Below are 72,089 nucleotides of genomic sequence, written 5' to 3' on the forward strand. Positions count from 1 at the left end.
ATGTGGACCAAGGTCTTGACCATTAGGCCTCTATGAGGAAGTCTAGACTTGATGGAACCACATGAAGAGTTTATTTGTAATTGTAAGTGATAACCTTAATAATTGATTAGTAGGTTTGGGTATTAGGAACTCACTAAAAAAGATAATAATTGGTTTTGTGCCCCACCTCATAACCCTAGAAGCATGCGCACTCCAGATGAGCTTGGGAAGACCGTTGGAGCGGTAACCATGTAGTGCCCCTACCCTAGTGAGCCTTACAAAACTGGTTTGACATTGGTTTATTTCCTATGTGGCCCTATTGAATGGTTGATTTATCGTGATGTAATGTTGTAGATTAGAAAGTACGAATATTGTGCATACCTGTTATTGTGCTTTCGCATCGATTCTTGTGTAAGTTTAATTGTTTCCCTAATTGTTGTTATAAATCTTGAGCTAATGCCTTCATTGAATCTATATATATCTGTATGCTTCCGTGACTCATGGTTGCAGGAGAGTGCAGGTATAGTACTGCCTAGGTGCGAGGTTCATCTCCATCAGGATTCGCAGGGTGGGGTATACCTCCTTTATCTTTAGAATTTGGATTAGGTGGTCGTAAAACCCTCATCTCACCTTAGCCATGATCAGGTGAGCGTCATGTGTGGTCCGTTGAGTTCCTTTTTTATTTGGGTTTGTGTGTCGTGTGATTGGTGGACTTTCTTGGTTTGTGTGCCTTGCATGTGGTAAAATGGAGTGTTTTATCCTAAGTAGTTAAATTGATTTAATGTGTTCATTTACACATTAGTAATTGAGAAATTTAAAATAAATAAGTTTCTTTTATGTGATTAATCATTAATTTAAAAGATCACTTTATTTATGTTTGTAGCAAGTTTAATTTAATAGTTAATTTTAAATAACGAATTTAATTAGTTTATGCATTTTAAAAAGGAAATATTTAAAGTTATTTGAAATAGAGATAATTCAACCTCTTTTGTATTTTGGAAAAGAAAGGTTAATTTTACTCATTTAAGAAAATCATTTTTTATTAGAAAAGCAAGTTTAATTTATAAGTATATTTGATATAGTGAGAAAGATTGATTTTGGGAATTAATTTAATTAAAATATTTTATCCTCATCAATATTGTGAAATATAAATGTTAGCTTAGTTAATATTGAGAAAATTAAAATTAAATGAGAGAGAAGCATTTTAATTTTTAATTAGAAAAGAAAGTTAGATTATTTGAATAGTTGAAAAGAATGATTATTTTCATTTTTTATTTAAAAAAGTGCTTAAATTGGAAATTTGAAAATTAGGTCAAAATTTCATTCTTTTAACCTAGGTTGGAAAAATATTTTGGGGGTTGTTGATTTTCTTTTGAAAGAAAAGAAAGAAAGATTTTTTTTTGGATGGAGATTAGGGGTTTTGGAAAAAAGAGATGGATTTCTATAGCTGCAGGTTGGGGGCTCTTCTTCAAAACCTTGCCAGGAATGCTAAAGGAGGTAGGATTCATGTTTACCTTTTTATTTTGTTGTTAAATCAAAAATGGTGTTTAGTTGTTCTTCATGAAATGCTGGTTTTTTTTTTGGTTTTTTTTTAAAAAAAACCATGAATGTTCTCAGATTTGAGTTTCAGCTTTAAAAAAAAGGGGTATGCACGGTTTTGTATTGTGGAAGGATGGATAAATTACTTTTGTATTGTGGAAAAGATTGTAAATTTTAGTTGCCTGGAAATGGAAATGTTTGTTTAAGAATGGCTGAATCCATTCTCTATTTGTCTCAGAAAATTTCTGAGTCTTTTTTTTTTATTTTGGGGGTTTTAGTTTGCTTGTATTTCATTTGGGGCTTTCTGGTGTTTTCTTCTTCTTTTTTACGAAAAAAGGGTATGCTTATGTTGGCCCTTTGCTATTCTAGAAAATATCCCCATTTTGTTCTGAGGAATTTTCTGAGTATTGTCAAAAAAAATAATTAGATGTTGTTGTTGTGTACCCAACAACTAAGGTTTGAGTTTGTTTGGTTTTTTTAAAATAATATTAAAACACAAGAAAAAAAAATAATAATAAAATACTACAAATTATTTATGTGCATTGTTTTTTTTTTGCTGACTTGGGAGTAGCATGGGGAGAGCCAGGGTCTAGACCCATGGCTGGGGAGAGTTGTGGCTTCCCCAAGCCATGGGGGGATCCATGGCATGGAGACCATGTCATGGCCCCCACAACCTCTTCCCAAAGGGAGAGGGGACCACATGGTTCCCACTTGGTGGGGCCCATGGGTTTCCCATGGGAGTGGGGGGAAAAATAAAGTTTTTAAATTTTGGTTTTTAATAAAAGTTTTTCTTAAATATAGTTTTTAATTAATTATTAATTATTAATAATATATTTATTAATGAAGATTAATATATATATTAATTAATAATTAATTTGAAAATTGAACATTATTAAATGTTATTATTAATATATGTATTATTAATGAAGATTAATATATACATATATTAATTAATTTTTAGTTGCATTATTGGGTATTATTTAATTATTAATTGTTTATATTTTATTAATCATGGGATTATAAATATATATTAGTTAATATTTAATTTTGGTAGCAGTATTAATGGGGAAGTATCATTTTTGGGAGGAGGATAGAATATTATTTTAATTGAGAGATTGTAAAAAAAAAAAAATTATTAATGGATGAGTTTTAAATAATACCTTATTCAAGAACATAATATGTTTTTTCGATCTAATTGATATAGGTCATCTGAGAACTTTAGAAATAGAATACTAAAATATATAGGTATTTGAAAAATGAAATATTTAATATTGAATATTCTAAAAACGTAAATGATATGCTATTTGAATTATCAGAAATTTAATAATGCATCAATTGGAAAATTGATGAGTTAAGATATCCTCATTTAGTAAAATAAATGGTTTAGTTATATTCTTCCTCAATATTGTGAAATAGACAAATGGTAATATGGCAAGTTTAATTTATGTATTCGCGTTTGTTTAAGTAATGGCAAGACCTTGATAGGTTTGTTTGGAAGACCCTGTTATGTTTGTTTATCTGGCTAAATTGTGGTTAGCCCTAGGATGGTCAGGCTCCTAGCTAGAGTACCATCACGAAATGGACCTCTGTATTAGCTTTTAATATTCTTAGTTGGATCCATTTCTATGTAGGGATCATTTAGGATTTATTGACCGAAGTGGTCATTTGTATATTGGATGTGTTTGCCTAAAAGGCAGGAATGTAAATGACATGAACCTTATGTAACTATAACTTAATTAATTACCAGAGGGGTCTTGCAGTTTAGAAGACCCGGAGATGTAGCCCTCTAGGGGTGAACTCTGAGATCATTTCTGTGTTATGTGACGTTTTTGTCTCTCATGTTCCATGGATAGTGCTAGCATGTATGGATGATAATTGGATAGAATATATAAGTGGGTTAGATGAGAATTTTCATAATGCATGTATGTAGTTGTCTTTTAAATGAAATAAATGGATCATGAAGGAATATAATCAATTTCAGTTAATGATGATACAATTAAGTATGCATGAAAGAACTCATTAGTTATGATGAAAATTGAGTACATTTTGGAACAAGATGCATGGCATGTGTTAATGTAAACTTGAACGCAATGAATGGTTTAAAAGTTATGGGATGAACTCGTCATATCACCTAAATTGTAATTCTAATGGATGAACTTCATGTTGTTATCTACATTTTAATCTTAATAAATGAACTTCACCATAATATATATAATTGAACTAAAATGGGTGAACTCATTAGTTATTTATACTTTAATCTTAATAAACGAACTTCATCATATTAACCTATTTTTAACTATAATGGGTGAACTCATTAAGCTATCTATATTTTAACCCTAATGGATGAACTTCATTATGTTATTTACATTTTAATCTTAATAAATGATCTTCATCTTATTAGCTATATTTTAACTATAATGGATGGATTCATTTGGTTATTTACATTTTAACCTTAATAAATGAACTTCATCTTATTAGTTATATTTTAACTAAATTGGATGAACTCATCAAGATAGCTATATTTTAACCTTAATGGATGAATTCATATGTTATCTATGCTTTAACTTCAAGGGGTAGATATCTTCTTGTTAGCCTCATCTTCAACCATGATAGATGAACGCTTCCTAGTTTCTACAATGTTCATTTACTGAACAAATTATATCCATGCTTCAAGTAATAACATATAATTAAGATATCCTACTTAATTGGATCAAATGTCATGAGTTGAGTTAGGTGTTAAGTTACATAATCACGTTGGGAAACTCCTTAGGTTCGTTTAGTCTTCCACTGTGTTATCCAAGCATTAGTTAACTCCAATGTATCTTAATGTTGTGTCTTATTATTTAAAAAAAAAAATATTTACACCCCATTTGAGTGTTTTAGCTTTATCCCTTCGGGGTTTCTTGGCGGGGCATTACAAACCAATCTCCCTTGAATGGCTCCAAGGTTGAGATGGTTGCACATGTCTATCAAGGTGTGGAATGGCCCCTTCTGTTGTGAGGATAGCATGTGATGACACTATTTCCCTACATGTGTCCATTGTCCATATGCCTATGTTGTTGAATATGCCTCTAGAGCTTTATTGATTTTATTTATCCTCGTGATGTGCTTCGTATATTATGTTTGTCTTGGAGTCTTGTGGTACCATGTTGTGTCCTATGGTTGTTAGGTGTTAGCTTAGGTGTTGTGTGTGAGTTGAAACCTATTTCATCTCGTAGAATGGGGGCTGGTTCCTATTTAGTTTCACATGGTCAGGTGGTTTGATGCCTTCTTCCATTGGGATATTCCTCTTCTTGATTGGTATGCACGGATTGGATTCTTGGTTTCTACATGTGACTATTTTTTGGAGCTGATTTCTATCCTTATGGAATGAAGACCCTGTATTTGCTGGCAAATTGGAGGAATTGATTATTTGTTGCATTGATGTTTTGTCATTGATGGCAACATCCACTATTTTGGTTGTTTTCTAGTTTCTGGTAGGTTTCAATAGAGCAGTTGGATTATGATATTAATTCGATATGCTCCGGTATGCTTCAGTTTGTGGAATTGGTTTGGATCTGTCATTCATGCTATTTAGATGTGTATCACGATTAGTTGGTTTGTGATTTGATCACTCAGGAGCTATCATTTGTTTTAGTAAGCCTTTTGGTCACCGATAAGGGTTTTACCAGTAGAGATTTGTTGAATATCTTTTGATGCACTTGATAAATGGTGTTGGTGCGGATTCTAGATGGCTTTCAGGATGTTGGTTATCTTGTTCATGTTCATGTTGATCGGTGGTGTTGCATTTTGGACCGGACCCAATGCTATCTTATTCTGCTAGGTTATGGACCAGTTTATGTAACGTGTTGGTGGATGATCCTGATGTGTTTCTAGTTGGATCCATTAATTGGATTATATTGTTTCAATCTTAGGCCAAATGGTTGATCATTGGATTGCGGGTTTATATTATGAATTTATTGTACTATCTTTAACATGGCCGACCTAATTGTTTAGGTCTCAGGTTGGTATGAATATGATATAAGAGCTCTTTATAGATCATGGGTTTTTGGGATATAGGATTATCTGTGTACGAATAAGGTTGTAATCATATGCAGAGGTTTTGGTTGATCATAGGTGATTGAATTGGGTTGGTGAAAGAGGTTTAAGGCCTCTGGTTATAAGTTTAACCAAAACTATATTTAGGCATATGAGATGTTATTCTTGTAGTTTACTCTTCTTTCCAGATTGTAGTCTAGATTTATTTTGTATCAGTGAGGCTTCTTTTGTGATGAGCAATATGCTCTAGGCTATTGGCCTTCCTATATGTGCAGGCCCCTCTTTTTGTAATCACATACTTATTGCAAAAGTATTATTTGACTATGGGTAGGCTTCTCACCATGGTTTTTCCCTTTACCATGTTTTCCGTGTACAAATCTTGGTGTTATCTATTGTGGATGTTGGTAAATGTTCTGTGGTTTATATTTTTGCATCACTGTTATATCTTCTATTCCAATAATAAGGTTTTAATTCTTAAAGTTCTATAATATCTTAACAACTGATTCACCCCTCCCCCTCTCAGTTGTTCACTGGTTATCTGAGTTGCCTAGCAATTGGTATTAAAGCTTGGTTCTCTCTGCAGAAGCTTAACCACTTGAGGAAGATCCTATGGCATCTAATATTTCAATTTCATCAAGTTCATCTATAGTTTTTTTCTGGAGAGAAATTCTTAGGCTTGATTGAACAAATTATAGAGTATGGAAGCTTCAGATGGAGACTCATTTGAGATGTCTTGGTAAGGAGATTTGCGAGATCACTGAGAAAGGATATATACCTCATAATCCGACATCTTACAATCCTCCTTCAATAGGCTTGGATAAGGATATTGAAAATGATTGTAGAGATAGATAAACCATTTTTTATGCACTTTCTGATCAGCAAGTTATGGGACTAACCGACAAATCAATTGCAAAGGCTATATGGGATAAATTGGAGACTCTGAATGAAGGTGACCCTACTATTAAAATTTATAAACTTGATGGTTACCAGGTGAGCTATGAGAACTTGAACACAGAAGAAGATGAAAGGAATATTGCTTTTATGGAGAGAGTTAATGAAATTCTTCTAGTAATTCAGTGTTGTGGTGGATCTCTAAGCGAAGATGAAATAGTTTCTAAAGTATTGAGATCTTTTCCATTGGCTTATAAGATTAAGGCTACTACAATTAATGATTTGAGAACAATGGAAAACACCTTTGTTAATAGGGATACCTTGGTTGGGAAGTTATCTTCTTTTGAGCTTGATGAATTTGGTCCTTCTGGAGGTGCCAAATCTAAGCCTTCTTTTCATGCATCTACATCATCTACCGACAAGAGTGATTTGAAAGACTTATATGTTAATGAACTAGAGGAAATGAAGAAAGAAGATGAAGAGTTTGAGAAACTTGAAGCCCTATTTGCTAGAATAGTACGTAAAGGTCAGACATGAAGTAAGTATGAAGGAAAATCACCTTTTAAATGTTTCACATGTAATAAGATAGGTCATTTTGAATCTAGATGTCTTGAAAGGAATTCAAGATTTGAGGAAAGAGCTAGAAGATCTTTTAGGCCTAACCATGATTACCAGAACAAGCACAAGTACAAGAGGAACAAAGACAAATCATGCTACTATGCGGATGAGGAAGGTGTGATTGATTCTGATGATTAACTGGCACAAGATTCAACTAGTGGATCTGGTAATGGAAAGGAATGGGTATTGTTGCCTATCAAGGAAAATGATCTAGTACCTTAAGAAAACTTCCTTGTTGCTAAATTTTAAGACAAGGATGAGTGGGTGATAGACAGTGGATGTTCACATCATATGACTAGAGATAGAACCTAAAGTTTCTATCTTCGCAAGAATTTGATGCCAGTCTAGTTAGATTTGGAGATGACAGAGCATGCATGATCAAGGGAAGATGAACTATATCATTAGATGGTAAGACTGATACTGATAATGATTATTTTGTTGAAGGTTTAAGACATAATATTTTGATTGTAGGACAATTGGTGGATAAAGGATTTTAGTTACAGTTCAAGGATGGAAAATGCAAGATTATCAATACATCTGGATTGGAGATTGCAAGAGTGTCAGAAAATTCAATAGTAATTGAAGATCGGAGCAGATAAACAGAAAAGAAGAAGACTCCTAAGTATGTTAGGTTCAATCATTCAGAAGATCAGATCATTGGAAACAAGAATAAAGGAGTGATGACAAGAAGAAGGTTGGAAGTTGATGAGGTATGTTTAAATTCTCAAATTGAATCGGCATTAGTAATTGAAGCATGTAAAGATGAATGTTGAATAAAACATATGGAAGAGGAATTATATCAAATAGAAAAGAACAATGCATGGACTTTAGTTCCTTGGCCTAAAAATAAAAATGTTATTGAAACTAAATTGGTTTTTAGGAATAAATTGAATGAAGATGGACAAGTTGTGAGGAATAAGGCTAGATTGGTTTGTAAAGGATATTCTCAGAAGGAAGGAATTGATTATGATGAGACTTTTTCTCTGGTATCTTGAATTGAAGCTATGATATTATTTATTGCTTATGTTGCCCATAAGAACTACAAGGTTTATCAGATGGATTTTAAGTGTGCATTTTTTAATGGAGATCTTGAAGAGGAAGTTTACATTGAGAAGCCTGATGGATTTTCACTTTCAGATGAGAAAAACATGGTTTGCAGGTTAAGGAAAGCTTTATATAGATTGAAACAAGCCCCTAGAGCTTGGTATGAAAGATTGGATAAATATATTTTGAAGCTTGGTTTCACTAAAGGTAATGCTAATAGTAATTTATATTATAAGATCATTGATGATGACATATTGATTGTTGAAGTCTTTCTTGATGATATCATTTTTGGCGGTGAGGATAAGTTATTTATGAAATTCTTTGATAATATGAAGAATGAATTTGAGATGTCTATGATTGGGGAGATGAAATTTTTCCTAGGTTTGCTGATTACTCAGACTGATAAAGGTATTTTCATCTATCAAACTAAGTATGCTAGGGAGTTGTTGAAGAAATTTGGTATGTAAAATTCTAAACCGGTTGGTACTCCTATGGTTATAAGTCAAAAATTGACTAAGATAGATGCATCAGCACTGGTAAATCCTACAAGGTACAAGTCTATGATTGGATGTTTGTTATATCTGACTCAGACTAGACCAGATATAATAAATGGAGTTTGTATTGTATCAAGATATTAGAGTGATCCTAGAGAGAATCATGATAGTGCGATGAAAAGAATTTTTAGGTATTTGGAAGGAACAACTGAATATGGTTTCCGGTATCCTAAAATGATGATTTTACACTATGTGAATATACAAATGTAGATTGGGTTGGAGATGTTGATGACCAGAAGAGCACATCTGGTGGAGCTTTCTTTCTTGGAAAGAAACTTGTTTCATGGATCAGCAAGAAGCAATCATGCACCTCTTTATCTACTATTGAAGTTGAGTATTTTTCTGCCCCTACTAACTATACACAAGTTCTATGGATGAAGAAAATGTTGAAGGATATAAGGGTGGATTGTAATGAAATGATAGTTATTCACTGCGATAACTCTGTTGTTATTGACATATCAAAGAATCTGCTATTTCATTCTAAGACAAGGCACATATCTATCAAGTACAACTTTTTAAAGGAGATGGTGGAAGTAAATGAATTCAAATAGATTTATGTGAACACTAAAGAGAAGATTGCAGATATCTTCACTAAACCTTTGCTTAAGGAATCATTTGAGTACTTCAAAGACAGATTGGGGGTTTCTGCCCCTCCAGTAGAGACCTGAGTGATACTAGTTGGCATCAGTTTGGTATGAATTTACAGAGCTACAATTCATTCCGGATTGATGTGTTGGTGCTACTACTCAGAGGGAGTAGTCAGCTATGTGGTTCAATGGATTTATGATTTTTCTTTGATGTTTATGTCATATTTTTGGCATTGATGTCAAAGGGAGAGAGATATATGTGAAAAATAGAGCTTAACAAAATATCAGTGAAAGTGAGATCAAATCTTAATAGAGATATCATTCATAGGGGGTGTTTATTAACTTAATTGTAATATCATCTTATGGGAGATTGTTGGTTGTCTTCCATTGGGGGAGACTTTTTTGGCATTTTTTGGCACTTGGATATTTTTCACATCTAGTGTTGCCATCAATACCAAAGGAGGAGATTGTTGGCAAATTCAAGGAATCGATTATGTGTTGCATTGATGTTTTGTCATTAATGGCAACACCGACTGTTTTAGTAACTATTTACCAGTTTCTGGTAGGTTCCGGTACAGCGGTTGGATTATGATATTGATTCGGTATGCTCCGATATGCTTCGATTTATGGAACTTTTTTGGATATGTCATTCATTTTATTTATATGTGTATCACGACTAGTTGGTTTGGGATTTTATGACTCAGGAGCTATCAACTGTTCTAGTAAGCCTTTTGGTCATCGGTAAGGGTTTTATCAGCAAAGCTTTGTTGAATATTTTTGATGCACTTGATAATTGTTGTTGGTGCAGCTTCTAGATGGCTTCCGATATGTTGTTGGTTATCTTGTTTGTGTTCATTTTGATCGGTGGTGTTGTATTTTGGACCAGACCTAATGCTATCTTATTCTACTAGGTTATGGACTGGTTTATGTAACATGTTGGTGGATGATCCCGATGCATTTCTAGTTGGATCCATTTATTGGATTATGTTGTTTTAGTCTAAGGCCGACTTGGTTGATCATTGGATTATAGGTTTATATTATGAATTTATTGTATTATCTTTTAGGTGGCCAACCTAATCATTTATGTCCCGGTTTGGTATAAATATGATGTAAGATCTCTTTATAGAACGTGGGTTTTTAGGATATAGGTTAATCTGTGTGCGAATAAGGTTGAAATCATATGCAAAGGGTTTGGTTGATCATAAGTGATCAAATTGGGTTGATGAAAGAGATTTAAGACCTCCAGTATTGAGCTTAACCAGAACTATATTCAGGCATAGGAGATGCTATTCTTGCAATTCACTCTTCTTTTCGGATTATAGTCTAGATTTATTTTGTAGTCAGTGAGGCTCCTTTTGTGATGAGCGATGTGCTCTAGGTTATTGGCCTTCTTGCATGTGCAGGCCCCTCTTTTTGTAATCACATACTTACTGTAGAAGTATTATCTGACTATGGGTGGGCCTCCCACCATGGTTATTCCCTTTACTGGGTTTTTCGCGTACAAATGTTGGTGTTATCTTTTCTGGATGGTTGGTAAATGTTCTTTGGTTTATATTTCTGCTTAATTATTATATCTTCTATTCTGGTAATAAGGTTTTAATGCTTAAAGTTTTATAATCTGTTAACAACTAATTCACCCCCCGCTCCCCCCCCCCCCCCACTCTCAGTTGTTCACCAGTTATCTGAGTTGTCTAACAACATCATCATGATATGTAAGTGTAAAAGAGATTATGTATTTCCATGAAATGTAATTTCATATAATTTACAATGTAATAGTCAAGGAACAGATTCTCTTGTATACTCATTGCTGATTTGGCTATACATTATATAATTAAAGACCATAGACCTATACAAATGAAAGAGTAATGTTATATAATCATATTGTGTTGAAATGCATGATGAATATGTACTTGTGGTGGCTTGTAGGAATTAAATTGATAGGGTAGAAGTTGCTGTTCTAAATCTGATTTTGGTGATAAATATCATACAATCGTGATGGGTTATGTTTTATAAAGATTATGCTTCTTGTCTTAAGGAAATTGTAGAGATGTTTAGAGGATTCTTGAGTCTTAATAAAGTGAATGGTTAAGTTGTCAATGATTCTTTCATAGTGAATAAATGATGATTAATAGGAATGCTAGTATTAATGGGTCTAATAGAAACAAAGACATGTTATGGGAGTTTAGATTATGATTATAAGATAATGAATTGTTATAGCTAAATGGTTAGAAAATGTAAGGATTGTATACCATGTTATGAGCTCTATGTGGTTATGTGATGTGTCAAGTAGTGACATTAAGATACCCTAGGGAATGGTTATGCATCGTATGGTTTTATTTGATGTTAAGTAATGAATAAATGAATTTTCCACTTGCGTAATATGTTTCATACTTATGTTTATATCCATGTAATCACATATATAGTAATGATGCAATAGTGGTTAATGATAGAATGTTTGTATCTTAGTTGTTGATCTTATGATTTAATGAAATAAAAAAAAATATTATCCCTTTTGCTAGTAGATAATGGTTTATTTCTCTAGGGTATTTTGGTGGGAATTATAGTATTAGATTGCATTAGGTTAAGGTAGTACTCATGAGGTTGTTGTTAAGATGAAGTTATAAGTAATGGTGTTGAGATAGCCTAGTGAAGATAAATGTTGAATTATATCTATTTTTGCTTGTTTTATGAGTTCATATGATTATGCTTTTATGTTATGTTCATGATGGATATGTGCATATCATGTATATGGATGTTAGTGAATGTGAGTACATGATTATATGTGAAACATTAGATGATGTTTGTTTTTAAAATATATCTATTAACATGTTAGTTAGCTTTATTTCTCTAGGGTACTTTGGTAGGCATTACACATATGCATACATACTATATGTATACGTATACGTATACATATACATACATATATATACATATACATACACACACACACACACACACACACACATATATATATATACATACATACATGATAACTCAATGATGAAAAGTGAGTAACAAACTGGTACTGAGAGAGGGGGTGAACCAGTACAGGCACAATCATAAAAAAACTTCACTTCAACCGGTTTGATTGCACACTGTAAACTACTAGAAATCCTTAACATCGGTCCAAATCAGACTACTACCAGTTAAACATAGTGCAACTGTGAAATACATGAACCGGTCAATCTTCTTAGCTTTCCACACAACCTACTTCCTCATTTCCACTTTGTCATTATGCATAAACAGATAATCTATTATCAGAGACACAATAATTTACTAGCATAACATGATTCACTGCTTAACCGAAAATAACAAAGCATCACATGAAAGAGGCATCACACATGACACACATATTTTTCACATGGAAACCCAACTGGGAAAAACCACATTGGGGATGAATACCCACAAGCTATTTTTGAACTCTTTAGAAGTCTGCTCTATTAGGAGCCTAGTCTGGTTAAAGACTGTTACAACAGGTTCTGTTAGGAACCGATCCTATTAGGGATCACCCGGTTAAGGGATGGCTAGAATACCCAATTAAGGGTTAAACCCTGTCAGAGGTTACCTTGTCAGAGGATTTTATGAACTCAATGGCTTTGAGTCACCCTATTAAAGGATTTATAGCAAGCTAGTTAAAGCTACCCGGTTAAGGGATTTTCCAATTGTTGAAGTAGTTAAAGATCAATAGGTATTAGAATGATCTGGTAATAGCACTCAATGCCAATGTAGATCCGCTTTAGTTCCTTCCATTTGCACACACACTAGGTAGGTATCAATCCTCTTATCTGGTCTTGCAAGAATCACATATCTCTGCACTTAGATACACACACAACATTTGCCAACAACCTCAACATGAAACACAACATCAACCTTATAGAACACAGATAGGTCGGCAACAGAAACCCTAAACCATGAACACTTAGGTTGAGCAATTGATCAGTCCAATCTTGACCATTGAGCACTTTGTATTTGAATACAATGGTCTTGAACAGATCTCAATAAATTCTCCATCGTTCGTTCTTCACCACTTCATGGAAGCGATAACCCATCACACGTTCTCCACTGTTTGCAAAGACTTCGCACATTCTCGAGGTAGATAGGATCAATCTCCTTCATGCAAGATCCTTCATGTGCATGAGACTGATGTGGCAACATGATCTGATCTCCATTAGAATGCTAACTCATCACACAATGTCATCAGGCTTAGAATACTTCAACTGGAAACCCTAAAGCTAAGACTACCAACCGGTAGTCCTACCACATTCCATGTACCAGTTCTCGTTCTGACATACCAGTTTCGGTTCACAACATCATATCGGTTCACTTGGACAAGCATACCGCTTCACTTATTGCACATATACCAGTTTACTTCTCAGCATATTGACATCAGTGACAACATACAATATCATCATGTCATCATACTCTTGCACATATGCCAACAATCTCCCTCTTTGGCATTGATGGCAATATACAAAGATATCACTCAGCATCACATCTTCTCCCTATTGTTAAAGATATCTTCCCCCCTTCACATCTTCTCCCCCTTTGACAACAATGCCAAAGTGGAGGCACAAGCTTCCCTGTTCCACTATGTTGCTCCACCTAAGGAGTAGCATCCTTCAACACATCAATCCTTAAAAAGACCGAACACTGCAATACCTGACTGATGTGGAGCATAGGCTTTTAGTTCACCTCTTGAAGGGGTAGGACCCCTAACTCACCTCTTAGATAGGTAAAAGTAGGCTTCGGTAGAGGCTTGGTGAATATGTCTGCTAACTGCTCCTTACTAGAAACATGTTCCAATGCCACCTCTTTGTTTTGAACCTTTTCCCTCAAGAAATGATACTTGAGTTCAAAGTGCTTGGTTCTAGCATGTAAAACCAGATTCTTGGAAATATTAATTGCACTTGTATTGTCACAGAATATACTTACCGGTTCAGATATAGGAACTTTGAAGCCATTCAATACATGCTTCATCCAAATAGTCTGGGTACAGTTCATAAAAGCTACAACATACTTCGCTTCTGTTGTAGACTAAGAGATACAGCTCTGCTTTTTACTCATCCATGAGACCAGTCTACCACCGAGAAAGAATGCACCACCAGTTGTGCTCTTCTGATCATATACATTACCAACCCAATCAACATCTTTGAACACTTTAAGGTTGAACTCATTATTGTATGGATACCATAACCCATAGTCAATAGTTCCCTTCATATATCTAAGAATCTGCTTGACTACTACCAAGTGGGATTCTCTTGGGCTTTCCTAAAACTGAGTTGTAATACCCACTGCATGTGCAATGTCCAGTCTCCTATGTACTGCATAATGCAACCTACCAATTATTGATTGGTATTCCTTCTCTTTTACTAGTGTTGAGTCTTCTTCTTTTGATAGTTTGCAACTGGTCACCATTGGTGTACCAACCGGTTTACTGTCTTCCATGCCAAAGGTCTTCAACACCTCTTTAACATACTTGGACTGAGTAATAAAGATTCAATCTTTCATTTGTTGAATCTGTAGTCCAATTAAGAACTTAATATCCCCTATGAGTGACATCTCAAATTCCTTCTTCATCTCATCGGAAAAATCATGACTCATCTTGTCATCTCCTCCAAAGATGATGTCATCAACAAATACTTCATAGATCAAAATCTGATCTCCTTCTGATTTCATGTAGATATTGCTATCTTCACTTGTTCTTTCAAATCCAATCTTCTCAAGTTGGGAGTGAAAGTGTTCATGCCATGCTCTAAGTTCCTGCTTTAGTCCATACAAGGCTTTATGTAGCCTACACACTATGTCACTGTCTTCTGATAGAGAAAACCCATCTGGTTGCTCTATATACACCTCCTCTTCAAGTATTCCATTTAGGAATACATATTTTACATCCATTTGGTATACCTTGAATCCTTTAAAATATCCATATGCAAGAAGCATATGAACTCCTTCCAATCTGGCTACTAGAGAAAAGGTTTCTCCATAGTCTTCTCCTTCTTCTTGAGCATACCCCTTACACACCAGTCTGTCTTTGTTTCTTATCACTATCCGATCTTAATTTAGCTTATTTTTGAAAACCCATTTGGTACCAATGACATTTTTATGCTTTGACCTAGGTACCAACGACCATGTACCATTCTTTTCTATCTGATCAGGTTCCTCTTCCATTGCCTTGACCCAATCTTCATCTTTATGTGCCTCTTTGAATGATTTAGGCTCAAATTCAGAGGTCATACATGAGTTTTATTTGACCTTTCTTCTTGTAAGAATTCCTGCATCTTTGTCTCCTATGATCTGCTTTGGATCATGATTGAGTTTGACATACCTAGGTATATTTTTAACAGCTTCCTCTTGCTTTACTTCATCATCCTCATCTTCATCAGCATCTAGCGGTGCAGGAGCACAGTTGCTGGTACTGGGCAAATTTGCAACCGGTTCCCAAAAGGTTACTACCGGTTCATCTCCTACATGCTCTTTGTCGATTTCCTCAAATTTCTTAGAGTTTTCATCAACCCTAACACTGATGCTTTCAACAATTCTCTAAGTCCTATTGTTGAAACATTTGAGAGCTTTGCTCTTAGTGGAATACCCTAGGAATATTTCCTCATCACATTTGGCATCAAACTTGCCTTGATGTTCACTCCTCTTGATATAATATTTACTACCAAACACTCTGAAGTAGCTTACCACTGGTGTCTTACCAGTCTAGTACTCATAAGGAGTCTTATCCTTTCCTTTCTTCATGAGTACCTGGTTCATTGTGTAGATTGTAGTCCTCACCGCTTCTCTCCAAAAGGTGTGAGTGTCCTTTCCTTGGATCAACATAGTTCTAGCCACTTCAACCATAGTCTGATTGTTCCTCTTCACTAAGCCATTCTGTTGTGGAGTCCGGGGGGCAGACAGTTGCCTCTTGATGCCATTCTCTTCACAATATTTGTTGAATTCTCTGGAAGTGAATTCCCCTCCTTGATCAGTTCTAAGGCATTTGATTCTTCTACCACTTTCCTTTTCTACCAGTGCTTTGAAGGCTTTGAACTTTCCAAAAGCTTCAAATTTGTCATTCAAGAATGTGACCCACATCATTCTCAAGCAATCATCTGTAAGAATCATAAAATACCTATCTCCCTACACACTCCTAGTCTTCAAAGGACCACACAAATCAGTATGCACAAGATCAAGTAAATTGTCACTAGTGAAAGATTTACCTTTGAAGGTTCAGGAAGACATTTTCCCTAGTTGACGCTCTCTGCACAAAGGATTTTCTAGTTTGCTCAACACAGGTAATCCTCTAACTGTCTTGGTCTTACTGGCCTTCACAATGTTATCAAAGTTTACATGGTAGAGTCTCTTATGACATATCCAGCTATCATCAAACCTAGCCATAAGACATGTACTTATATTTGCATTCAGCTGAAATAAGTTACCTTTGGTCTGCATACTGGTGGCCATCAATTAACCATTCTTTCCTTTGATTTTGCACACTCCATTTTTTAATTCCAGAGTGAGTCCACCGTCATTCAGTTGGGCAACACTCAATAGATTGTGTCTGAGACCTTCCACCCAATACACATTGTCAGCACTTCTCTTTCCATTTAGAGAGATGGACCCTCTGCCTTTGACCATACATGGTGCATCATTAACAAAATGAACCACACCACCATCATACTCTTCCAGGGATATAAACATTCTCCGGTCACCAGTCATATGGTGAGAGCAACCACTATCAATAATCCACTCATTTTAATTATCAAAGTGGGAGACAAGAGACTCTTTGTCTAACACATCTTCCTTGACTACAACAAACACAATATCTCCATTTTCATCATCTTCTGATTCTTCATCTGTGACACCTTTATCAACTGCTACAAAATAGTTTCTTCGGTTTCCGCCTTTGAATTTCTTGAACCTTTCCGGTTTGTCCTTGCTATCACCATTAGGATAGTTTATAGCAATGTGTCCTATCTGGTTACAATAAAAGCATTTCAAAGGAAGCTTACCTCTATATTTGTTGGTTCCCTTAGGAAGTCTCTTGGCAAGAAGAGCTTCAAATTCCATTAGAATCTCTTCATCATCCATTTCTTTGCTCTGTCTTGGTTCACCGTTGGTGCTTGCTTCTTTTCCTTTTCTAAATGGTGCAGCAGATGCTCTAAAAGCTAATTCAGTCTTTTGAACACTGCCATCAAAACTATTTAGCTCATAGGTTGTTAATTTTGCAATGATGGAGTCTAGGGATACCTTAGTCCTGTCTATTGATCTCAACTCCCGAATAGCAACAACCCTTATTGCATAGACTGGTAATAGAGATCTCAAAACTTTGCTAACAAAGGTGGAATCTTCCATTTTACCACCTGCACTCTTGATATCTCCAACAATGGTTCCGATTTGTATTCCATAATGTTGAATTGTCTCACCTTCAACCATCTATATGTCTTCAAACTTCCCTCTAAGGATTTCTTCCTTAGCTTGTTTTACATGCTCATCACCGCTATAGATATTCTCAAGAGTATCCCATACTTCTTTGGGATTGTCTTTATCCTAGACATGAATAAACTCAATGTCAGATAAGCTACTGATTAGGGCTTCCATGACTTGCCCATTCTCCTGAATCTCTCTCTTTTGGTCATAGGTGAGAGTACCGGTAGGGATAACATAATTGTTCTCAACATAGCTCCAATGTTGAGCACCCATGCTTCTGATGTATATCTTCATTTTGTCCTTCCATATTTTAAAGTTATCTCTGTTGAACTTTGGACCTTCCCTCTTCATCATTACAATAGGATCTTTCCCTAAAGTGGTTAAGCTTCAACATAGAGCACCTAGAGGATGCTCTAATACCAATTGATAAGTCAATGATGAAAAGTGAGTACCAAACAGGTACTGAGAGGGGGGGGGGGTGAATCAGCATAGGCACAATCATAAAAAAACTTCTCTTGAACTGGTTTGATTGCAGACTGTAAACTACTGGCAATCCCTAACACCAGTCCAAACTAGACTACTACCAGTTAAACACAGTGCAACTATGAAAGACATGAACCGATCAATCTTCTTAGCTTTCCACACAACCTACTTCCTCATTTCCACTTTGTCCTTATGCATAAACAGATAATCTATCATCATAGACACAATAATTTACTAGCATACATTGATTCACTGCTTGACAGAAAATAACAAAGTATCACATGAAAGAGGCATCACACATGACACACACATTTTTCACATGGAAACCCAACTAGGAAAAACCCTGGTGGGATGAATACCCACAAGCTATTTTTGGACTCTTTAGAAGTTCTCTCTATTAGGAGCCTAGTCTAGTTAAAGACTGTTACAATAGGTTCTATTAGGAACCGATCCTGTTAGGGATCACCCGGTTAAGGGATGGCTAGAATACCTGATTAAGGGTTAAACCCTGTTAAAGGTTACCTTGTCAAAGGATTTTATGAACTCAATGGCTTTGAGTCACCATGTTAAAAGATTTATAGAAAGTTGGTTAAAGCTACTCAGTTAAAGGATTTTCCAACTGTTGAAGTAGTTAAAGATCAACAGGTATTACAATGATCTGGTAATAGCACTCAATGCCAATATAGATCCACTTTAGTTCCTTCCTTCTGCACACAGACTAGGCTGGTATCAATCCTCTTATCTAGTCTGGCAAGAATCACGTATCTCTGCACTTAGATACACACACAACATTTGCCAACAACCTCAACATGAAACACAACATCGACCTTATAGAACATAGATAGGTCCGCAACATAAACCCTAAACCCTAAACACTTAGGTTGAGCAATTGATCAATTCAATCCTGACCATTGAGCACTTTACATTTGAATACAACAATCTTGAATAGATCTCAAGATATTCTCCATCATTTGTTCTTCACCGCTTCATGGAAGCGATAACCCATCACGCACTCTCCATTGTTTGCAAAGACTTCACACATTCCCGAGGTAGATAGGATCAATCTCCTTCATGCAGGATCCTTCATGTGCATGAGACTGATGTGGCAACATGATCTGATCTCCATTACAATGCTAACTCATCACACAATGTCATCGGGCTTGGAATACTTCAATGGGAAACCCTGAAGCTAAGACAACCAACCGGTAGTCCTACCACATTCCATGTACTGGTTCTCATTCTGGCATATCGGTTCCGGTTCACAACATCATACTGGTTCACTTGGACAAGCATACCACTTTACTTATTGCACATATACTAGTTTACACCACCATACCGGTTCTCTTTGCCAGTTGCTTAACTTCAACATACCGGTTTACTTCTCAGCATATTGACATCAATGGCAACATACAATATCATCATGTCATCATACTCTTGCACATATGCCAATAATACATACATAAATACATACATACATACATATATATATACACATAGGTACATAGGTACATATTGTTGCCAATATGTTGGATTTGGTTAAGTGTTGTCATTGATGCAAACATTGTATCCCGGTTGGAGACTATCCCAGTTGGATCGATCTCAGCTAGTCTTGCTGATCATCTTGGTTTTGGCTATTATTATGATCCAGTATGATCATCTCTCTAGAATCAGTTTTAGATCTTTACTCTAGATGGTTATATGCTTTCTATATTTTTTTTGGTTCATGATTTGGTGAGCTTTAGTTGTTATCGCTTTAGGTATTTACCTATATCGGCTAGCTTCTAGCTTTCCTGTTTAGCTTTACCGTAAGTGATATTTGGTGTTTCGGTCAGACGTTCTTGGTCTGACTTATGGAATCATTTTTTATCATGCTGAAGGTGCTTCTTGATCATATTCTGAGTGTTTGGTGACATTGCATTGGTTGGCATGTTGTTATGGTGGTCCGATTTGGATCTGTTTAGACTTTCTATGTAACTTCACTAAGGGTTTCTACTGGCTGGTGAAGCATGTTGGATTTTGGCCTTAGAGGAATTTTTGGCAGATAGAGTTGTTTGGTTACTTGATTTAGGTCCATTCTATGTAATGTAATTAATAATATTGGTCCAGTGATACCGTGTGAAGTAATTTTTATTATTATGGGTTTATGGGTTTAGGGTTTAGCCGACCTTGTCAATAAGGTTGATGATTTGTATTTATAGGTGACTTATTAATGTAATTTGGATATCGATGGGATCAATGGGATGGATGGTTATGTCTGCATTATCAGAGGAATGTTTATGTGTTAACAATTGATATATCATTCGCTGAAGGTTTTTGTATTATAGGGCAGACATCTGTGCTTAACTAGCACTGTATCAAGCATTAGGAGATGCTACTTTCACAGTTCATTCTTTCTTGATTGTAGTCCGATTTTTTTGTAAGCCAGTGAGACTTACTTTTTTTATGAGTAGTGCTCTCTAGGCTGTTGGCCTTTCTGCAAGTGTAGACCCCATCATAATTGTTCACAATACTACTGCAGAGTATTCATCTGATTGTGGGTAGGGTTTCCCACTGTGGTTTTTCCCTCTACCGGGTTTTCCACGTCAAAATATTGGTGTTTTGTGTACTAAGCTTTCACTTTCTATTCTTCATTGTCTTGGTTCCTTTGTGCTCCCGTTTAATGGATTTGATATGCATTAAGTTCTAATTTTTAATGGTAAAACCGATTCACTGCCCCCCCCCCCCCCTCTCAGTTTACTCCAGGTATCAGATCTGTCTAACATATATATACATACATATATACATATATATACATATATATATATACATATACATATATATATATATACATATATATACATATATGTATATATATATACATATATATGTATACATATATGTATATATATGTATGTATACATATGTATATATGTATGTATATATATGTATGTATATAAATATGTATATATTTACATACATATATATATATATCTAAACATATATGTATATATATATACATATATATATGTATATATACATACATACACACACACACACACACACACACACACACACATATATATATATATTTATGTATGTATATATATATATATATACACACACACATACATACATACATACATATACATATATATATTTATTGATAACTCAATGATGAGTGAATAGTACCAAATCGGTACTGAGAGGGGGGGGTGAATCAGTACAGGCAAAAATACAGTCTCAAACTGGTTTGACAGCAAACACTTCAAATGACTGGCAGATAGTGATACTGGTTTGAAACAGAGTGCAACCGGTAAAGCTAAGAATGTCTGAGTCAAGCATTAACTGGTTACTCACTTAGCTTTCCACTCAACTAGAGACTACACTACCATTTCACCCTTATGCATAAATAGGTAATCTATCATCAGACCATAATAACTGCTATTTCAACATGTTTTATTGACAAGCATAAAACATAGAACCATCATATGCTTGATAGATAATAGCAAAGCATCACAAGATAAAAGCATCACACATGACACACATATTTTTCATGTGGAAACCCAACTAGGAAAAACCACAGTGGGGATGAATACCCACAATTTTTTTTTGAACTCTTTAGAAGTCCGCTCTGTTAGAAGCCTTGTCCGGTTAGAGACATTACAATAGGTTCTGCTAGGAACCGATCTTATTAGGGATCACCCGGTTAAGGGATGGCTACAATACCCAGTTAAGGGTTAAACCCTGTTAAAGGTTACCTTGTTAGAGGATTTCAAGAACTCAATAGGTAAAGGATTCTGAACTCAGTAGCTTTGAATTACCTTGTTAAAGGATTTTCAGCAAGCCGGTTAAGGCTACCCTGTTAAGGGATTTTCTAGCTATTGAGGTGGTTAGAGATCAATAGGTATTACAATGATTTGGTAACAACACTCAATGCCAATGCAGATCCGCTTAAGCTCCTCTTCACCTTCTGCACTTACACTCTGTAGGTATCACTTCTCTCCTTTTGGTCTGGCAAGAATCACATATCCCTTCTCTTGGACACACACACACAACTTTTTCCAATGACCTCAGAAAGAGACACAACATCGACCTTATAGGAAAAAAGATAGGTCAGTAGCATAAACCCTAAACCCTAAACCTGTTAGATTAAGGAATTCAAATGGTTCAATCCTGACCATTGAGCACAATGCATTAAATGCAACAGATCTTGATCCAAACTCAAGACATCCTCCATCATCCATTTCCACCGATTTTATGGCGACTGATAACCCATCACATGTTATCACTGTTTTACAGACTTCTCACATTCCCGAGGTAGATAGGAACAATCTCCCTCATGCAAGATCCTTCACACACACAGGCTTACCTGCCAACACAATCTTTTCTTCTTTACAATGCTAACTCATCACACAATATCATCGGTTGAGCCACATAGGCTTGAAGCACATCAATCGGAAACCCTAAAGTTGAGAGTACGAACCGGTAGTCATACAATACTTCCATATGTTAGTTCCCATAACTATATGTCGATTCATCAAGAACAAGCACACCGCTTCACTTTGGCACAAATGTCGGTTCACAGTGTTATACTAGTTCTCACATATGCTAGTTCACACCTCTTCGACATATTAACATCAATGACAATATACAATGTCATTATGTCCTCATACTGGTTCACATAATGCCAACATTTATATATATGTGTGTATATACATGCACATAGAGATATATACATATATATATGTATATATAGTTACATATATCTATATACATATATATACATATATATATACATACATACTTATATGTACTTATACATACATACATATATATATATATATATATATATATGGATGTACATGTACGACCATCATCGTACGTGTGTGAATATATATGTGATCTACTAGTAATAGTAATACACTCAAAGGAGGGAGTTCATATATATATATATATGGATAGTTAACGCATGAAAACTTAAAAAATAATTAAAATGGTTCAACATAAAGATACTTAACTGCTCAAGAGAAACATGAGGTGACAAGGTAAGCACTTGTTGGCATCAACAAGAAGGATGGAATAGACACTACTAAACCAAGGTGGCGACACCACTAGGAATGCATCCTACTTCCTGGGCTCAAGATACAATGGCAATTGTTCTTTTTCAAAGTCTACGATCCTCTCCTTGATGATATTCTCCCTCCCTCTTGAGTGTGTTGTGATTCCTATATCTACTTTGTTACATGAAAAATTAGGTAGCCACATCTTAAGCATATTAATTGATTTCTTAAAATATTGATAACAATGTAACTTCATCATTAATTTATATTCAATGAGAATTTTCATTCATAGTATAAACAAAATCAATATCATTGATTAGAAAAACCAAAGAATAATAATCATTTGCCAAAGTTAATAAAGATGGATGTAACATATCCCCCCCCCCCCTTGTGAATTATCATGCTTGATGATTATTTTTCATAAGCCAAAATTTCAAACATATTAATAGTTCCATTTAATTCTCAGTACAATAACTCAGTGGATTTTAAATACATGAGGAAACTTCTTAATGATTTCATCATAATCCTCCTAGGTAGCATTATCTTCTGTATACTAGTGCTAGTAGACCTTGCATTATATAACCTCACAGTTATGTAAGTGAAACTTACACACCTCAAGTATTCTTAGTGGTTCAATCATGAAAATCCCTAGATCATGCACCTACAAATAACTCCAGTAAATCATATGTTCAAAATTTACCACATACTTCTTAAGATAAGAAACATGAAAAATATTATGTGATTAAGCAAGAACTAGTGGTAGATAAACTCTAGAACTTCAAAGGGTCCCACATATCTTGGAACTAGTTTGGAGGCTTGTGAAAACTTGATGGAACTTTTCTAAGGTTTTACTCTAAAGAGGATCTTTTCCCCTACTACAAATTGTCCAGGAGTCCATTTTAGATATGCATAAATCTTCTACTGATCATTAACTTCTACTAACCTTTTCCTGATTAGCTTAACCTGACCTTCCATTTCCATGAACGTTTTAGGACCAAGGGTTATTCTCCCCTCAAACTTATTGCAGCTGATGGAGGTTCTACATTTTCTTCCATATAATGCTTCAAACAGTACCATTTTAATGGTGAATTGACACGAGTTGTTGTTATAAAAATGTACTAGATGAAGGTATTCTTCCCACTTATATTATTGATCCATACAATACATCCTTAAGAGATATTCTAGCACTTGATTCACTCTTTCTCTTTGACCATCTGTCTCTAGATGGTAAGATGACCTAATTTTTAACTTTGTTCCCAATTCTGCAAATAATGTTTGCCAAAATCTAGATGGCATTCTCATATCCTTTTTAATATAATTTTATCAAGTACCCCATGTAGTTTAAAGATCTCCTCAATTAATTTCCAAGGAACTATATACGCTCCATTAGTTACATTCCTTAGTATAAAATGTGCTACCTTGGTAAGCCTATCAACAATCACCAAAATCTCATTGTGTCTATTCCTCATCATGGGTAGACCTTTCATAAGGTCCATACTAATGATATTGCACTTCCAATCTAGTATGGTATGAGGTTGCAGTACTTCTGCTAGATGTTGGTGTTCTATTTTTAGTTTTAGACACAGTTGAAACAATGTGCCATGAATCTCACAGTTCCTTTTTTCATTCCCTTCTAAATTTATAAGGGCTTAAGATCTGCTAACACCCTAATCACACCAGGATGTCTTGATTATGATACCTAATCTACCTCTTTCCATACTAGTTTTGTTAACTCAGGGAGATTGGGTATGTACATTCCTTGTTGGTACTTAAATAGACTATCCCACTCAATATTTTACCCATCATATCTTGGATCTTGGGGATTGCTTCCTAAGGCCTCTCATTCCAACTTGTATTATTCCTCACCTTCAAGGTTCTACATTACACAAGTACTAAGATATGTGTTCATGGATGCCTTAGTTGACAAATATCTCTAATGACTCAATTCATCTACTACCCTAATCTCTTTCCTTTTGACATAGATGATTTATAAGTCATAATCAAAGATTAGTTCTATCCATCTTCTTTGTCAAGTGTTCAAATAAGATTGGGTAAATATGTACTTCAACCCTTAGTGAGCAGATAGAATCTCAAATGGCTTCCCTGTTATATAGTGTCATCATTTGTAAAGTGTGCATAATATCTATGAACTCAAAATCATGTGTTATAAAATTCTACTCATAATTCATTGCCTTTCTAGACTCATAGGAAATTAGTTGATCATTTTGCATGAGAAAACCTCTTAATCCATTACCTGATGTATTAGTGACTACCACAATTGACCATTTGGACCTGGTACTTTCAGAATAGGTTTAGTAGTCAGTTTCTCCTTTAAGCACTCAAATGCATTTTGACACTTTTATGTCCATCCAAATATCTTCCTCTTTCACTAAAGAGTGGTCATAGGATGTGCTATCCTTGACAAATTCTGTACAAAACTTCTTGTAGTATCTAGCCAATCCCACAAATCTTCTTACTTCTTATGCATTCATTCTTACAAGTCATTCTACTATAGTTATTAATTTTTGAGGTCGACTATTATTTATTTTGTAAAAATTGTGTCCTAAGTACTATAATTCTTTTTTGAAAAAGGTGCACTTAAAAATCTTCCCATTAAATTTTTGTTCATGTAATCGTTGAATGACTATTCATAAATGATGAAGGTGGTCTTCCTCATTCTTTGAATAAATGAAAATGTTGTCAATGAAAACTTAAACAAATTTGTCCAAAAAACCTTTGGACATACTATTGATTAAGTTCATGAATGTCACTAACACATTGGTGAGCCCAAAAGATAATATAGTGAACTCATAGTGTCCATATCTTTTTTTGAATTTTCTCTTATAAATAGTTCCTTGTACATCTACAATTGATGTTAGTGTGATAGTAAATCAATCTTGGAGAACATTGCGACGCCCCTCATTTGATCAAATATGTTGTCAATTCTAGGTAGAGGGAGTTTATTACTGATGGTAAGGTTATCGAGCATCGAATAATCTATACATATATGCAGTGTCCCATGTTTCTTATTTACAAAAATCACAGGGCCTCTCCTTGGTGACACGTTAGGTCGTATTAACCCCTTCTTGATTAATTATTTCAATTGTGCCTTCAACTCTATCAACTCCACTATTGTCAAGTGGTAGGGAACTTTGGATACATCTTTGTCCCATGGCACTAGGTCTATTGAAAATTCAAACACTCTCTTAGGAGGTAATCTTGGCAACTCTCAAGAAATACATCATGATAATCTTGTTCATAACACTACTTTTCCATAAAGGTTTACTCCTTGTCTACTTCTGACATCCCTTCATCATTATATCTGGTTGCATCATTCATAATCTTATCATTGTGGTATATGTTCTCCTTAAGTTACTGGACCTCTTCCAACTTGACAAAAAACATCTAGCAACCATTTCTTTTACGTTGTTTTATTTGCATTGCAAACATTTGTCATACTTTAATTCTATGTTGAATTCCTTGAAAACAAACTCTATTACCCAAGTCATCTAAATACTATATCCTTTTGTAAAAATTGCCCACTATGGGTTTATGCTCCTTTAACCAATTCATTCCCAAAATCACATCGTAGGAATGGAGCCATATATAGGTTTTCTTTTGTAGTGAACCTTGGTAGCTCAACCATAGCTTATAACTAGCATTGGTCTAACCAAGTTCTTGTCTACCTGGCATACTCTACAGTCCATGTATTAGCCATATCACTAATTCTCTTAGATAATTTAAATTAGTCTATGCAAAATAAATCATTGTGTGGCACTAGTGTCTATCAACACTATTATGGAGTTACTGTATAGCATACCATTTACTTTTATAGGAGTGACTTGGTACTTAGCTTGGTTTTTATCTACCACTGGATGGATCCTTTGTTGGAATGTTATATACTAGGGCAGTAAAGGATTTTGTTGCTGCTAGACATCCTAACTTTTTGTAGGACACTAGTTCGCATAGGGTCTCATCCACAGGTTAAACATCTTCTATGTGGTCCTCACATTTTTTAACGTTTATTGACATGATCTCCCTCCTTCCAAGTATTATTGTTTCCTTTCTTGTCTCCCCTAAAGTTTGATTTTTTTCATTAAAATCCTTCTTAAAATTCAGGGAGAACTATTCCAAACTAAACATCTTATGGTTCTTATCCCAATAATAGAAATCTCTTTTAACCTTTTGCTCCTTCCCAACCACCTTTTAATATGCCTTATCCATTGTTTGATGCATGAGTAGATCTATCCCCCCTCCTATCTCATGGTTTAGTCCCATAACAAACATCCTAACATGATGGTTCCCTTCTTGATGTACAAGGGGCCTGTAATTTATTAACATGGTAAACTGAACTCCCAGTATTCATTAACCAAAATCTCTCCTTGTCTGAGTTCTTAAAAATCCTATAGTTTCTATCATAAAATATTCATTGAAGCCATCATTGTTTGAAGAATCCCACAAACTACTCTGATGTAATCTCTATTATCTTCCCTCCCATCTCCACCTTCTTGTTATCCCACCATGTGGCGACATCTCTCGATAGTTTGTAGGCACCCCAAGCTACTTTAGAATTGTTAGAGTAATTCAAAATTTCAAATCACTTTTCCATCTTAGTAAATCATACCTTAGTAGTGTCCCTTGAAGTAGAATCTTGAAATTTTAATGGTTTGATCTTCTTCATATTATTGGAAAGATCAACTCAACTAATTAGTTTTTCTTATTATATAAAATTAAGGTATTCGATTGTTCTTCTTTCCAATGTCCATTTTATCCTAGATATCGTTCTTGTCTATCAAACTAAACCCTTTATTAGGGTTCACATTCTTCTTCTTTGGATACTTGCTGACTCCCAAAATTTCTCTGAAGGTTATCCTGCTTTGGCTGGATTTTACTCATGGGCTCTAGAAGTTGCTTCATCATGGCCATGGGTTCATCGATTTCCTCGAAACCTCCTAGATTTTTCGAAGAATTGTCCATGCTCTAAATATTTTCTTTATTTAAGAGAATTAATTATTTTTATTAGTTTCATTTTAGTTTTTTACATTTGCATTACAAGAGTAAAATTTATCATTTGACAACAAAAAATTTTCAATCCAAAACTGATTACATATATAACAACAAAATTTATTTGACTCTCATTAAGGAGTCACTATCACTTCCTCTGATAAGTTCTTCTTGATCACAAAATTTTAAAAAATCAACAAGTCTATAACCAAGAGTAGGCACACGATGTTTCATAGGTTCAACAATTGTTACACCCTTCTTGAGTGGTTTCTCAAGCATAGGATAGTTTATATTCTCAACTCCTTTAGAATGGATGCCTTGACTACTACCTCACTAGCATTTCTTATTTTTTGTCTTTCTCTTCTAGGTTGTTGAAGAGACTCAACCATGGTCTCCATATCAAAGGAAAATAAACAAGTATAGTCATGATTTTATGAAATTTTCCAAAGGTGAGAAAACATAGGGTGTTGGGCTTTCTTCAAGGGTGTTTCTTGGATCCACATCCTATGAAATATGATGGCCTAGCTTAATTTTCTATCTAAAATTTTTACATGGCAAGCTTGACGTTCAATGTCAAACTTGGTAGCTCCAATACTATACGTAACAACCAAATAAATTAGTACTCTCATAAAGGATTCAGAACTCCATTCAAATTTGGGCTAGGGGCCTAGCTTGATTGGAGAGAGCTTCCAGTGGTGAAGAATGAGGTCATGATGTCTAGTCTCCCCCTAGCCCATGTGGTACTAGAGGACATGTCATGCCAATGTCACCAACCATGTTAAAAGGTTTACCTGACACACTACAGTTCATAAGGGGGTGCTATACCCAATTCCTGCAGTCTAAAAAGGAAAAAAAATCAATTTGATTCAATTTCACCTAAAAAAATAGTTAATTAACTAGCTTAACTACCATCTACCTAAATTATTCAACTAAAAGGTTATCATATAAAAAAAAATTATTTATTTTAACTAAAAGAAAAAGAAGGGTTTATAGATTACAAAGGAAATGATCTCCTATTTATAATAAATGCATAGCATAGTTTAACATGGGAGAGGGAGAGAATCCTCTAGGGATTTTCTGCCCAACTACAGACATAAGTCCCTTGTTCCTCTTCCTATTGGAATGGACCAAACCTTCACAAAGGAAATAGAGTAAGGAAAGAACAAGGCATTAATCCTTTTGAGCCTGAATTGTAGAACCTACACTAAATAGCCAGCCATACACTATAGGTACCCCCTAACTAACATAGCACTCTATCGAGTGGTGTATATGATTCTTGTGCAGTAATGGTTGCATGCTAACTACAATGCCAACTTGGCCAGGGTTTCAAAATAGAGAAAGATAGAGTGTACATAGTCAATAATCACCACCCTTACTGAACACAATCAAATGAAGTATTCTTATTCCCAACATTACATAGGGTCCTACTAACCAAATATAGCCTCAATTAATCATTCATAAAAGAATAGACAATAGTAACTACAAAAACATTGGGTCTAGTATTAATAAATCAACTTGTTAGAAGTACTAGAAGTATAATAGTTCTTCTAACTCTACTCAGATAGATACTTGAATAGATTAAACAAATATTTTAACATTTAATAAGTCATCTAGTTTACAAGGATAGAGAAAAAACAACATATTATCCTTCAGGCTTACTTCCTTCGATCGATTTAGATATCATAGCATTTCTTAAGGAAAACTAACCTTTAGTTCATGGGTGAAATTCATCACACCTTCAATAGAAGAATCCTTGAAATTTGAATTCCAAGAACACGTTGTATATTTAGAGTCATATCATTCAGAATAAGCATAATGAAATGGGTACATTGAATGAAATCTTGACATTCATATAATCAAACTATGCTCAAAGAAATAATCAATACATTTACAACATATTCTATACATTCCTTCAAGCACCCTTATTTAGTAATTAACAAGTAAAATGGTTCATAATGAACTCTTTAACATAAAAGGGGGATGACCCTTTGGTGAAATTGTGGGGCTTCTAAACTGTAGTGCCTACAACCTAGGTTCAAACCCCCACAGGTTCGTCTCTACCATGTTAAAAATGGAGTACCCTTATCTTATGGAGAACCTTGGAGAAATAATGGGGCTTCTTGCCTATAGTGCTTACATCCCTGGTTCAAATCATAATTTACCTCAAAAAATTTAGCCATGATTTTGGAGGGTTGAATTGGAGGAGCGAAATTGCAACACTGGATGGTAGCAGGATCATCACTGGCAACAAGAGCAGGATTACCGATGTGCGCTATTTTGGTACTCAGTCTATGAAGGTTGGATCTTGGAGAGATGAAGCGGAAATTGACTTCCCCATCGAGACAGGTAGATTGCATGTTCTTCTAAAACCGGTTAATGCTAGGAAAGCAGCTATGGTCAAGGGCAACAGACATTCCAAACCATGGTTAAACTATGGAAACCCTTCTTCAAGTGGTAACTAGTGCCCTATTGACCCACATAAGTGGAAGGAGAATGGTTTCTTTTGGAATAAAAAAGGTTGTTTTAGCAAGGCTAAGCATCCCACATCCGAGGACCTCAAAACTGGTATCCACCGCCTGAACCTAGCATTTCTGGTGTAGCACCCAAGAGAGGCAATCCTCACACTAACTCTTTTTGGGTTCTTTCGATTGATCATGGTAATCTCCAAAAGTAGAATGGGTGCTTTAGGCAAGATATCTCAAGGGTGGACCAAGCCATGTTTAGGAGATCCAACTTTTGTCCTAAAAATCATAACCCTTGGTCAAACCAAGAAAGACACGCTGACTTTCGAAGAGCCGCCTCCCTCCCTCAGCGAACCCGATTTCATAAACCGGTAAGAAAAACCTCAAGACTCACCATTTGTTTGGATGAGAGTAAAATTAATTTTGCTAGGTCACATTTGCTTGATTCTTTCCTTTTCATCAAGTGGGGTGGTGGAAAGCAGGTTAAGGACAACTTTGAATCTTGGTGTAGAGCACATTGAGGAAAGGATATTAACATTAATATTTTCCTGAATGATTTCTATATGATTGAATTTGTGAGCAATGAGGAGAAATCACAAGATAAAAATAAAGGTCCATACATCTTAGATTGCATTGAAGTTCACACCATTGATTAGCAACCCAATTTCAACCCTCGAATGCATGTATTGCTGGACAACAAGGTATGGATAAGATGCTATAATTATCCCTCGGATTGGCACATTTATGTCATTAAGGATATATGCAAAAAACTTGGAACCTTTGTATCAGAAAGTGACATCTTGGAGGATAAATTATGGGGAAGCTTTCTCAGAATTTGTATTAGCACAAATCAAATCACCAAGATCCCCAACAAAGTTAGAATTATTGGGGCAGGGAAGATCTACACCAAAAAGATTGATAGAGAAGATCAACTACATATTTGTCCTAAATTCTTTTCCTTAGATCATACCGGTATTAGTTGTGATGTTTCATCTACAATACAGTGAAGTTATTCTTGTATGCAATCTCCTATTAAGGTAAAAATACAATCGGAACATCCTATTGCCTTTAACACTAGGGAATCTTTTTGCAATGATACTCTTGACAAGGAGAATATTCCACTAATGGAAGCAACCCCTTTGATCATAGTTCCTCCCTCCTTTGGTCAAAGTGAGAGCTAACAAGATCTTCTCACACTTTTGGAGAAGACCAAAACCCTAAAGGCAGACATTGAATCTAAGTTAGCGGATTCACTTCCACCCTCCCCTTTGGTGTCTAGGAATCAACTGGTAATTGAAGATGGTAATCTTCACTCTCAGGGTATGGAGATTGACACTATGAGGTTCATGGGAGGGCAGATCTTCTCCTAGATAGGCATTGAACTGGAAGATGGTGAAATTGAAACATCCTCCTCGGAGGGGGAGGAAGACTTTGAACCTGACTTAGATCTTATATTGGAGGGTACTTCAAAAGTTTCTGGTAAGAAAGATTCAACTATTGACAAACCAAATTTTAAGCCAAAAGGTGTGCAGGGGCACAAGTCCAAAAAAGTTATGCTAGTAGTGGCTGGTGCTCCTAGTGGTCAAACCAAACTTAATTTAGGGAAGGGAAATGCCCTTCCCCAGGAGAAATGAAACTCCTATCTTGGAATGTCAGGGGCATCAATGCGCCTGACAAATGGTGCTTGATTAAGCACCGGATTGATGACACTGAAGGAGATATTTGGCTACTACAGGAAAGTAAATGGAGCAAGGCTGAGACTGCTGCTAAAATGAGAGTTTGGAAATAGTGGAATGGGATTTTTAGGCAATCGGATGGAGCCTCTGGTGGCTTGGGAATCATTTGAAACCCCATGAAAATTAAGATCTCACTTGTTGGGCAAGATAAGTATTGGCAACATTTCTCGGTTACTATTCTTGGATGGAATGAGAATTTCAATCTTTTCAATGTGTATGGACCATCTACTTTTGGTGATAAATGGGCTCTTTGGGATCTCTTATCCAACAAACTAAACAGTATTACCAATGGTAGTTGTGTGGTAGCCTGAGACTTCAATGCAATCCTTTCTGGCACTGAGAAAAGTGGGGGTATTTAGAGGACTGGTACATCCCAGAAGGACTTTTTGGATTTTGTTGAAAAGAATCACCTTTTAGACATTGTTCTGAAAAATGGAACTTTCACATGGACGAACCAGAGAGTGGGTTTGCTGAATGGCTTGACCAGTTTCTTATTATAGGTGAGTGGTTAGGAAAAAATCTAGCCTTAGAATCATCGATTCTCCAACTTATTGGATCAGATCACTACCCAATTTTTGTGGAGGTCGCCTTGGGTCAAGCGGAGGGAGGTACCCCATTCCGGTTTGAGAAAATGTGGTTCAGAGTGCTTGAACTATATGACCTTATAGCTGCTTGGTGGAATGAACTGGTTTTTGGGAATCATTCGAGAGTACTCATTCTCAATAAAAAGCTCAAGTATATTAAGGTCAAGATCAAAGAATGGAATAAGAGCCATTTCAAGAATATTCATATGGAGAAATTAAGAACTAAGGCTGAACTAGTAGACTTAACCAACTCTGTTATCACTTCAGGAATGACTGTGGATCTATTTATCAAAGAAAATTCTCTCAAATCTGACCTAAATGAAATCCTTCAGTGTGAAGAAATCCACTGGCATCAAAAATTAAGGGAGCTATGCCTAAAGGAAGGTGATAAAAACACCAAATTCTTCCATCGATTAGCCATTGCCAATCGAAATAGAAACAAAATATAAAAGATTATGAGACCGGATGGAGTCATTGTCAGAAAATATGAGGACATTGTGCAGGAAGTTGTAAGATTCGTTGACTCTTTGTTGAATGGTGACCATGAGATCGACCATGAAGCAAGAGCCATAATTCTAAACTCAATCTCATCCATTATATCCGTTAATCCAAATACAGCTCTCTGTACTCCTATTTCAATTGATGAAGTAAGGAATACTACCTTCCAGCTGAAACATGATAAGACTCCTAGCCTGGATGGCTTCCCTCCTACTTTCTTCTATCATTTCTAGGATATCATTGCTCAAGATCTGCATCTTGTAGTAGAAGAATCAAGAAAGAAATGACTATGTTAGGGGCTATCAATCACACCTTTTTTACTCTAATTCCGAAGAAGCAAAATCCACAACATATGAGTGTTTTTAGGCCCATTTCTCTATGCAACACTGTATATAAGATTGTAACAAATATCATAGCTAATAGATTGAAGCCCCTCCTTAAACACATCATATCAAATGAACAAAGCGGTTTTGCCCCTAGAAGATCCATTGTGGAAGGCATTATCATTGCTCATGAAATGCTTCACATAGCCAGGAAGACCAAGAACTCCTGTATGATTTTAAAACTGGACATATTGAAAGCTTATGACATGGTGGACATGGATTTTTGATTTGATGTTCTTAATAAATTTGGCTTCTGCAAGGAATGGCTCACTTGGGTCACGAGTTGTCTCTCTTCCCCCAAATTCTCTATTCTGGTTAATGGATCATCCCATGGTTTCTTCTCTTCGACAAGAGGAACCAGACAAGGTGATCCATTATCACAATTTATGTTTATCATAATGGTTGAAGGTTTAGGTCAATCTATAAGAGCTCTTCAGCAATATGATCATTGGGTTGGAATTAATGTGACAACAAGGGTTGAAAAAATGACTCATCTTCAGTTTGCTGATGACACCATTCTGTTTGGTTTGTCCTATAGGAGGGAAGCTAGAACTATTAAATCATGCCTTGATGATTATTGTATGGCTTCCGAGCAGAAAATCAACTAGCACAAATTTAAAGTGTTTTTTGTCAACACTCTGCTTAACTTGCAAGTTGTATTATCAAGGATTCTTAATCTCAGAGTCACAAACTTCCTAGGGAAGTTTCTTGGTACCCCCCTCTTCATTGGCAATAACATAACTCACTACTAGAAGCATCTTATTGATAAGTGCAAATCCAAAGTTGCAACTTGGAAAGGCAAGTGGTTATCCTCTGTTGGGAAGCTTACTATGATAAAGTCAATTCTTTCAGTGCTACTGGTTTTTTCCATGGCTTGCCTGAGATTACCGGTGACAATTGAAGATGAATTGATTTCTCTAATGAGATATTTCCTTTTGAATGGTTTGGATGACAAAGGTAAATTCCCTTTTATAGCTTGGAAAAATATCTGCCAACCAATAAAGGTAGGAGGTGCTGGAATTTGCCAAATCTCAATTATGAATTTAGCAATGGGTGCTAAACTGGTTTGGGAAATTTTTAGTAGAGGGAAGAAAAATTGGGCAAGGCTCCTGAAACATAAATATCTGGACTCCCTGGAGCCTAAATGGATTCTGACTATCAACAATCCTCCCAGAGGCTCGGCTATCTAGAATTTCATTATGGACAATAGGGAAACCATAAGCGATCAGGTTACCTGGGATGTCAGGAATGGCAGGGATGCCTCCTTTTGGTTTGATTCTTGATCTAGTGAAGACACCCTATGTCACAACCCCTCTTTGCAACCTATTATGGTAGAAACCTGTCACCTTTGGGGGCACAATATCTATGATTATGGTTATCTAATCTAAGAAAATGATATTGCTAAATGGAAATGGAACTCTTTGGATCAGCTTCAAAAGGACTTGTTTACTGACATTCTTAACAAAAGGATTATTTTCCCTTCCCCTTGTAAGGACATTATTAGGTGGTGTGGTTCCTCCAATGGTAAGTACAAAGTGTCTTTTGGTTACAAGCTGAAAGAAGCAGATATTGATAAAAAAAACTGGCCTTTTAATCTTTCTTGGCATCAACACCTCCTTCCTAAAGTGGGCTCCTTTGCCTGGTTGGCTTGTCAAAGAAAAATCTTAACTCAAGAAAGACTCCAATCAATGGGTATCAATGAACCCAACAGATGTACTTTATGTATAGAATAGGAAGAGACTGTGGATAATATTTTTCTCCACTACAAATTCTCTAGTCTTTGCTAGTGGCATTTCATGGGAAAACTGAAAATCTTCGGCCCCTTCCTAGTAGGGCTGGATAAGTGGTTTTTGCAATGGCCTAAATTGGTAGGTAAGGTTGTTTTTGCTGATTTACTTTTTATCCTCCCATCACTTCTAATTTAGGAAATTTGGAAAGAAAAGAACCGCAGAATCTTCCAGGGTAAAGAAATGAGCCTTTTGTCTCTTTGTGGGAAAATTGAGAACCGCTCGATTGGGCTCCTTAATGAGGCTGCCCAATCCAAAACATTAAAGAAAAATTTGTTCATGGACTAGGATTGTAAGATTAAGTTGGTTCTTCCAAACCTACTCATCCCACCGATCTTCGGATTGGGCACCCCGGTGGATCAGACCAATTTAAGAGTGGGGCTGAAATGGGATGTGCTAGAGGATGGGTGGAGCAAGGTAAACTTTGATGGTACTTCTGCAGGAAATCTGAGTCAAAGGGGTATTGGTTGTATTATGATGGACTCTAATGGTCTATGTATAAAATAAATCTCTGAAAATACTAGTGTGGCTACTAACAATGAAGTGGAATTCAGAGCGGCTTTAACAAGTCTTTAGTTAGGGAAGGAGATAGGGGTGCAGAGAATTCATTTGGAGGGAGACTCATTAAATGCTATTAATGCGATCTGTTGTAATAGCATCCTTAGTTGGTGTCTTAACCAGTGGCTTTAACTAATCCTGGTGCTGCTAGCTACCTTTGATGAATTTTGGGTTAGCCACATCTACAGGGAAGGTAATGGTGAAGCTGATAGAATTTCTAAATTGGCTTTATCCATTGTTCACCCCACCTGAATAGACACCGATGATAATTTTTTGTTGAGCCGGTTCGTGATGTGGCATTGGTTCCACCGGTTGACATGCTATCCTCACTTTCCATTGAGGGGGAGACTCTCCAGTTAGGTCTATTGATGGTTGTGCGCTCTCTGGTTCTTTCTGCAACTTCTAGTTGTGGAGCAAAATGGAAATTTGCTCCCCAATAGCTGTTTTACCCCCTCTCCACTTTATGGTCATGGTTTCTAGTGGAGAGATCAATCATCTTCCCTGTTAACCTATTAAGGTTTCTTCTTACCAACAAGATGTGACGCATTGCTGACATCATTGATTAGTGTCAGTTTTTGGCCTCATGGTAATTAAATATAAGTGTACTATATTAATATCTAGTTATGACTAGATCCTCTCAAGATTTTTTATGATCACTTGATACTTAAATTTGGTCGACACCAAGCTGAGGAGCTTTGACACAGATGGTTTTTTGGATACTAGTGGCTCATGCATGTGGGTATTTATTGGGTATGAATTGCTTGTAGGGTGTCATATTCTCTGGTTTGATGCCATGCTATTTAACAATGGTATACCCTTTCGTTCCATCAAACAATTGCTTTCCTTTCTTGGTGACTCACTATGGAGACCCCAATCCTCCTTGAAGCTACTTGTCGCCAGATGGCTTTCATGGGCAAAATCACGAACAGACATCTGCAAGAGGTCCTCTTCTCTCGGCATCATCTTATTCTCCATAGCCTTAAGAGGATTCTGGGAAAGGAATTCCTTATGGCTTACCACAGGTATAAAGCCAATGCTGATATCCCAGCTTTTTTTCTTGTAATGATAATTTATATGGGGACTAGTAAGCAGAAAGCAAAACTGTTAATGCAAATGATGTTTAAGCATCACCTGTTGGGGGAAATAGATGCTGTATTGGACAATATTGATGCTAATCTTAGAATTCCACTTCCCCAAAATTACTATATGTCACTAAGAAATGAAGTGGAGGTGAAGAAGCTTGTGATTGTAAATTCTCTAGACTTTGAGTCTCTCCAAGCAACCTAGTCTATCATCTCTAGGAACATTGATTTCCTGCTTTAAGCAGCTGGCATACAAAGTGGTTTCACATCGGAATGGCGGGCAAAATTTCTCTATGATGAAGATCTAGTGGGTACTGATGACTTTGGGATTTTGGAGAACGGAGATCTAGTGGATGGAAATGACTGGGGTTTTGGGTTGGGCAAAGAGTGGTTCCCAAATGACTACCAACTCCCACAGGAGAAGGCAGAATCGATAGCTCATTCGAATTGTGGCATGAAATTTCCCATTTTCCTAGATGTGGCTAATGCGCTTGTGGATTGATTCTTCTGAAGACTCTCTTTTGACTTTGATTGTCATTAGGCCCTTCGGTCTCTCTATTTTTTGAGATTGTCTATTTTTGTCTTAAAACCTATGTTTCTTTAAGAGGTTGGTATATGTTTGTACTCATCCAGCCTTCAGGGCTAGTCTTTCTTATCTTGGGACTAGAGCTAAGGTAGGGGGTTTTATTCTTGATTCTTTCCCCCTATCGCTCTTATTGAATTAGGTTTTGTATTTTCTTTTTTGTTTAATACAAGGGTGTTGCTCCTCTCTAGCTATTTACTTATTTGAAAAAAAACAAAACATAAATGACAGGAAAAAACACCTGGGTGATCTGACAATCCTGGGTTACACTTTATTGGCACATCTTGATTTTTGTTGAAACATTTTTTAGATAATATAATGATTTAAGCATTGAGAGGTCTTATTTAAAGTAACTAATTGAAGAGAGTTAGATCAAATCCTCATAGATCAAAATCCCATGGATAGAACCTCTCAAATCTTAATTCATATGTGCAATGGAGTATCCTTTGTACCTATTAAAATGATAATAAAGAATAACTTTTACATTAGCTTTTGGGGAGTCAAATGAATACATTTAACATTTTTGTTTTTTAAGTAGGTAAGTCCTTATTATAAACTTTCTAAATAGTATAATTTTTATTATAATTAATTTCATTAATAAACTTATGTTTTATTTCTTATGAATGTAGGTTTCTCATTGAATATTAGGTATTGATATCCTCATTTCAACACAAAAAAAATAAGTTAATTCAAATGCATACACAAAATATTATGCATTATGGAATACACCTTTGTCCAAATTATAATTACTCTAACTTTAGAAATTAACTAAATGTGTGTGTGTGTGTGTGTAATGCTGAAAAAATTAACTCTTGGCATCTGAAATATTGGTTGGACAAGATTCTTTTGCAACTCAAGTTTTTTAATTCTTTCTCTATTTCTGATTGTTATAGAGAAGCTGATAATGTTGCAGATTTCTTGGTAAATAAGGCCTTAAATGAAAATATTCAATCTCTAGCTGATATTGAAGAGAGTTGCCTGCCTCCTCATCCTTTAAAGCTTTAATGTTTTATGTTCTTGCTGCAAATTCTTTTTCTTCGCCTTGGCCTCGTATCTTGTTTGGGATTTCCAGCATGTATGCAACTTAGTGTGATGGTGTATGGGGCCTTCTTGGTCTTTTTTATATCACCATATTATTTTTGCATGCTTTCTTGTAATCTTAACCATGGTGTTGGACATTGCCTAGATTTTGGGTTATCGTGTTGATCTTGATTGTTTATGCAGTATTGTATGAGAGTGTATGGGGCCTTCTTGGTCATGTTACATTACCATTTGGTTTCTGCATTTTCTTTTTAATTTAAAACTTTGTGGTATCTTGGGTTGTTTTTGGTCGTCGTACTGCTCTTGATTACATTTTAATTTGTCTTGTACTGATCAATTGATATTAGTTGTTTACACGATTTCTCTTTTATGTGATGTTTAAATGATTATCCTCTATACTTGCACTGGTGGCTTGCATGTATGATTAATTCTTTTGTTTATTGCTTGCAATTTGAGGTGGTGATCTGTGTATGCTTATTAATACGGCCTTGGGGATTTGGTTCGTGTGAATATCGTGCTTCTATTATGAGACATTATGTGCAAGTTATTCTTGTGGTTTAATGAGGAAGTTTTGTTTGTATTTCTAAAAGGTGGCGAGTTGTGAAAGCTTGTTGGTACGGTTTGCTGTGAATTAGCTCGTGCTGATCTTTGATTTGATATCTTTTTTTTGTTTGGAGGGTGGGCTTCTTAATTAATAATGGCTTATTTCTTCTTTATAAGCTTGCTCCTTCTGTTAAATGCTTTATTTTCTTTTGTGGTATTTTGGTGATGGAGGCTACTAGCTATAGAGTTTTATTGCTTGTTAAGCAATTTGATTTTCAGGATCCTCACATTTTTTATGATGAGAAAATTGGTCGACTGTTTAAAGTTCATTCTTTAGAATTATCTCTTGCTTTTTGCAAAGTGGTGGGTAGACGATGGTTGGTGGAGAATACCAATATTTTTCTTGCTGAAGTTGCTTCTCATTTTATTATTGTGTGCATGGACATGCTCTTGGATACTTCATTGGTTCAGGTGTTATTGGAAGCATATGTTCATCCCTCTTTATTCTGCTTCTGATATGGATAATACTTTGTCTCTTTATCATTTTGAGCTTGGTTCTTTTCCTTATGGGGGTTTTATACCTCATTCTGATTTATTATCTAGTGGCAGACATTGTGAGATTCTTTCAGTTATAAGAGGTGGTTTTATTTCTAATCTTTATGATGACACTATGTTTTCTCTTGTAGATTTTTTAGATCATGTGTCTTCGAATATCTTGGCCACAACTGTTAATGTGTTTTCAAGTATTCACTTCTTGCTTGACTCATTGAAGGAGGTAATGTCTTTCCCAAGTGCAGTTGTGCCTCTTCAGGTTGTGGTTCTAGAGGATCAGAATCAGGGGACTTTTCAGCCTTTGTCCCCTCCTGAGGAGAGTTCCAGTACTTGTTTTTTGTACTCATGATGTTTCAGACTCACCTTCATATAGTCTTTGTATTGGCTTCACATATTCTAGGGGGCTGGGATTTTCTGTTGTAAATAGCTCTATTGGCCCTTATGATTTCATTGGGGATATTTTTGGGTTGGTTAGTTATTCTCTTCGCATATTCGATTGTAACTGGTGGTACTATTTTCCCATTGGGATTTTATGAGCTAGACTAGAGGTTTTCTTTATTTGGTTCTTTCCTACTGGTGCTCTTTGAACCAGGTTGTATAAAAATTATAAATATTAATAAAATTAGTGGTTCTCCACTTTTATTGAAAAACAAACAAAAAGAAACCACTAATTTATTACTTGGGGAACATAACATTGAATAAATATAGGAATTAGATAGATCTAAACCTAAGAGGTTTGAATGTTGATCTAATTCCAAGGGGTTTTGAATATACCCCATTTTATCCCTTAAGTTAAAATGATTTGTTGAATGTTCTAAAATTAGGGTAAATGGGCTAAAATTGATGTAAAAATGTGCAAACAATGAGCTAGATTCATTGGATTGAACCACAAAATTGAATCTGAGGATTGTAAGAGCATTCAAACCTCTTCCCAGAAGGAGGTCCTGATTTGTGAGGACTAGAGCAATGGTCGTTATGGTCATCCTAACTTTTTGCACTCCAATGGGGAATGATTGGTCATTATAAATACATGGGGGCTTCACTTAGTGAACCTAGGTTATAACACGTGCATTCATGCAAAACTAAAGAATTCCCCTATTTTCAAAAAATATTGCCCTTAATTCCATTTTTGTCACCCCCTCCTAATACATAGCTTGAATTAAAACCCCTACTAGTTTCACAAGATATTGTAATATTTCATAGCCTGAATTAAAAACCCCCTATTTTCACTAATAGGCAATATATTGTACCTTCATTTTTGGGATATTAAACCCCCTAATATAAATGCACGTGATATAATATTGCATAGCTAGTGAAGCCCCTGTGTGTAAATAAAGCTTATCCTAAAGATTGCTACTTTGTACCTGCTTCCTACACACAGATAGAAGGGGAAATTAGTTGGAAATAGGGATTTGTCTAAGTCAAACCCTGGTTTAGGACTTATCCTTGAATGAAACATTGCAAATTCACAAAAAAATAATAGAAGGATATGCCTAAGATTTGTAATGATTGACAATAATGTTTTTTTTCTTAAATATAATTGCATATGTTGTATGAAATGGCATAAAAATGACAAAACCCTAATCACGCACACATGCTTGCATATGAATGTTGTAACCTGCTCCACAATGATTGAATGAAGAATATGCAGCCTTGAACACCTCTATAAATTCTTGAAGATGAATCCTTCAATGGTTGAATGCTTTAGGTTGAATTCTTGGAGTCTTAGATTCTTTAGGATTGAAAAGAATTGATCAAATGCCTTTATATATAAGATACTAGGCTAGTTTACCAATTAGGCCAACCTTCAATGGTCATATTGAGCCACATACTTCATTTCTCATCGGAGAGATGGGTCTCACCCCCTTCTTGAAAATTGGGCCCCGAAGAGGAGGACCAGAGTGTTGGGAGCTCTAGTTCATGACTAGGGCACTGGTGCCACCCTGGTCCTCCTCAATTAGGTGCCAAAAGATCCTAGGGAGGAGGATACAATTCTAGAGGTCATTTGGTAGTTGTATAGGACATAAAGGTCAAAGTTAAGGCATTGAATAGATCCATATAGGAGGTGAGGGGAGGCATGCTAAGGTAGGGGCACAAGCATGAGGTATAAATTAGCCAAATGACAGTTTACATCACTACATTTAGCACCCACTTTAACAAGAGTATGAGCCTATCCAAATACTCATGGTAAATTAGTTGAAAGAGAGATGAAAGAGAGGAGAAAAGGAGTAACAACCACAACAAGTATAAGACATCACTAATTTTGAGGAACCAAGCCCCCAATCTTAGAATCTTAACTCACTCAAATGCATGTAAGGGTACACAAAACAAGACAAAAAGGAAAACCAAAAGGCCAACAAAGACAAAAAGGACAAAAAAGAGAGGAAAGACACAAAACACAAAAGCTAAAAACCAAAAACAAGGCCTCAATTCTACTAGCCGAGGTAACATCGATATCAAAATAACTCAATAAATAATATGATTCCTTAAAAATTCCATCTCAAGAACACAAGCGATCGCATAAAAGAGAAGAGTATGCATCATACATTATCTATTGATAACAAATCTGAGTTCATGGGAAGAAGGAAAGAGAGAGCATGGATACAGGTTAGATGTGTTTCTATGTAATCCATTAGAAGAATGAAGAGAAAGGAAATGGATAGTTTCCCTTAGATATGTTTTTCTAGGTGATCCATATTTAGGAGGAGAGTAGGAATAGTCAAGCTATGTTTTGCTAGTTCCACTTATCATCGTTCTTGTGTGCAAGTGATGTCTAGTTTGAAGTGTATAGAACCTTATAGAAGCCTTTGTTTCCTCTGGTTTTGAGTGTGATTCAACCTATTTAAGACATATAATGCAAATGCAAATTCCAAGGGGCAGATGTGTAAATGCCAAGGGAAAAATGTCTAGTTTTGAGAACATCTTGTATAAGAGTGTGTTTTCTCTAGTTTTGAGAATGGAGACCCTATATTTTAAGACATGCAAATATATGGTACAATATGGTACAAAGACAAAAATATGGATTCCATCCACTTAAGATGTCAATATAGCCCTATGTTGATGTCTTAAGCAATATAGAAACAAGGATACCCACCTTCAACACCAAGGAGATATCCTTTAGGCAACAATGTCATAAATCCAAGATAAAGAGGGAATACTCTTCAATCAAGGATAAGATAATTAAAAAAGAGATATCTTGCAATAGGTGTAAAGGGAATCCTTATAGGAGAAGAGATCTTTGCTTAGAAGACATATACCTCGAAGAGGAACTGTTGAACAAACATAGCATCTTCTACCAAAATAAAGAAGGGGGAAAAAGAATGCATACCTTCCCCCTATTTCTAGGTGAAAGGTATTCTTGATGAAGGATGACACACTTTTGAGAAAATGTGAGGGGTAAGTTTATAATAGATATACATTTCCAAGTGAATAAGTGGTTGTAGCCAATGACATACACCTCTTACATAAGACAAAATCCTTGAGCAAACAATAAATTGAAACAAGGAATGGCATCAAATCATAAGAAAACACTGCTTAATAAAGGAAAAGTAGATCCTTAGAAAGGACAAGAGAGAGAGAAATCATTTCCTCGAAACTGTAAGGATAATAAGAAGAATTACATAGCCTCTAAGTAGAGATTAGACATAAGAAAATGCACAACATACTCACATAAAACAATATCCAATGTGAGAAAAGACATTAAGATGTATAAAATTCAACTCTAAAGAAGATGTAATCTTCAGAGAGAGAGAGAGAGAGACAGAGACAGAGACAGAGACAGAGACAGAGAGATCACAAACTTCCCCAAGGAGGCATTTATAATAAGAGACATACCATTTTATACAAGAAAGGATATCAAAAATATAAAAAATGCAACCCCTCAAGGAAATAGTGATACTTTAAAGAGAAAGAAGAAAAGGTTAAAGGTTCTTTCCCCTTAAGTATAGAGGAAAGAATGAACCATGTTGCTAGCCCAAGATGTTTGAAATTTAAAAAATCATCACCTTTTATGACAAAGAGCCCCCAATCAAGTTAACTACTTGTGTCATAGGGTGAAGAGCAACATGAAGAGTGTTAAGGCACTACTTTCTCACCAAGAGAGAGAGCAATAACAGTGAATAGATTTTTTTGAGCCTTATTGAATTGTTCTTTAACAAATTCCTTAAATTATTTACATTTTCCAAGAGAATGACAATATCTATGATGAAAAATACAATGTTCATCACCTTCTTTATGCTTTTCACTAAACTTTACAAAAGGAAACATAACATTCTTGTCATACTTTAGTTTCCAAAATATTATAGTTGCTAACCTTTATTGATCATCAATAGGAATATGCTTTATCTCTTCTAATGTAGGATTTGGATTATTAGAAGAAGAAGGTTTGTCATCTATGATTTTAACTTTTCATCTATCAATGAGTCCTTGCAATCCATTTTGAAAATTAGGACAATAATTGGTAGTATGATCATTGATTTAAGGATATGAGAAAAAGGGAGCTTTGGAGAAGAAGCACTTTTAGTTGAATGATAGCTTTTTGTCTTGAAAAATGATCTTTGAAGTCTTGAATCCTAAGGAGATCATCCATAGGAGAGTTATGATAATTTTATAGGCCTTTTGTGCTAGCTTCTGTAGGAGAATTTCTAGGGACTCCAATTCCTTGTTCAAATTTTCCAAGTCCTTTTCCTCTAAAACCTTATTTTGATATTATTTTAAAGCCACTCCTATAAGAATATTTTAATTGAAAAGGATGAGGTACATTATAATAAATTTATTTGAATTTTGTAGTGTAAAAATGTTTAAAAGGAACAAAGGGACAAGTAGATGAAGAATGAATATCTTGTGGAGGAGGGTTTTCCTTTCTTTCATGATGCATATCATCTTTGGTAGATTGAGAAGGAAGGTTCTTATCATCTAAGGCCTCATCTTTGCTTAGTGTTATTTTGGGAGATAGTGTTGGCCATTTGGAGGAATTGATTATGTGTTGCATTGATGCTTTGTTATTGATGTCAACACTAGTTGTTTTGGATGTTTTACTAGCACCCTTGTGGTCCCTGTAAGTTAAGTGGTTTTTGATTGGTCTGGATCTGGCATGATATGGTATGCTCTAGGTATGATTTGTTTATGGAATTGTCTTACTCATGTTCATATTCAGTCAGTTGGTTTTGGTCTAGTGATCAGATGCTATTATGTATTCTTGGAAGCTTGGTTTAAGGTTTCGGCGAGGGTTTCATCAACAAAGCTTTTGTTGAAGATCTTTGATGATATGCATAAGTGGTGTTGATGCAGCTTTTGGTATGGAGTCAGGATGCTGATGATGATTATTTTCAAGACTTGGTGGATTGGGATCATTTCTTTAGCATGTGGACCCATATTGGGTCCCAGTTGATCTAGGTTATGGACCACCTTAATGCAACGTGTGGATTGGACCTCTCGATGTGTTTCTGGGATGTCTTATGAGTTGGATATTATTTGTTTGGTCTAAGGCTGACAAGTTTTGTAATTATATAATTATTTTATTGTCTGGTGGTCACCCTGATTGTTTATGGTCAAGGGTTGGTATATATATGATGTAAGATCTTATTGTAGGTCATGGTCATGGAATGAGACATGGATATGTAATGTGCAAATAATGTAATATTATATAGGTAGAGGATTTTGTCAATCATTGGAGATCGAATTGGGTTTATGTAAGATGATTTAGTCCTCCGGTATTGAGCTTAACCGAAACTACACTTAGGCATAGGAGATGCTATCTTTGCAGTTCATTCATTCTTCCGGATTATAGTCTGGATTTCTATGTAGTCAGTGAGACTCTTCTTATGATGAGCAATGTGCTCTAGGTTGTTGGCCTTCCTACAAGTGTAGGCCCCTCAATTGTAATTTACATACTTACTGCAAAAGTCTTATCTGACTGTGGGTAGGCTTCCCACCGTGGTTTTTCCCTTTATCAAGTTTTCCATGTATAAACTTTGGTGTCATGTGGATGGTATTTATTCTCTGATTATTGTTTATGCTTAATTGGTTTAACTGCTATTCTAGTATTTGGTTTAGGCATTCCAATATCAATGTTTTGGGTTCTAGTATTAAACTTTTAACAACTAAATGTTCTGCTAATCTATGACAACTAATTCACCTCCCCTCTCAGTTGTCTTTCGGTTATTTGAACTATCTAACAATCGGTATCAAAACTCTGGTCCTCTCTATCGAAAGCTTAACCGCTTGAGGAAGATCTTATGGTGACTAACAATTCAAGTTCATTTATTTCATCTAGAGCTATCTTTTAGAGAGATATTCCTAGGCTTGATGGAACAAATTACACAGTATGGAATATTCAGATGGAGACTCATTTGAGATGTCTCGGTAAGGAGATTTGGGATATCACACAAAATGGTGTTACACATTATAATCTAGCATCTGGCAATCCTCCTCTAAAAAACCTGGAAAAGGAGCTTGAGAATGATTATAGAGCAAGAGAAGCCCTCTTGCATGCACTTTCTGATTAGCAAATAATGGGATTAACTAACAAATCATCTGGAAAGGCTATATGGAATAAGTTGGAGACTCTTAATGAAGGTGACCCTATAGTGAAGATTGCTAAACTTGATGGTTATCGGGTGAGATATGAAAACCCAAATATGGAAGAAGATGAAAGGATTACTGTATTCATGGAAAGGGTAAATGAGATTTTTATGGGAATTCAATGTTGTGGTGGAACTCTGAGTGAAGATGAAATAGTTTCTAAAGTTCTAAGATCCCTACCACTAGCTTAAAAGATGAAGGCTACTATAATTAATGAATTGAGAACAATGGCTAATACTTCTATCAACATAGATACATTGGTTGGGAAATTATTTGCTTTTGAGCTTGAAAAATTTGGACCTTCTGGAGCTATGAAGTCTGAACCATCTTTTCATGCATCTGCATCAGCAATAGGTAAGCAAGATTGGAAAGCTTTATATCCAAAGGAATTGGATGATATGAAGAGAGAAGATGATGAGCTTGAGCAACTTGAAGCACAATTTTCTAGAAGAGTACCTAAAGGACCAGTAGGAAGTAAGTATGAAGGAAAAGAACCTTTTAAATATTTTGCATGTAATAAGATTGGTAATTTTGCATCTAGATGTCCTGAAAGGAATTCAAGATTTGAAGAAAGAGTTAGAAGATATTTTAAGCCTAACCTTGGATATCAGAGCATGTATAAGTACATGAAAAATAGAGACAAATCATGCTACATAGCGGATGAAGAAGGGGTTACTAATTTTGATAATGAACCGACAGAAGACTCTGCTAGTGGTTCTGGAAATGGGAAGGAATGGGTGTTCTTGGCTATCAAGGAAGATGTTCCAGGACTGGAAGAGATTATATGTAAAGAGAAGGCACTTGCTGCTAAAATTGAAGACAAGGATGCATGGATAATTGACAATGGTTATTCACATCATATGACTTGAGATAAAGGGAATTTTATATCTTTGCAAGAATTTGATGGTGGTCTTCTTAGATTTGGAGATGACAAAGCATGCATGATCAAAGGAAAAGGGACTATATCACTAGCTGGTAATAATAATACTAATAATGTTTACTATGTTGAAGGTTTAAGGAATAATATTTTGAGTGTAGGACAATTGGTGGATAAGGGATTTCAATTACATTTCAAGGATGGAAAATACAAAATCATTAACTGATCTAGTTCGATGATTGCAACTGGTACATAGACAAAAGGTAATATATTTCATTTGAGATTCGATGAGAAGATATGTTTGATTGCACAAATTGATGAGAGTTGGCTATGACATACAAGGCTGTGTCTTATGAATTTTGATTGCATTGTGAAGATCAGTTCAACTAAGACAGTTAGAGATATACCTAAGATTATGAAGCCCTATAATCCAATATGTAAAGAATGTCAAATGGGTAAATAGGTCAGGACCTCTTTTAGGAGTATACAAGTTAAATCTAATGATGTTCTTGATCTTATTCATACTAATTTGTGTGGCCCTGCTAGAGTTAAAAGTTTTCAAGATCATAGATATTTTATGCAAATCATTGATGATTATTCTAGAATGATGTGGGTTACTTTTCTAAGGGAGAAATCTGAAGCATTTGAAAAGTTTAAAATTTGAAGGCTAAAGTGGAAACAGAGACAGGATTGAAGATTAGATATTTGAGGTCAGATCATGGTGGAGAATTCACATCCAGTGAGTTTAATAACTTTTGTGAGAAGCATGGTATAAGAAGACAATTTTCTGCTCCCCATACACCTCAGTAGAATGGAGTTGTGGAAAGGAAGAACATAACTATCTTGGATATTGCTAGAACAATGATGATGAAAGATAGTCTACCTCATATCTACTAGAGAGAAGTTTTGAGCACAGTGGTTTACACATGCTATACAGTACATATCAAAGGAGAAACTGGTAAGAAACCTTATGAATTATGGTTTGGCAATACATCTACAATTTTAGAATATTTGGTAATAAATGTTATATCAAGAGAGATGATATCATTGGCAAATTTGATCCTAGATGTGATGAAGGCATATTTCTTGGTCATTCTAATGAAAGAAAGGCATATAGATGTTATAACAAGAGATTGCAGAGAAATGTGGAGAGTGATAATGTCAAGGTGGATGAGCTAAATAGAAGTCAAATCAGAATTTATGGGCAAGAGCCAGCGCTGGAAATGATTGTATCTAAACCAGTAGCATCTTTACCATAGTAGAGTGTTGAACCAGTTACTATGGCAGTATCATAAAATTCAAGAGTAACTGAAGAACCATGAAGAGGAGCAGAGAGTCACAATACTCCTAGGTATGTGAGATTGAATCATTCATAAGATTAGATCATTGGGGATAAGAACAATGGAGTGATGACAAGAAGAAGACTGGTAACTAATGAGGTATGTTTAATTTCTCAAGTTGAACTGGTATCAGTAATTGAAGCATGTAAATATTAATGTTGGTTGAAAGCTATGGAAAAGAATTAGATTAGATTGAGAAGAATAACACATGGACTCTAGTTCCCCAATCTAAAAATAAGAATGTTATTGAAACTAAATGGGTTTTTTAGGAATAAATTGAATGAGGATGGTTAGGTTGTAAAGAATAAGGTTAGATTGGTTTGTAAAGGATATGCTCAGAAGGAAGGAATTGATTATGGTGAGACTTTTGCACTTGTAGCTAGGATTGAAGCTATAAGATTATTTCTTGCATATGATGCCCATAAAAACTACAAGGTTTATCATATGGATGTTAAGTGTGCATTTTTTAATGGGGATCTTGATGAGGAAGTTTATATTGAGAAACTTGATGTTTTTTCACTTCCAGATGATACAAACATGGTTTGTAGGTTAAGGAAAGCTTTATATGGATTGAAATAGGTACCTAGAGCTTGGTATGCAAGGTTGGATAAATATCTTTTGAAGCTTGATTTTACTAAGGGTAATGCTGACAGTAATTTATATTATAAGGTCACCGATGATGATATATTGAATATTGAAGTATTTTTTTATGACATCACTTTTGGAGGTGAAGATAAGTTGTGCATGGAATTTTCAAAAAATATGGAGAAAGACTTTCAAATGTCTATGATTGGGGAAATGAAATTTTTCTTAGGTTTGCAGATTACTCTCGCGAATAAAGGTATTTTCATCTCTCAAACTAAGTATTTTAGGGAATTGTTGAAGAAATTTGGTATGGGAGATTCTAAACCGGTAAGTACTCCTATGGTTACAAGTGAGAAATTGACAAGGAAATATGTTTCTGCAATGGTAGATCCTACAAGATACAAATATATGATTGGAGGTTTTCTTTATTTGACTCAGACTAGGCCTGACATAAGGAATGTTGTTTGTATTGCATCTTGATTTCAGAGTGATCCTAGAGAAAATCATGTGAGTGTGGTGAAAATAATTTTTAGATACTTGCAAGGCACATCAGAATATGGTTTGTGGTACCCTAAGGATGATGACTTTACTTTATGTGCATATACAGATGTTGATTGGGCTGGAGATGTTGATGACTGGAGAAGTACTTCCGATGGAGCTTTCTTTCTTGGAAAGAAGTTGGTTTCATGGATCGGCAAGAAACAATCATGTACTTCTTTATCTACTATTGAAGATGAGTATGTTGTTGCTTCTACTTACTATACACAAGTTTTATGGATGAAGCAAATGTTGAAGGATATCAAAGTGCATTGCACTGGATTGGTAGTTATTCACTATGATAACTCTGCTGCTATTGACCTATAAAAGAATCTAGTATTTCACTCTAAGCCAAAGCACATATCTATCAAGTATAAATTTTTGAAGGAGAAGGTGGAAGAAAATGAAGTTAGACTAGTTTATGTGAACACTAAAGAGAAGATTGCAGATACTTTCACTAAACCTTTTCCTAAAGAACCATTTGAGTACCTGAGAGACAGGTTAGGGGTTTTTCCCCCTCTGGCAAAGAACTGATTGATTATTTTTGGCATCAGTCCGGTATGCATTATCAGAGATATTATTCATTCTAGCACAAATCTTTGGGATGTTACTGCTCAGGGGGAGTAGTTAGCTTTGTAATTCAATTGTTTATTTTTTTTTTTGCTTTGATATTTTTGTCATATTTATGGCATTGATGTCAAAGGGGGAGAGATATATGTGTATTTCAGAGCTTTCCAAAGATATCATTTACAGGGGGAGTTTGGTCTTTGTTTGAGAGCTTCATTGCTATATCTTTATGTCAGAGATTGTTGGTTGTGTTCCATTGGGGGAGACTTGTTTGGCATTTCTTGGTACTTAGATGTTTTTCACATCTAGTGTTGCCATAAATGCCAAAGGAGGAGATTGTTGGCCATTTCGAGGAATTGATTATGTGTTGCATTGATTTTTGTCATTGATATCAACACTAGCTATTTTGGATGGTCTTGATAGGTTTAGTAGTTTCTAGTTGGTTTGAATCCAGCATGATTCGGTATGCTTCGGTATGATTTGGTTATGGAATTGGCTTACTCATGTTCATATTCAGTCAGTTGGTTTTGGTCTGGTGATCAGATGCTATCCTCTTTGCTTTAAAGCTTGGTTTGATGTTCTGACAAGGGTTTCACCAGTAGAGCTTTTGTTGAAGGTCTTTGATGATATGCATAAGAGATGTTAGTGCAGCTTTTGGTATTGATTTTGGCTGTTGATGGTGATCATGTTCAAGACTTGGCGAATTGGGATCATTGCTTTAGCGTGTGGACCTATATTGGGTCCCGGTTGATCTAGGTTATGGACTGGCTTAATGTAATGCATGGATTGGACTCTCGATGTGTTTCTGGGATGTCTTACGAGTTGTATATTATTTGTTTGGTCTAAGGGTATGTGAAGGACCATGGTGTGCCAAAACGGGCCCTTAAGTGGCAATGAAATTTCAGAAAATCAGAGTTATGCAACTTGACATGAAAATTTAAATAAGTTGTGAACATTATTTTTAAAATATATAAGAAGAGAATCTATAGAAAATTAAATTTAGTTTCTAAGCTACTAGTTGTTTTTTGAAAAAAAAAAAATCCTATCTGATGAAAATTTCAAATTTCAATGCAGTGGTACTAAAATTTCAGGAAAAAGATAAGAAGTAGACATATGTCTGACCACCCTAATCACAATCAAATATATAATTCTTTTATAATATTTATAATATAAGTATTAGACTCATGTTCGGATGTGACACAATTTTTTTTATAAAGTAAATAATTATTTTTGATTTTTTTACTACAACTTTTCATAAATTCAGAAACTCCTATGTCTGACAACTTTAACTTGGTCAAAACCTTATGAATTTTTAGTTTTTAATTTTTCGCTATAGTAGACGAAGCATAGGATGTGATGCATGTTTTGGATTCAAAAAATGTTATACCATTTGAAAGTTATGAGTGTTTTTCAATTAGTCTATCAATCAGGACTATTGTAAGAATTCAATTAGAAAATAAATAATAATTATTTATTAAACTCAAAAAATGACAAGCCTTATATTGCTAGAAAGTTTGGCTACAAAAAAAGTCGTCAGCAACCAGTGTAAAGTCTGGAAAATCAAGTAATACTGAAAAACACGTTTTTTCAGTTGACTTTCTAGGCTTGTCACTTCCAAGCCAAAACCCAAAGCATTCTCGAGCCAAAAATTCAAATTTGAAATTTGTACAACAAAAATCGGATATCCAATAAAATAGGATATCTGGTACAATCGGATATCCAATTTTAATAAGTAAATTTACTAACTAAATTTGCACATAATTAACCTATTGTTTATTAATATATTAATATATAATATTTCAATATATTAATTTATAAATAAATTAGGATATGATATTAGGGAGAGGGAGAGAGGAGAGTGGGGGGGAGAGAGAGAGATTAGGGGAGACAGATAGAGAGATTAGCAGAGAGAGAGATATGGGGAGGGCGAAGGGAGAGAGAGATAGAGAGATTAGGGTGGAGGGAGAGAGATATTATGGGAGGGAGAGAGAGAGAGAGAGAGAGAGAGAGAGAGAGAGAGAGAGAGAGATAGAGAGATAGAGATAGACAAAGAGGGGGATATAGAAAGATAGAGAGATAGATAGCAAGAGATTGAGAGATGGGGAGGGGGAAGGGATAGAAAGATGGGGAGGGGGAAGGGAGAGAGGGAGATAGAGATTATGGGTCCTACGGTGTCCTAAGGGGTCATATTGTGTCCTACGACCCCTTAGGACACCATATAACCCCTTAAGACACCAAATTGTGTTGTTATGGGTCATATTGTATTCTAAGGGGTCATATTGTGTCATATACCCCTTTAAGACACCATATGACCCCTTAGGGTATAATATAACCCTTTACGACTCTATATGGTGTCTTTACGGGTCATATGACCCCTTATGATACCATATGGTGTCGTTAGGGGTCATATGGTGTCCTAAGGGGTCATGGGACACCATATGATCCCTATGGACAATATAAAACCCCTTAGGATACCATATTGGGTCATTATGGGTCCTATGGTGTCATAAGGAATCACATTGTGTCGTACGACCCCCTAGGACACCATATGACCCCTTAAGACACCAAATTATGTTGTTATGGATCATATTATGTCCTAAGGGGTCATGGGACACCATATGACCTCTAAGGACACCATAATGGGTCGTTATGAGTCATATTATGTCCATAGGGGTCATATTGTGTCCTATGACCTCCTAGGACATCATATGACCCCTTAAGACAGCATATTGGGTCGTTATGGGTCCTCTGGTGTCCTAAGGGGTCATATTGTGTCCTACAACCCCTTAGGACACTATATGACCCCTTAAGACACCAAATTGTGTCTTTATGGGTTATATTGTGTCCTAAGGGGTCATGGGACACCATGTGACCCCTAAGGATAACATATGACCCCTTATGACAACATGTTAGCTCGTTATGAGTCATATGGTATCCATAGGGGTCATATTGTGTCCTACAACCCCTTAGGACACCATATGACACCTTAAGACACCAAATTGTGTTGTTAGGGGTTATATGGTGTCCTAAGGGGTCATGGGACACCATATGACCCCTAAGGACAACAAACAACCCCTTATGACACCATATTGGGTCGTTATGGGTCCTATGGTGTCCTAAGGGGTCATATTTTGTCCTACGTTCCCTTAGGACACAATATGACCCCTTATGACACCATATTGGGTTGTTATGGGTCCTATGGTATCCTAAGGGGTCATATTATGTCCTAAGGCATCATGGGACACAATATGACCCCTAAGGACAACATACGACCCCTTATGACACCATATTGGGTTGTTATGGGTCCTATGGTGTCCTAAGGGGTCATATTGTTTCCTACGACCCCTTGGGACACGGGAAAATATTTAGGAGCATCTTTGTGGAGTTAAATGGGGAGTAGTAGTCATCGGAAGTCTAAACGCAAAAGAAAACATTCAAATGACCAAATTGAAGTGTATAGAGAAAGAGATAGAGAAGGTTATAGGAGGAGAAGACAAGGTATGTTAAATATTGCTAATGTTACTTCAAGTGAAGAGAAAATTGAATTTGAAAATGAAAATGTAGATTTTGACAGTGAAAATTTTGAATATGTTGAAAATGTTGAAAGTGATAATGAAAATTCTCAACATGACGTGAGAATGGAAAGTGAAAATTTGGGAGTTGACAGTGAAGGTGTCCATAATTTTGGTGTAAATATGAATTTTTTTGACATTGGAGGTGAAAATGTAGAAAAGTTTGACATAGGAGGTGAACATGTGGAAATTTTCGACATTGGAGGTGAAAATGTGGAAAAAGTTGACATTGAAGGTGGAATTGCTCAACCAAGTGAACAATATGTAACACCTAATTACTTTACAAATAAAGACCCTCTCATGGATGAAAGACAAATTCCAAATCCAAGACCTTCAAGAACCCCAAAATGGTTACTTGAAATTAATGAGAACATTATTGCGAATCTTGAAGGCAAGAGGTCAACAAGAACCATTCGATTGTGGGCTACACAACCTTTTGACCAAAATTTTAGCAATAAGACATTTACCGAGCAATGCCAACTCTTTGTTCAATTGCTAAATATGATAAAGATGAGACCATTGCTAAACAAATTGAAGATTCTTATGAACAAGAAGATGGAGAGAAATTCTATTATTGCCAAAAATCTATTTGACGCTCTCAATTCTATTGGAAAGAATACCAAAGAAAGAGATAAGAGAGCCGCTCGAAGAGTGATTACAACCTCATTAGTAATCCATCAATTGAGGAAGGCTTGTCAAATGATACAAACTTGTGTTGATTTTAACATAAACCATAAAACTTTGGATAGAGCACTTGCACGAAGACAAAGACTTGACAGCCTGCTTCAACATGATACATGGGATTTTGGTGGGAGGCTTCCACATGTTGATAGAAAGTTGACTGACAATGTGAAGGAGGAGATTCAACAATTTTGGCACTCTAATTCTAGAGTATCACCCAATGTAAAGAATGTTTTTAAATTACGAATCGGAAACCTAGACTACACACCACATCCCAAACGTTTCTTAGAATCAAGCCAAAAAATGTTGTACAATCTTTTTTGTCAAGTACATCTAACTTCGCAAATATCACAAAGGGCCTTTGAATCTTTAAAGACACTTTATTGTGTTCCTCTTAAAAGATTTGTAATACTTGTTGTTTCCAGTACCATGTGGAGTTTTCAATGTATCATGAACTTTTATGCCATATCCATTCTATGATGCATACTAATGAGATGTTACAAGAGTGTGGTGCAGTGCTATTTCTGAGATCCTCAAGAGACTTGCAAGATCTATTTTTATGCCCTAGAGATGATGGATGTTATTTCTATAGAAATGATTGTTTGAATGAGAAGTGCTCACAATATGGTGGGTTGTCAAAGTTTGTTTCAAGTTTTCATGAGGGCAACAAACATGAGTTTGGAAAGAATTATGTTGAGAAAAAAAGATATGAGATAGTGAAATATACTTTGAAGAGTAGAGGTGAAGGTTCTAGATGCGAATTAGTCTCAAGAGAAGTGAGTGTTGCTGATTTTATTGTGGATTTTAAGGAAAATATTTTATACAAGTATGCAAAGCACATCCATAGGTCTCAGTGGTTGGATCAATAGTTCAGGATGTGTAAGAACTCTTTCCCGATTGGTACTATTGTATTGGTGGTTGATTTTTTAGAGAACTATACATTGCAGCCACAAAATGAGCTATAGTCTCAATACTACAATTCAATCCAGATTGCTATTTTTATTCACATTACATATAGACATGCTCTTGATAGTACAAAAGAGGACATGAAGATAATAAGGGAGTATCATTTTTATATGAGTGATAATAGATCACACTCCTCCAAGTATGTGCAACATTCTTTCGAAAAAAAATTTGAGTTCTAAAATGAGAAAGATATTGCTATTGATTGACATATCATATGGTCAGATAACTGTACGAGTCAATTCAAGAATGCCCGTATGTTTTATTGGTTGAGTAGAATGTATGTAGAGAGGGGTATACCTCATATTTGGTTTTTTTTTGACATGAGGCATTGGAAGGGGGAGCATGATGGAGCAAGTGCATGTTTGAAGAGAGCTCTAGTTAAGGAGCAATTGAGGATTTCAGGTGCAAATTTCTTTTATGCACATTCTATTGTTGATTGGTGTAGTTCAATATTGTCACATGGAGGTACTCTTGATTCAGTAGTGACCAGATTCTTTTAATTAGTTGAGGAGAGAACAATGGGATATAGATTGGATTGTCAAACAATTAAAGATTCTTCAAATATGCATTTGTTTTTCAACTCAGATGCAAGTACATGGACCATTTGGACACAAGTGTTGGCTTTTTTTGTCAGAGTTGTATCCGGTAACTTGGATCAATGCAAGTCAAGTGAGTCGGTTGATATGTGGGTTCCCCAATATCTAACTCCTTTATCTCAAAAAATATCCTTGTCAAACGATGACATGGAAAGTGAACTTGAGTATGACCATCTATTAGATCTTATATAGCCAAGACAGGTTTTTGTAGTTGTTGCGCCGTAAGGGAATGAAGAGAGATCCGAATATTGGTTGGTATGATGTGTATAGGGAAAAAAGAAGCTAACACAACCAGTGACAAATGATGATGGGTTCACATATCCTACAGGTTCAGTTGTTTTTTTGGGAACTTGGTTGCAAACATATATGATTAGAAAGAATGGCATACCTACATTTGAAGACTATGAGAGACACAAAACCATTCTAATGTATTCACACCTTATTATAGCTACAAATGTCAAGTTGTTGAAGCATAAAGAAAAATTGAACACCTAAGACCTATGGATAATGACTATTGTTGATCATGAAGCAATACTAGATACCCTTAAGCAAAGAGATGACCCTTCAAGCATACTTGAGTAGTAGGTCTTTAATGATGCCTTATTTTTTTTATCATGCATTTCATTTCAAACAATGATCATTAAACCTTAATATTCAATTTTGTTACATGTATATTAAGGATGTGTTTAAAATGCAGGTCTATTGATGAACATTTTTTTTTGGCAACACGATTTTTGCATGCACATAGTGGGTACACTCGATATAATTGGAAGAGACGTATTTTTGCAACACAACTTATTATCATGCATTTGATGAGCTTTACAATTTTTTTTATTAGACAACACTATTTGCAAATTTTGATGATATAATTATAGCAAAACCTTTATGCTCATGCAATTCTTTTTTAATCATATACAACAGTATTGCATTATGATTTTTGCGTCAACATAGTGGGTTCTCTTGATATAATCCGAAGGGATGTATTTTTGTGGTATATAATCCCACCTTTTCATTTATTATCATGTATTTCAGTTGAAGTGGTTATCATAAAGCCTTTATGTTCATCCATGCATTTTATATGTAGACTAACAATTCTTAAAAATACAGGTTCATGCTAAGTCATTCACCGATGACTAGTTTACTCTTGGTGATGGTACATATTCCTTTATGCATAAAGACTAAGTCAAGTGAATTTATTTCTATTTAGAAATGACCATACCTACCATTGTCTTCAACCATGCAGAGAAATAGAGTGAGAAGGGATTTAATCAACATGCATCTTTCTTCAAAGTTATGCTTGTCTACTTTGCAGAGAAACTGGTAAGTTTCATAATTATACAATCTTGTATGTCTTAAAAATGTTTCAAATGATCTATTTATAATTTGACAAAATAATTTGAATTAAGTGTTATAATTTTTTTCTTGTAGCACATTCATTCCACATAAAAAGGTTGCTTATTTTGGTCTTCATTTACAAGCAGGCATTGTTGTACGTAAGCTTTTCTCTTAGGAAATGAGGATGTCTAATGCAGATGAAGTGGGATGTCGTATTTGTATATGGATGTGAATTGATGTAACTTTGTTATGATGATATACAATGTCCATGAGAAAATTAGCTATATTGATGATATACAATGTATCTGTACATGAGTATATTGGTGTACTTGTATTGATAATGAAAAAAAATCATGTTTGCATATCCCTTCATGGATGTCACATGCAAGTGTAATAGTAATTATGGGTATACAATACATGGAAATATTGATGATCATTATGTGTCTACAGTGTAATGCTTGTTTATCTATATTTTTCATTGAATGAGACTGATGATTTTTTTGCCAACTTTGCAAAAAATGCTGCCCTAATAAAACCGTAGCGAAAAAATGAAAAATCGAGATAGGATTTTGTAGGGACCCCTCTCGTAGCCCCATAGGATCAAATAGATCATTTGTAGGTGCCATGGATTCTGAGTTAGAGCCCATCGAAGTTTCACAATTTTTAGCACTTAGGGTGCTCAAGGGACGACATCAGTAGGGTATGACTCTGAGCGTTCAATCAAGTGGGGGGTTAAAATAGGAGCATGAATAGGGTAATAATTCCAAACTATACATTTTAGAGCCCACGGTTCTTTATCATGATGAGAAGAACGAGAAATTGGCCACGTGACAACATTTGATTGAATGAGACTGACGATTTTTTTGCCAACCAAAAAAATGTTGCCCCAATAAAACTAGAGGGAAAATTGAAAAACTGAGATAGGATTTTATAGGGACCCCTCTCATGGCCCCATAGGTTCAAACAAATTATTCATAGGTGCTATGGATTCTAAGTTAGGACCTGTCAAAGTTTGATAATTTTAGCACTTAGGGTGCTCAAGGGATGACACCGATAGGGTATGACCCCGAGCGTTTGACCGAGTGGGGGGGAAAAATAGGAGAATGCATAGGGTAATAATTCATAATTGGACATGGTAGACCAATGGTTCATTATCACGATGAGAAAAATGAGAAATTGGCCACACGACAACATTCAATTGAATGAGACTAATGATTTTTTTGCCAATCGAAAAAATGGTGCCCTAATAAAACCATAGGGAAACTTGAAATACCAAGATAGGATTTTTTAGGGACCCTGCTTTTGGCCCCGTAGGTTTAAATGGATCATTCACAGGTGCCACGGATTCTGAGTTAGGGCCCGTCAAAGTTTGACAATTTTTAGCACTTGGGTGCTCAAGGGACGACGTCGGTAGGGTATGAACCCAAGTGTTTGACCAAGTGGGGGGTAAAAATAGGAGCATTCATAGGGTAGTAATGCCTAACTGGACATGTCAGATCCGACGGTTCATTATCATGATGAGCAAAATGAGAAATTGGTAACGCGACAACAATCGATTGAATGAAACTGACAATTTTTTTGCCAACTAAAAAAATGCTGCCCTAATAAAACCATAGGGAAAATTTAATTAATGAGATAGGATTTTGTAGGGACCCCTCTCATGGCCCTATAGGTTCAAATGGATCATTCATAGGTGCCACGAAATCCAAGTTATGGCTCGTCAAAGTTTGACAATTTTTAGCACTTAGGGTGTCAACGGACGACGCCGATAGGGTATGACCCCGAGCGTTAGACCAAGTGGGGGGGGAAATAGGAGAATTCATAGGGTAATAATGCCTACCTAGACATGTCAGATCCCATGGTTCATTATCACGATGAGCAAAACAGGAAATTGGCCACACAACAACATTCGATTGAATGAGTGATGATTTTTTTACCAACCAAAAAAAAGTTGCCCTAATAAAACTATAGGGAAAGTTCAAATACAGAGATAGAATTTTGTAGGGACCCCTCTCCTAGCCTCGTAAGTTCAAATAGATCATTTGTAGGTGTCATGGATTCTGAGTTAGGGCCCGTCAAAGTTTGACAATTTTTAGCACTTAGGGTGCTTAAGAGACAATGTCAGTAGGGTATGACCTCGAGCGTTCGACCGAGTGGGGCAGGAAATAGGAGCTTTCATAGGGTAATAACACCTAACTAGACATGTCACATCCCATGGTTCATTATCACGATGAGCAAAATGAGAAATTGGCCATGCGACAACATTCGATTGAATGAGACTGGCAATTTTTTTGCCAACCGAAAAAATGCTGCCCTAATAAAACCATAGGGAAAATTGAAAAACTGAGATAGGATTTTGTAGGGAACCCTCTCATGGCCTTCTATGTTCAAACGGATCATTCGTAAGTGCCACAGAGTCTGAGTTAGGCTCAGTCAAAGTTTGACAATTTTTAGCACTTAAGGTGCTCAAGGGACGTCGCCGGTAGGGTATGACCCCGAGTGTTCGACCGAGTGGGGGGGAAAAATAGGAGCATGCATAGGGTAATAATGAATTTTATAACATCCTAAGCTATTGATGGATCATCAAAATTGATCCTCTTCGCCGCACTTCTTGGCTCTGAAGGATCCTACACAAGAAAAAACAAACCACGATTAAGATTAGTTATATTATATAACTCACACTCGAAAAGTTAACATAAAAATGAACTATAATTGAACTATTCTTGTTTACCTCATCTCCACATTTTCTCTTCATCTTTGCAGGACTCTTGATGTATGTCTTCAGTAGAGGAGGTATGTTTTCAATATTTTCATACACAACCTACATATGTTCACAAACATGACATTGATACAAGTTAGCATATAATTTTCACTAATAATAACAAATTATATCTACTAAACAAAAAATAAAATAAACACACATGTACTCAAGGCATCTCTTCTTTTTCTTCATCTTCAGGTATATTGGGTGTAGTAAAGAAGGATGTGAAGCCAATAATTCTCTGTACATATACACAACAAGTATATGAAACTATCAATCTATGTCTAGACATGTATAATCACTATAAGTTATTTAAACTATTCATTCAATCATATTTGGATTCAATTACCTTTCCCTTGTCTCCAAATGCACTACCAGATCCTAAATCACACAACCCCACACTCATGCTGCTAGTGCCCTACAAGAGTAAAATAATATATACATGCCAGTTACTACATAATTTAATTAAGACCAATATAAATGATGAGCATGTATGTACAATAACATATAAACGACTAGGTGCAATAATATATGTACCGTCAAGCTATCAAGGTCAAATGAAATGGTCGTCAAGGTGCCCTCCTGGATTTGTGTCAACTCCTCCTTGGTCATCAACTATTAAATAAACCATGTAAATAAAAACTAGTACTTAATATTATCTAGATTAAAAATATTCATTTAAAATATAGAACGAATTGTGAAAATACAAATCTTACAACCACATCATCAATGTATGATGAAGGTGCCTCCTCGCCTCTAGCATGCGAGGACTCCCCAGGGTATCCTCTAGTCTATGTCATAACATCTGGTGCATCATGCATCTCATGCACCTCATAATCTGCACTGTGCACAGGAGGATCAATAGGTCATCCAATTGGACCCAAGCATACGTGCCCACACATGACACAACTATGGGGCACACAAATGTGTTGAGCCGAGGAGGACATGTCAGCACCACTAGATTACTGACCCAGCCTGAGAAACCAAAAGGGTACTCAAAGAGTGAATAGCCGATATGGTTTGTGCTAGAGCCTCACAAATGATATGTGGATGTTGCATTGGAGGTGGGGGATCAATAGAAGGAGGGGGGACATATGGGCCCTGGACTACTATGACTGCCCCAGGTCTATTTTGGGTCATACCTAAACCCACACCCTGGAAAGGTTGGATGTCAAAGTAGTTCACATGTTTTCCTAAAACAAACTCAGCATACAATTTTTTTATGAAGTACACTAATACATTTGGACTAGATTTCAGATTGAGGTTTTTGATGGAGAAGGTATATTGTGACCAAATTTGATTTTTTTTTGAAAAAATGCCCGAATTTGTCGGAATTCCAATGATAATTTGCCATTTGGTTTCGATCAAGAAGGCATTAGTAATGGATTTTTTTTTTCAAAAAAGTGCTCGAGTTCATCGTAATTCCGATGACAATGGCCATTACTTAAAAAAGAAGAAGAGGGAAAGTCATTTGTGCATTGCAATCCCGCATAGGTGTCCGTGGTGACTTCAACCTCCAACAAGATCAAACCCACATCAAAGGAATTTCTGCATTGCTTGCAATCCCATGCAGGAGGTAGATTCTTCACCTTAATCTCATGTTGCAAAAGATATAGCATTCAAGAGATTCTACAACTTTTTCTTTATACATGCTAGCTATGCTTACATTCATGTGGGATATTGACCGATTGTGGAAGCAACTCTTGGAGTATGAGATTCATTTTTTATGCAAATTGATGAATCTTGTATTCATATTGATTATCCAATCTCAGGCCTGATGGCTCCTAGTCAAAGGTGTGGTTCCCTGAATGCATAATACCCTTCAGGAATCCACTCCTTGTAGAACAATAGAACTATGATTGAGGAGTGAGCATTCAATTTTGTCGAAGCAATCCCTTCCTCGTGTATATGTGTTGATTGATCATTATTGTACGAGCTAATATATAGGGTGGTGTCTCCCTCTAGCTGCTGAATCGATGGAGACCAAACCAACGCACAAGAAAAAAATGGGAATGAATATTATTCAAGTGATTTGCAACCTTCATTCAATGTTGTTCGGGCAAGCCTTTCTTTCTCTTGCAAGCCAGCCTAACACACCCGACCCGAAAGCTCTAGGGAGATACAATTGTGTTCGGTTCAACACAATCCTAACCTAGAAGGGGTGGACTGAAAATCTCCAACCACACAACTTATCACTTTGTAATTAACATACAATATAAAGATAGTCTATATGACCCCAGAACCATTTTCTTACTGTCTCGGGTTACCCTATTTTAGGGTATTGATAGTTTTTACTAAATCTTCTCTATTCTAGGGTATTGGCAACTATCTCTCCTTTTGCATAGTTTTAGGTGGCATACAAAGTCATTTCCTTCTTTGGCTTCCTTGCAGCCTCAACCTCAATGATCACCTTTTGCAAACTTACTTTCTTCAATACTGTCTTCTTTATCCTTTAAAATTTGAATTGTATCCACTTATGAACATCTAGATTCTCATCACTTTCGATGGACGGGTTCATGGTAGTTACAACCTACTTTGACCTTTGTTCTTCATCTTGTTGCTTGTGCACCTAAGTTTAAAATTTTGGAGGAGTCATATTGAGGGTGGGGGCCTAGATAGATCCTCTTTTTGTTGTTCTCCATGCTTCTTTGACTCCATATTCTAAGTTTCTTCTGACTTATATCTCATTTTCATGAGTCAACTTATAGTTCTTAATTCAGTTATAGGCTAGTATCTTGTGTGTTAATGGTACCTCTTAGTTTGATAAGGTTTTGGGTGGAATTTAATCTCTAATTTTGAGGAAAAAGTTAACCTATAAATGTAATTTCAAAATTCATTTTGAGGGTCTAATAATTGATTATTTAAGGTCCAATTTTAGTAACACACATTACTGTGTTTTCTTTCAAAAGACATTTAGCAATAGCCTATAGATTGAATACTTGTGCTTTGCTAGTATATTTTGAAGAATGAATGGAAATGAAGTTCATAGTTTGCAACAGTAATTGTAGTCTTATTTGATTGCTTGGTATTCTTTTATTTCTTTCATTTTCCTTAGTCCTGAATAAATATTTACATTTATGAAACATCTTCTTTGTTATAATCAATTTGTGCATCTTTCGTGGTGATTGAGGTTAATAAGGAACATGTGAATGAATAGTAGTAGTTGTTCTAGAGCTTTCCTTGGTCTCATTTTCATGTTAGAATTGGCAATTTTGGCATGATAAATTATTTACATACAAGGTTATTTCTAGATTTTGTTGATGATGTGCATTTAGGTAATACTTATGATTCATTTTCTCATAGCCTTATTCTATCTTTTGCAATTTATTTTAACCTTTTGGCTTAGGTAGATTGAGAAATCAACATTTCAACTTGATTAGTGACATTTTCCCCTTGAACAACTTGATTAGGAAATGATAAATTCTAAAGGTAAACTAGCTTAACTCAAGGGACTATGATGGTATCCTACCATGAAAGATGATAGTTCTAAGAAAAAGACTACCTAGTGATATGAAAGTTGATGCAAGATAGTAAGGACAACAAGGAAATTTATTTTGAATTGTGACAAGATTGAATCTTTGGGTGGAAGTTTGAATGGATTGATAGTGAAAAAGCATGCTGATTCAGAGAATCCAATAAAATCAACCAACAAGGGATATATTTCTCCCAAATCACCTATTAAATCAAGTGTCAACCCTTCACTTACTCACAAGACCCCTCACAAGGCCACAAGTTACTCAAAAGGATTCAATACCCAAAAACACACCGATACTCACCAACCCTCACCCAACCATTGAATCACACTCAAATAGGACAAATAAACATGTCTAAGTCACAATCCAACTCTCCAACATTAAATCACCACCAACACCCTCAACCCTTATTCACACAAATCCTCCTTCAACTGGGTCTTCTAATCCCCCTGGTACTCAACTCACAAAATGTACTAGATATCCAAAAACCAATGTACTTTCGGATACTCTTACAAGAATCACTAAACATATACCACCATGGGTCTTTACCCTCCCAGCCACCCAAAGGTCAAAGGAAGATTCACTGCTGCAACACTCAGTTTTTGTGATAGTATCAAGCACTTAGGATAGTCACTCCTTTTATGACAGTATCAAGATCAGATCGATACTGGACTGGGTAATAATGGGACCCCAAACAATGTATTTCTCATCTCAAATAATAAAGAGAATATAGGGCTGAATCTATGAAGAAAAAAATTGTTGGAAAAGACTATTTCCACCTACTTGGTCACCGAAGTGGTTTTTGAGGTGCATTCAAAGCTTTTATTCCTTTTGTTGCATTTTCACTTAAAATATGGTTGAATTGGATTTGTAAGCTCCTAGATACTTGGTACATGTTCTAATCGAGTTAAAAGAGTCTCAAGACTACCCTATAGTCATGCTCTACCTTATCCAACTACTTATAGGACATATGGTTTTATTCCCAAACTTATAGGACATATGGTTTTATTCCTTACTTTGAGTTGAAATTGTCTTGGGTTAGATATAACTAAAATAAACCTTTCCTTCAACTACTTCAAAAATTGTCAAAAAGACTTCATACTACTATCTACATGTGTTTCTATCCTTAAGAAGTCTAATTTATGCAAGTGAAAAAACACCTAGAGGTCATAGCTACTCCTTTTGACTTGGTAATATTCATGGTTTTTCTTTATCTATTTAACTTCATTCCTTGCATCTTACCCACTATCTTTTAGCATACTTTGTTTTCTTTTTTAGTGAATTGCATTTAGTGGACTGTTGTGCATCTTTAAAAAAATTTGATAACTTTAGGAAATGGTTTTCCTTCTTTATTACTTGACTATATCATTTAATATGCATGGATGGTATTATCATTTAATTTTCAAGATGGACCTTATATGGATGGTCCTTGCACCTTTTAAAATTGAACTTTTGCAAAAGTACAAATTTGGAGAGGAAATTCCTACTATTTGTGAATTCAACATTCATCTTTCAAATTTTAGGTCCAATTTCCATGATAAGGGTTCCCAAGAACCTAGTGCTATAAAAATGAGCCATGAGGAACATCATGAATAAGGGAATGAACCAAATTTATGGAAACATTGTCAAACCTAAGTACAATTAGGCATAAATAAGGCACAACCACTTAAATTGAGTCCAAACTTAGTGTATATTTTTAAAGAGATACAACTTATGATGCAAAATTTAGCCCCCTCTTAGCAAGAGTATGAAATTATGCTCATTTATTCTTTGGAAAATATGGAGAAACCAAATACTCTTTCACCAAGATATTGAAGAGTCAAGATGACTACATGTTTGGAAAGGTGGTAGCTCCCAAGACTTATGATATTGTCAATCTACAATATTGAGATAAAAGGGAAGTACAAAGTGAGTAATATGAGTAACTTTGGTAACACACATAGCTCAGACAGTAAGAATGTTGCTCTGAATTCTAAGGAGGATGACAATCCTAACTCCGTGGGCATTGAACAAGGTAGGGATTCTATGAACACTATCTTGAATACCACCCGTAACTATACTTTGGAGTCCTTCAACTTCTAGAAATGGGTTGTCGAAAACATAACTAGCATGCAAAGTAAATAGAGGGATCTAGAAAACAAGATTAATAAGTTGATTAAGGACACAAACTCTGGGAAAAAGAATGATGAGATGGAAATCAATGAAGCTGAAGAGGAAATCGAGATGGAGGATTGGCTAGAAAAAGACCTGATCAAAGGGGATTTGAAACACCTAGAGGATGTTATCAAAATTCTGAAAGAACAGGTTGAGGAGGATAAAGACAACATCAACACCCGGGTTGCCTGCACCGAGAAGGCTCTGAAAAGCTTTATGAACCATTGTCTGTAGGTCTTTAAAATGTCATCACAAAACATGAATTCTTTGGTGGATCATTTGGAAAGGATAAACCAAGATAAGAATTGGGTAATCATCGAAGATATACCAACCTCCAGCTCCACCCACCAGATTCCTAAGTGTAGAACAGGGCAGAACACTATTGGGATGGAGACCAAAATGAAAGATAGCTAGCTGAGATAGGAAAGCAATGACCTGAGGGAAGTGACCAAGGCAATGATGCTCTTGGTTTAGAATGCTGAGGAATCTATTAAAGTTTTCAATTAATTTGTAATGCTGAGTTTGGGGCCAACTTCTTGTTGGCTTCTTGCTATCTTTTTCTTAGCTGCTGGTTTTTGTGTTGGTCTTTTGCAGCTATTTTGTTTCATCTCTTTCATGGTTATCTTTCATTATGTAATCAGGTTTTGAGTCCCTTAAAACCTATTTTTACTTAATCAAAAACATTGGTAACACACATGGAGCATGCAAAACACAAAGTTATGACATTTAGAACTAGTAAGATTCATATATTCTCACTAGGAACCATATCAAAAAGACAAGGCATAGATCTAGGACTAGTAAGATCCTTATATAGTTACTAGGAGTCATGTCAGAGACACATAAAAGCATGATACCCAAGTTAGTAAGATCCTCTAATACTTAGTCATAAATCACATTCTAACAACAAATAGAGACCTAATTGTGAACGTTTGAGGTCCATTGGGAAAAAAGTTGTCATATTGCCATGACAACTTTTGCATTTCTTGCAGAAACTTCTTAAAAATATGGTTGGAAAGTTATTTTATGGGTGTTTGAGGTTGTAACACACTTGGATGGGAATAAATAGGCCTTTGGCATACCATCCAAGAGTTTTTCTTAATGAAATTGGGGTTTTATGTGCATTTTTTCATGCTATGTATCATATCATGCTTGATGATAGACCTTTTTTCATGCTATGTATCATATCAAGGAAGAATTTGGTGGGAAAACCAAGCGATTGGTATTTTGAAGTTGTTGATGATAGAGAGAGGGGTGAGGGGACCCTATGCAACCTTTAGAAGGGTTTGTCAATCAAAACCAAATGAAATAGATTAAATTTCTATGACTGTCCTAAGGGTATTGATTGTCACAGTCATAGTTTTACTACTGATATTGTTTTAGTTTTGACAGAGTTGTGTTTGTAAACCCATGTGTGGACATGTAATGGAGTCATGAGATGTCTTAAGACTACATCAATACTTAACAAAAACATAGTGTGTAGGCACCTAAAATATGAAAGGACTACATATTGGAAGGTGCGTGTGATGATGCCATGAAAGGTTTGATATCCCTATGTATCGGACTGAGAAAACCAGTGAAAGACAAAAAAAAATGCATTGAGAAGGCAAAAGATTGAATTGCCTAATGTTTGCTGCTGAAGTGATGTGTGGGGACCCTGCCAAGTCAAATACCTTGTTGTAGTTTCAAAGGGTGGAAAAAGAATAAGAATTTTATTTACCGTCCCAATAGACCATCCATCATAACAATTATTACCAATATTGATATGTGCATTGCAAACAAAGTTCTAGAGGAAAGCTCTTTCTATTGTAATACCAAGTGAGTGTTCATAGACCTTGTGTAGGGTCCTCCAAGCCTAGAGTAAGGAGTTTGAAGCCTACATACATTCATTTGGCCTGGTGGTCATCAATGAGTGTTGACTCAATAGGAGAAGTCTTGAGACTGACAATTTTGGAAGTGTGGCATTGTTGAGAGCCAACACTTATGTGTGAACCCCGTCTTCACATATTATGATTAGTTTCCATGATACTTAACCCTATCCTCATGGTGTTGGCTCAATTCATATTAGTGTGTTTTGCTGAAGAAACATGATGTGAGAAGTTTGATGCAAAGGCACGGGTAGAACTCAATATTTCATATTAGGACAGCAACCACATTGATTAGGCAAGTCAGATAAGGTCTCTCCAATGTTTAGGATACTGAATTCACATTAGGCACTCATGGATTACCCCAATTAGACATTAGTCAACTTAATATGTTATACAAGGATTGCATACCATGAAGCCATTAGATATGTTTTGAGATGAGAAAGAAGAGTTAAATGGTTTTGGTTCAATGATGATAATTTCTATTTTCAAGTAATTTAATTTGGTATATTATATTGAAACATGATTTCATAACTAACATTCCAACTTCTATATAACTAGTTCTATAGCCCGATTTTCTTGTCTGTGAAGAAAGACCATGTTAGACAATATCAACGAACAACACAATAAGGAGACAATTGCTAGATTGTGGTCTAACTTGAAAAGAAAAGGTGATGGAAAATGTTATTGTTCGTGTAGAATTTGTAAGGGGTTAAAGACTAGAAGACTTCAAATCAAAAAAACGAAGAAACATTGTAGGCTAGATTGTCACATTGAAGGTGGACATGATTATCATCCATTGGTAATTTTTTCATTATATCATTTTAACAATTTATATACATAATAAATCAAGTGATGATGAGATCATGATCATGGTTTATTTATGTTTATCACTTTTATATAGGTCAAGCACCCTGGAGCACATGGTATGGATCAACACAACTCGAAGAATATGGTTTTCAAAGTGGACGAACATGGAGGTGTGAATATTGAAGCTGAAGATAATGATCCCATGGAAGATGATGATCATGAGCCAAAAAACACAATTGAAGATGATAGTACAAATACATTGATCCATGACACATTTAGTACTCGCGTAGCTGATTATGATGATGAAGATGACCTTGATGTTGTTCATGATGTCCCTCTATTTGAGAAGGTATCTGAGGCCCTTTATGAAGGCTCGCAAACAACTCTTCTCTCCGCTATATTGTTGTTGGTGAACTTGAAGGTTATGAATGGTTTATCCAACATAACAATGTCACGTATGTTAAGGTATGTCATATATGTCATAATAAACTATGAGTCATGTTGTACCATTAATATTCTTTATATTAACAAATTATATTTTTTTGTTGTAGATGTATAGGTGAGTTTTTGTTACCACCATCAAATATTCTACCTCGCTCATACCGAGAATTATCTGCCGTTATGAAAGATATTGGAATGGAGTATCAAGCAATAGATGCTTGTCCCAATGATCATATTATATATCACAAACAACATGAATTTTGAATTGAATTACCTGAATGTCATATCAGTAGATATCGAATAGATCAAATAACAAAAAGGGTTCCTCGCAAGGTTCTTCGCTATATTCCCATTATTCCACATATGCAACGATTATTCAAGTGCACTAGCTTGGCACAATTTATGGATTACCATGCATGCAATAGAAGTTGAGATGACATTATTTGAATGCATATGGATGGTTCAGCATTTATGGACATAGAGGAAAAGTGGCCACACTTTAAAGAAGAACCTCATAATCTCAGGCTTTCATTGGCAGCGGACGGTGTCAATCCATTTGGAGAGATGAGATTTGTTTACTCAGCGTGGCATGTTTTTGTTATCAACAATAACATTCCTCCATGGATGTCAATAAATAGGGAGCACATAATGTTTTTGATTAATGAAAAAGCAGGTTTTGAAGGGGCCCTAAAACCCTTTACAAGCAAGACTTAAACAACAAAGCCATGAGAAACAAAGAGGAACAGAAATAAAAGGAAAAAACTAGCAAAAAACCAAAGAAAACCCACAAAAGCCCCTAAAAGACAACAGGCCATCCAGGAATCAGATTTTATCTCTTGTAGCTCTTTGATGTTGTCTTTGAAGTTGGGAGGGTCCTTAGGCATAGCAGCCACAGCTTTCTTAATACTGGCCCTAGTTCTCTTCGCAGTTCCGCCCACCGGGGTAGCATCACCACCACTTCCAGTCTGGATGGTCTCCTCCTCCAAGTCAAGATCCACAATTGGTTTAGGAGTATGGTCAAAGACCTTGGCAATGTCTTTCAGGTTTTTGGTGACAGTAGAGACGATACTTGGGTTAATTTCCATCAGATTTTTCATTGCTTCTTTTCCCTCTTCTAGCGATTTTACCTTGTTCTCCATTTCTTGCTTCCAATTATTATGCTCTCTTTTTTCATCCTCCCTCTTTTTATCTGAATTTATCCCTTGCTTCTCTAGGTTTTTTAGGGTTTCGTAGGTTTGTCTATCGAAATTCATTCTGGCCTCCAAGAGCTTCTTGAGATTATCCAGAATAAGTCCCTCATTAGCACTTTCCTTGTCCTTGCTAGCACTTTCCTCAGTCACGTTCTTCTCAGAGCCTTTGTTTGTTTCCTTCTCAGAATTAAATTTGGTTTCCTCATTATCCTTGGGAGCCATCTCCTCCATCAGATGGCTATTGTCCCTACTAGGGTGATCACTTAGAATAGGGCTATCTTGACCAGGCTCAAAATCTCCACTTTCTTCCTCGTTGCCCAGCTCCTCTTCCTTCTAGATGTCTTCACCATTAGACTCATCCGTCTCCATACCACTACTTTCCTTGACAATATCCTCAATTTCCAACCCAAGGGCGCTTTTCCTTTTCTTGCTGGATGACGCCTTCTCCTTGCTAGTGTCTCCCTCTTCCATCCTCCTTTTACCTAGGGAAGCAGAAATCCGCTTATTTTCCTATAGAGAAAGGGTTTTGCAATGCTCATAGATGAGCAGCACGAGCCCACAGTGGAGAATTAGGCTAGAAGGGTTAGTCCTGTGGTTGTTCAGGGACCTGGAGAGGGATCAAAAAAGGTAGTAGGGCAAAGACACTTTTTTGTCATGTCTGAAATGGTTTAAGAGCACGAAGTGGTAGGTGTGGGCCCTGGAGAAACAACCTTCAACCATAATATACTCCATGATTACATTTAGGACCTAGCCCCATAACTTCTTGATGTTTGTAGCATCGTAGTAGCCCCCTGTAGCCTTGCCAATTTTGGCCTGCTCTTTCTCTTTCCAAGGGAACAGGGTAACCGCATTATTGGAGACCTTGAGGTCTCGAAAGAAGTTAAGCCCAATGTGGGGCATTCCAGTCATAGTAGAAATAAGCCTAGCGTCCAACTTAAATTTGATTCCATAAAGTTTAAAAGAGCCATTAGACCAGTTTTCAGAAATCTTAGAAACGGCTAAGTTAACCCTACCTTTGTCATAGTCCTCAAGCTTTTCCATGAAGCTGGTGAGAGAGCCCTTCTCCAGCTTTGCCTAGACTTTAGGCATTGCTTTCCAGGTCGACATGTTGTCAGGTTCTTCACATCTTAGATCTCCTCCCATTTTCAAATGTAGGCTATTGACTCTATTTCTCTGCAAATTGAGAGCTTCTTTCCCAATGCAACTCAATTTTTCGCTCTGAGTAACCCACAAAGTGTGTGGTGATTTTTTGGAGATAGTAGGAGATCTTTCATAGTGCTAGGTAATGATTGCCTTTCCAGCAAGGCGTAAATGATGCTTTTTACTTGTCATGATTTAATTGTCCTTCTCTCCCCGTATAATGGTCCTTTTTGAGTGTCTCTTTAATATTTAAATTGAGATCATCCTCGTGCCAAATCATTTGAATGTTAGAATTAACTCCAGTATTCGCTAAATAGTCAACAACACTGTTTTTCTCTCTAAAGGCACATTGTATAATAATTTCTTTGAAACTACCAATAATCTCTCTAGCTTTCATGATGATATTGTCAATAGACTAAGAAGGCTCTGATTCCCCCTTTAAGCACTTAATAATGTTAAGTGAATCCCCCTCAAGCCATATTTTATCATAATTGAGATTTTTGGCTAAAATTAAAGTGTGCAAGGCAGCGGAGGCTTCAACAAAATGGCTAGTTTGATTCCCCAGAGGACCAGCCACAGCCATAAGGCAACTTCCAGCAAAATTCCTGATAATACCCCCA

Source organism: Cryptomeria japonica, chromosome 7, assembly GCF_030272615.1.
Source record: "Cryptomeria japonica chromosome 7, Sugi_1.0, whole genome shotgun sequence".
Lineage (NCBI taxonomy): Eukaryota > Viridiplantae > Streptophyta > Pinopsida > Cupressales > Cupressaceae > Cryptomeria > Cryptomeria japonica.